The 72,089-nt window shown below is 37.8% G+C and overlaps 3 protein-coding genes across 3 annotated transcripts in view; all 3 read right to left on the bottom strand.

Annotated features, from left to right (window-relative positions):
* The window catches only part of slc6a2 (solute carrier family 6 member 2), a 23,314-nt gene extending 5,093 nt beyond the window's left edge, over nt 1-18,221 (bottom strand). The window contains exons 1-12 of the mRNA XM_055036596.1: nt 18,136-18,221; nt 17,311-17,769; nt 15,897-16,028; nt 14,562-14,796; nt 9,025-9,163; nt 8,389-8,523; nt 7,757-7,860; nt 6,072-6,196; nt 5,864-5,976; nt 3,765-3,893; nt 2,948-3,047; nt 2,554-2,654 (exon numbers count right to left, since the gene is read on the bottom strand). Of these exons, the coding sequence (XP_054892571.1) occupies nt 2,554-2,654; nt 2,948-3,047; nt 3,765-3,893; nt 5,864-5,976; nt 6,072-6,196; nt 7,757-7,860; nt 8,389-8,523; nt 9,025-9,163; nt 14,562-14,796; nt 15,897-16,028; nt 17,311-17,608 (1,611 nt within the window). The 5' untranslated portion in view covers nt 17,609-17,769; nt 18,136-18,221. The remainder of the gene's footprint in view (nt 1-2,553; nt 2,655-2,947; nt 3,048-3,764; nt 3,894-5,863; nt 5,977-6,071; nt 6,197-7,756; nt 7,861-8,388; nt 8,524-9,024; nt 9,164-14,561; nt 14,797-15,896; nt 16,029-17,310; nt 17,770-18,135) is intronic.
* Nucleotides 18,222-32,275: 14,054 nt separating this feature from the next.
* lpcat2 (lysophosphatidylcholine acyltransferase 2) lies at nt 32,276-42,745 on the bottom strand. The gene is made up of 14 exons (XM_055036600.1): nt 42,489-42,745; nt 42,046-42,188; nt 37,681-37,898; nt 37,148-37,260; nt 36,681-36,741; nt 35,606-35,664; nt 35,214-35,248; nt 34,961-35,015; nt 34,796-34,878; nt 34,366-34,491; nt 34,102-34,255; nt 33,401-33,499; nt 32,755-32,896; nt 32,276-32,547 (listed from the first exon to the last, which is right to left on the bottom strand). Exons 1-14 carry the CDS (start codon nt 42,597-42,599, stop codon nt 32,369-32,371), a joined length of 1,578 nt encoding a protein of 525 aa, XP_054892575.1. The 5' UTR covers nt 42,600-42,745; the 3' UTR covers nt 32,276-32,368.
* A 1,297-nt stretch (nt 42,746-44,042) lies between these two features.
* mmp2 (matrix metallopeptidase 2) lies at nt 44,043-60,173 on the bottom strand. The gene is made up of 13 exons (XM_055036595.1): nt 59,863-60,173; nt 59,439-59,665; nt 58,574-58,722; nt 57,983-58,111; nt 55,812-55,985; nt 55,005-55,178; nt 54,231-54,404; nt 53,827-53,982; nt 53,601-53,727; nt 49,086-49,222; nt 48,197-48,356; nt 47,765-47,874; nt 44,043-45,127 (listed from the first exon to the last, which is right to left on the bottom strand). Exons 1-13 carry the CDS (start codon nt 60,013-60,015, stop codon nt 45,024-45,026), a joined length of 1,974 nt encoding a protein of 657 aa, XP_054892570.1. The 5' UTR covers nt 60,016-60,173; the 3' UTR covers nt 44,043-45,023.
* Between the last annotated feature and the right edge of the window lie 11,916 nt (nt 60,174-72,089).

Here is a 72,089-nt window from a genome sequence, read left to right as displayed (position 1 = left end):
TTTCCTTTGAGTTGCTATTTTGTTTCTATTTCTGTTTATATCCTGTAAAGCACATTGTATTGCCTTGTGGCTGACAATGTGCTACAAAAATAAAATTATCTTTACCTTTTACTTTTACATAAGCACCTCATGTACAAGCTTTATGTAAATTCAATTGCCATTTTAATCCATTACTTCCTAAAAGAGATGAGATGTGATCAACATTATATCCCTTTTTACATTCTGCAAAAGTCTGAAAGAATTTTGCAGAATAGTTGGCTATTCTGCAAAATTGTGGAATGCTAAAGTCGTTTTTATAAAATTGGTTTTTATTTACATAACACAATTTAAGCTGGTGCTTTGACAAAAAAAAGCAAATAGTTACTCTAGAAAAGTGTGTTTTCTTTTTTTGTTTTTTGTATTTTCTTTCTTTTTTTTATTGTTGTTTACTGTAGATGAATGAGCACAAACATTCCAACTTCAGGGATTGTAATTGTGCCAATGCAATATTTGAACAATCTCCATTTAACCATGATGTCTGGTGTGGCATTCTTGTTTAAATTCCTGGCAGTGTTTGCTTTAACTTTTTTGAAGTGTTGTGGCAAGTTTATTTTATTAAAAAATTTTGTATCTGTAATTCAATCTAAAGCTTCAATGAAACAATTTTCTTTCTTGCTATGTATGCTGGCATTTTCACAGAAAAGAAATTTATGCTACATGGATCCGAGTGTAAGGAAATATGAAAGATTTTATGGGTTATCAAGTGCTGTCAGGTCTCCGAACTATGTGTGTCAGTTTTGATGCGCTCCAATTCTATATTTACAGCGTTCTGCTTCATCAACACTTTTTTTCTGTGACATAATTATATAATTTTATTTATTTATTTTTAAGATCAAGTGAACATGTGGAAACAAAACCTCGGTGCTCTACAAGTGCCCTCAAGTTGTCAGCCAATAAAGAGTTTAATGAATCAAACAGTAAGTGATGGCGCAGGGTTCAATTTCGAACATTCCACATCCTGAAGTCAAAACACCATCTTCATAAGTTATGAAACATTAATATTGGGTCACTGCTGTGATGTGTTAATCACACTGATGGAAATTTTGTAGTACTACTGCAAACATGAAGTATACATGATGTATATGAGCTACTGGTGTGACTGAATGGTGGTATGAGAGACTTATTTTGCTACAGCATTGCTTCTTTAAAAGCCATTGAAATAAAAGTCTGATGTACAACAGTGTGACAGATTACCTTTTTTCCAACAACTGGATTTTAAACCATTTTGAAGGAAAAATATAATTAGCAAGCATGTCTCTGTTCCCCAATGTAAAAACTTTTCATGTGGTATTCATGTGGGTGATTTTGTGATGCTTTTTTTTACATTTTAAAACAGTTTAGAAAGCTTAAACTGTGTTTTCTAAACATATTTTACATGTATAACTTGGTTTCAGGACACAAACGTTTGAACAAGTCATGCTGTTTCTTTGTTAAAGGCTTCATATGCACAGTGTAAGTGTGTGTACAGTGTAAGAGCAGGAGATAATCTGCAGTAAATGCAGCAGCAAAGTCTAGATTTTGTTTCCGTTTCACAAATTCTCATTGTAAACCAAATTAATTGTTTGTCACAATAAAAAAGAGCTGAATTTGATTGTACTGCTACAACCCCCCAACCTATCATTTTGGGGTGGGATTTTTGTGCTTCAACCCCCTACCCATGCAGCTGTCTAGGACTTTATAGCCACATTCTGAGTCTGGAGAAAGTCACAGAGCTGAGTAAGACATCCTCACTGAAAAATTGCAAACATGCTCTTGATGTGTTTTTCATTCTGTATATACACATGTGTCATGTGGAGCAGCCCTGGCCCCTTTGGAAAAATGGAAAAAGTAAGATCAAAAAGTTTTTTTTTTTTTTTTCCTGCTGCCACTTCACACTTTGCAAGTCAAGTCAGTTACAAGTTCCCCTTCTTTTCTCTATAGTGGGCTATTGGTAAATAAGAGATTTGGTGTCAAAGCATTGAGTGGTTGGAATGAATAGAAAAGTGCTAAATATAAATTTGTTCTGCCCATTTACCATAGGCCTCAAACTAAATTGTGTAAATATGTTTTTTGATGAATGATGAGTTTACTTTAACTTTGTCCTTTTTCTCACAATATAAAATGACACCTATTATTTCCGATATGTGGTGTATTTGTCAGCTCGTAATTTTTATTTTTTCTTTACCAAAAAGTTTTTGAATAAATGAATTTGTGTTGACATACTCAGGGGAGGGTGTCAGTTGTATTAAAGGAAGCCATGACTGTCTGTGCCTGTAGCTGAATTGTTGCAGACAGACAAATGTGACAAATAGTTCATGCAGAGAAAAAGAGCTAAAACTGACTGCAAGCTAAGGCTCAAACCACGTCCCACTTTTCCCAACATATCTCAGGCTTTTCTGTAGGTATTTGACTCTAAGTGAGAGCTTATGCTGAAAATGAGGCAGTAAATGCTATCGATGTACGTTGCATTTCCTGAGTTATGTAGTTGATTATAATCTGGGGGAAAAAGGTTTAATCTTTCTGAATTTTTCTTACCAGAAGAAAAGTTGGACTGACAAATTTCCAGCACAGCCTCCAGTAAAGCCCTGGCTTGAAGCCCATCATTCGCTCAATATCTTCACTAAAGCGGTCCACACCTGCACAGAGCATGAGAGGTTAAATAGTTTCAGCAGAGGAGGAGCAATAGGTTGTCGCAATAAAGATTCGACATGTGTTTTTGTTCCAAGTGAATCTCTTTAATTTTTAACTGGAAACAGAAATTCACAAACATCTAAATTGTTTACTCAATTATTTCTTCAAGAGCACAATAATATTGCCCATTTATTCTCAGGCTGATTCCAAGAATGTTGTGTTTATTTCTATCTCTTAAGCTTACAAGGACAAAAAAAAGTTAATTTAAGACTTTCTGTTATACTGAACTCTAACGTACCATAAAACCATGCCACTCCAATGGCCTCAATCAGCACACCAAAAAGTATAGCAGTCCCTGCTGCATACTTATCTAATAATGTCAGAACATAGATCCCACCCTACAGAGAAAGATACAAAAGAAGATTTGTGAGTCTCAGTGCATCTTAATAAATTAAGATTACCATCACAGTTAATTTATTTCTTCTGTTCAATATAAAAAGTGAAACTCATATATAGATTCACACAGGGTAATATATTTCAAGCCCTTTTTTCTGTTAATTGTGATGTTTAATGGTCTGCATCAATTGTGTGCAGTGTCTTTGAAAATTATAATTTTACATAAACCCTCTAAAAACCTTGGATTACCTTTCGGTCAATGCCAGAAAATAAACGTGGACATATTTTACGTTCAGTCAAGCTTTTTCATGTTTTATTGATATCATCTCAACCCTATAATCGATTTAAAAAAATTGATACAATAAACAAACCACATACATTATTTAGAAAACCTTTAGCAAATCTCTCTGTGTTTGAGTACTGTACTATTTTTATGGCTGCAAATGAATGTGTTGGAACGCTAGGGAAATTTAATTGTTGACTTCCTGGATGTAGTTTAATTCAATCCAACGTCATCAGACTGTGATGCAATAGTTCATGAAAACTGTGTGCTTTCTTATGAAGATGATAAATCATGAGAATTGAGTTGAGTGCAGTTCAGATATGCTCTCTCATAATGAGTCAGCAAAGCTTGACTGGTATTATCAAAAGAATTTGTATAACGTTTTTGAGGAGTTTATAAATCAACTTTAAAAAGCATCATAAATGTTCATACTGACATTAGTAATGCAAATCAGGGCAACGAGGAAGGTTCCAAAAGCTATGGCAAATGTAAAGAGCTTTCTGTTTCTTTTGAGAATCTTGAAGTCGTCTGACAGGCCTGTAATGACCGCCTCCATGCCGCCCATCTGAAGGAAACAGACAGACATAAAAAACAGAAATGTCTCCAAATCAGCAGAGCTCCTAAATACATTGCAATGTTCAGTTTTTATTTGGTTTGCAAGCACAAACATTATTATAAACCTTAATATACCCTAATCGGAAAGATTAGAAGCAAGTTTCTATCTATCCGACAGATATCTCCAAACTATGTGTGCAAAGATACAGTTTGGCATCATTTACTGACACTTGAGTGAACTGATTATAGTAAGTAAATAATTGCAGGTACATTAATATCTATCAAGATAAATTAGGATTAAACTCATGATATGATTGTGTGAATAAAACGGTGAAAATAATTTTACAGAGGTGTAGGCTTCTTCTAAAATATTATGTTTATTTGACATAGGACTCTAATTACAATAAAGTTTGTTGCTGCTGAAAATTAGATTAGCTTTGGCAGATTCAATATTGTATCACTCTGAGCTGTAACAGATTAGATTGTTCTTTTTTCAGATCAAAATCTTTCCTAATACACAATAAAAACAAATAAATATATTCAAGCTATTGTTGATGTAATTTATTTTGCTAGTCATCCAAAGTTGAATTATTCCTTGAGAGAAAATTCATATTAGATGAACATGTGTGTTCATTTAATATGTATAATATTAATTTTGTACAAGTAAACTCTTATCTGTGATGAAGAGTCTGCTTTAATTATTTTCAGCTTTAATCTCCTATATGCAGGATCTGTGTTTTTTATAACTTTATTTAAGTGTATTGATCTTATTTGCATTAATACTGAAAAGAAATTACAATTCTAATTTTACTCTTTGGATAACACTTCTTTATAGCTGATGGTTTTGATTGTCACTATAGTGTAATTGTATAAACTGACCCCCCTAAAAGAATATACAATTCTGAAAGTGTCGTAATCTAAATATGCAATGAATTCACCATGTTGAGTTGACTAGCTGAAATCCAAAGTCTTAGGAAAACATTAAATAGCACTGGTTTTTCTTGACTATTGGCCTGGAACTAAAACAGCACTGGGATGAATTCCTTCAACAAACATCACGAATGAAATGTTTTTGCAGATGTTAAACAAAAAGAAAAGAAAGAAGAGACAACTTAATTGTATTCACCCTTAAAATCAATATTTTTGGCAATTACAGCTGCAAGTCTCATAGGACATGTCTGTAGTTTTAGCTCATGTAGCCAATGGAATGTTTCCCAATTTCTCAAAGCTGCTTTGCTGCATAAGTTCTGTCATTACCATACTGAAAGCTGAAATTCTGCTCCCATAAGGCTTCCCTCAAGAAATCTGTCATCACCATATTTCTCTGTAATAGTGTCTTTGAATAAATATGGGAGACTTGTGTTTTCCCACAAAGAGGCATCTTACTATGGACCTGCAGAGTGTTTTATAGCATAGCAAAGAAATGGGGGATGACTTAAGTTATTGTTGTACTAAAATCTTAGATTTCCCCTCTAAAAGAAAACATAAAGCTGGTCGGACAAGTAGCATACAATCTGGTGAGAATAAACTCTACAGCATTTATCTCCAAACTGAATGTCGTCTTGCAAGTGCTGTCAAGTTGCAGTTAGTAAAGATATTACAAAAGCATCACAGGAATCTCCTCTTTTCTATTGTTTATGAGGCAGCATTTTAGTTGAATGTAGTGAAAGGTTTTGCTCTTTTTTTCCATGTTGACAGCCTTTATTTATGTGTAGCAGATTGTATGTGATCTCTGACCACAACGATTATTCAATAGCTTATGCCTCTTTACCTGCTTGCTGAACGGCAAACTTCACTGCAAAATATGTCAAATTATTGGGCATAAACATTCAGTTTAATGAAGCACACAGCAGCTTATATAGATCTGCCTTCACACTGTGGATTGAAGTTCTGAACCCCTCCAATAGTCACTGCTTAAATCACATCCTGCATCTTTTTGCCAGTTTTAACCTCCAGCGTACAGTGGTTAAGGCTACTCACCGAGCTATCAATGCCCAAAGTCAGCAACATGATGAAAAAAACAATAGCCCAAAATGTTGAGCCAGGCAGTGTTGCAATTGCCTCTGGATAGATGATAAACACCAAACCTGCCCCTGGAAGCAACCAAATAATATGAAACACTTTTATTTACATTCAAATTGTTATGTGGAAGTAATGTAAATTATAATATTGCATGTGTTTTACTTACCTTCTGTTGCTACATCTTGCACGCTCACTTTATGCTTTTGGGCCATATATCCAAGAACAGAGAATATTGCAAAACCTGAGAAGAAACTAGTGACGCAATTCACTGTGCTGGTCAAGAGAGCATCCCTAGGTTAAAAACACACAATGATGAGAGGTTAGAAATATATTTTCTCAACATAAATCATAAAAAAATATTCACATATATGAAGTTCTACAATCTCGTAAAAGGATCATTAGAAGTCTTTTGTGTATTTTAACTTATATGTGTACTTAAACTAATTTTCAGTATAATTATTGAGTTGAATTTAAATACAATACAGTTTTTAAATTAAGTACATTTAGTTTAATTTTTATGGTTTTATCTTCGGGCAAATACTGAAGATGAACGGAAAATTTAAAATCTCCTGGTTTGGTGGCTTAATGGATAATTAGAGAGCAGTTCTGTGACCACTGACAGAATGAATAAGGTCACAGCGACCTCAGCCACCTCCTGGGTTTAAGGAGCAGAAGCCTCTGAATGAGCAATTTCCTTCCATTTGACTTCCCTTTCACTTTCCTTTTGTTCCTATTTTTATGGGCTGTGAACAATTTAAAGATGTTTTCACTGAACACCGCTGTCCTGTCTGCTTATTCAGGTCATTAGACAAGTACATGAAAAGAATCAGGCAAATCTTTAGTAGATAAGAAAAAAATGGCACATGACACTGGCCTTCGAAATATGTCAGCTTAAGGTTCTACTTTATTTTAGAAAAATAGGGTAGGTACGTGAAAAACTGCATTTTAAAACATGTTTTAAAAAGATTTATCATTGAGGTTAACAACATAACAATAGTAGAATGTGAGGAATTTGACGATGACATTGATGAGCCAAAGCAGTCCTATGCTTTCACAAGGACTTATTCGAAATGAAAATATATGTTACTCTTCCAATAGAAAAAGTATTTTAACCACCAAATTGAAATTGTAGACATTCTTGACATCCTGGGTATTAAAGCAATGATTTGTTAAAATGCCCATGTCTGTTTAATGGAAAATGAAAAAAAAGAAGAGTAATCCCTTAATTTTTAACCTGATCTATGCTCTCTTTGATGTTCACTGCATATCCTAATTTACAAGTTGATTTGAATGTAAGGGTTTGGCAAATGTTTAAACAGAAATTAACACAAAGCAATACAAAAAAAAAATACTATTATAAATTAGTAGTCAGAAACATTTTATGTAGTTTACTAGTTGTTAAATTGTTTTCTGTATTTTTGTTGTTGTTGTTGTTCTGGTCTTTTTCTTTTTAAACTAATTCAATCTTGTTCATTTGTATTTTGTTTATATGTTCTCAACCTCAAGCAAGACTTACTTGGACAACAGTATCTCTCCTGAACAGCACACTTATGGACTGTTAATGTAGAAAAGGATAAGCGCTAAACCTTTTGTCTGCTGTGATCTGAAGAACAGCGGCTCTCTGAGAAAAAAACAACTAAACATGCAGCCTCTGGCTATTATCTGGCAACCCTTCCTGGTCTGTACTTTATCTGTCCACAAACACTAGGACACTGAAGTAAGCTGGACAGATTAGCATCACCTATGTCTTGTTGTCTAGCTGCAATATGGAAAGGAAGGCTGCTTAGAAACAGCAAGATGTTGCTGTGGGCTTGTTTGGGATTATCAGCAATTCACTGTGAGCCTCCTTACCTGTAGCAGTTGTTGTTAAACTTGTTATAGCTGGAAAACGCAATGAGGACGCCAAAACCTGCTCCCAATGAGTAGAATATTTGTGTAGCAGCATCGATCCACACCTATAGGTTCAATAAGACAGTTTTTGTTGATTTTTTTTCTCCTAAAGTGTAATAAATACACAAATAGTTAGAACAAATGTTATTTATTTTTCAATTGAATGTATTTTAGATAGCTAATTTGTTTGCCTTTCTCAATTATATCCAGGATACAACGGATTGTATCCTCTTATTTCACAAAGAAAAATTGCTTATTTTGGCTTCCATATTTAAAGATAATCTTCACAGTGTTCTTATAGCAAAAATATTAATTTACCCAGTTCATTCACTTTCCTCCTTACCTATATTTAATATCTGTAGAACTAGTTGAATGTAGCTTTTAAATTTGGGGAAACCAATTGTCTGCCTATTAGTGAGTAGTGTTAGAGAAACTATCTTACATAAGATAGCAGAGTTCAATTAAAATAAAATCATCCATTAAATAATAAGACAAGAAAAGTTAAACATTAAAAAAAGTCTGCTCAAAAATTTTACTTGGATTTTATCTTTTTGGTGTGCCACTTTCTACAGTTTGCAACCACTCTCTCTGACCTCTAGGTTGTTTAGTCGGTTGAAATCAATGTTGAGGTAAGCTTTGATCCCCTCCGTAGCCCCTGGTAGAGTTATGCCTCTGATGAGCAGCACAAACAGGACAATATACGGCATCGTCGCTGTGATGTACACGACCTGAAGATATGCACAGAACAAATAACACATAAGTTACCAAATTCACCATTGTACTCCCCAAAATAAGCCAACGTTTTTCAAATAAATACAGAAAGACTCTTCTTTTTTCTCAAATTCAAAAAAAATTCTAGGTAACATACAACAGAATTATAATATCACTTTCATGCTCTTGAATTTAATGTTTGTTTAAAAATAAGTATTATTTTAACCCACATTGACAGTGGACTGTCTTGCTAATAGAAAACTATTTTTTTCAGCTTTATATGACATGAGTAAGTTTTATTAGCAAAGTTCCAGTTGGAGATAGCAGTGGGTCAGCACTTGACAGCTTTTTCTCCAGATGATCAAGCACTGAGATTACTGCAAGACATAAACCTCTGATGCTGCTGTGAATATCAGATTTATAACTCAGTGGAGTAAAGAAAGTGTTAGACACTACCATACCAGATCCTCCTCACTGTCAACAGTTAGCCTATGAATAATATGTCAAAAAATAAGTACCTTTCCTGAAGACTTGACGCCTTTCCACAAGCTGAAGTAGAGGATAAATACAACCACAACCAAGCACAGCGTTAACTCCCACCGAGGCAAGCCCAGGTCCTGAATACCTTTACTTTCGTGGAGATGCAACACACCCCGTCTGCATAGGAGAGACAAATCCAAATGTACAAATATACACTGTCATGATACCCAAAAGCCATTGTTGGTTTTGACATACCCTTGCTTATGGATGATGTTAGTTTCTCATTCAGTAATCTGGACCTGACTCAAAGGGTAAACTTAATTTTTTTTTTATGGATTATTGCCACAAAAACGTTTTCTGAACGTGAAAAAGAATTAAGCAACTGTTTTTTTGTTTTGTTTTTTCACAACAAAATACTTAATCTAAGAGGTCTATAGACATGGAATAGAACTTACTTACAGATATCCCTTAAATTTTGCCTGTATAGATTAGGGTTTCTAAGTATCTTAACTGTAGTGTTAGATCTCAGTTTGTAGAATCCTATTTATTGATTCTACAAATCAATAAATCAAACAGCTGGATGACTGACATATTAACACACACGTCTAAAACTCCTGTCATGGTCACAATCAAAGTCACAATTATTTACAATGTCTAGTTTGTTACTAAAAATCCTTATGTGATATGCTGCACAACAAAAAGTAATAAACCTCCAAAAAAGCCAAGCACACTGTTTCAAATGCTGAAATGCAATGTTCAAAATAAGTTGCAAGAACTTTTAATGGAATTGATTTTCTGTGTCCGCAGATTTCAGATTTAGCTGTTGTTGATAAATGATTCTTTAATATATGTTGATATGTTTTTTGTTAAACTGAACCACCCAGTTTATTGGGCCACCAAGGGAGTTTTAAAACAAGTTTCAAATAGCTAATGGAGGTTAAGATGGGAGGAAAAGAGCAGGGATGATAGCACTCCACCCTTAGCTAACATATCCAAACTGTTGATTTCACTTTATCTTAATTTACCATGGACAATATGCTGGATGAGACACATTTTAATAATTCCACTTCACTGATATTCAGTATTGAAATAAAATTTATCTCAAGCTTGTTGACACTGTGTACAAAGGCAAAACAATATATGTTCTTTGATTTTCACAGAAAATTACTTTTGTTTCAACACATTGCAGATTCACACAAGTAGAACAAAACTGTCAAGAATATTAAATATTTTCTTCTGTCAAGCTGTCAGCTCAAGATGGGCTTCCAAAGACTCAACAACTTCATGACACAAAAGAAAAATGATTGCTCTTTTTTCCCTACCCAAATATTGCTTCTTCTGCAACCTCTGCTGCAAAGTAACTACACTGGAAAAAGAGTAAATTTACTGTTATGTTAAATTTAGTTAATGTATGAATTTAGATAAGCAAAGAAGCATTATAAGCACTAATCTTATCTTCATGAACTCTTGATCTATAGTTTTTAGGAATGCCATAAGATAAAATCTTTATGCATCCTTTTGCTCATGACTTCTCTTTTTTTACATCATACATGTTCTTTTAAAGGAAGGCTCCACCAACTGCCTTTTCAAAATAGTAAAAAAAAACACACATGCCTGACACCTGGTACTACTCAACCGAGAAGGTATGTAACATTTGTTATCTTTATCTGTTGCCTGAAAATGTTTCATCAGGCGGGCAAAGAAACATTAGTGTTTAGAGGTACATTGGTTTTAGGCTGGCATTTATCATTTTTAATAAAGCAAATATAAAATTTGTGCTTTATAAAAAGAGGGGATCCTTTATTTCAGCTAGACTGTTTTAATTCAAGCTTTTTCATTTAGATCCTACAATTTTGCAACTGTTAGTATCTACATTTAGAAAATATATTTCACAAGGACATTTTGAGAACAGTTCATGACACAGACTCTAGGTGTAACATGGAATCTCACTACATACCAACCAAACCAGCCAACTGTCATCAATCTTCAGTTTAGTAAATTAGCTGTTATAATAAAGAGTCCAAGATACCATGCACTCCAACTGTCCGTATGGAAGAAAAGCAGGCTCACGGCTTCAAATATTTTCCACCATATTAAAGAGCGTACATAAGGTACTTGTTCAAATCTTTTACACCATACCCAGATTGAGAGTTTGATGCCAAAGAACTCAATGTCAGTTCCATATAAAAGTCCCAATGATGTTTCTCGAGTTCCATATTTGTGAGAAAAGAACAGAGAAGGCTTTTCTTCAGTCACTCACAAACAATAAGACTCAAATTCTAAAAGAACTTTTTCCTACAACTTTTGGATATGTTTCCATCTCAACACACCTGTAGTTAATAATTAGGTCATTAGCAGGACTCTGTTGGAGGAGCATTTAATTTGAGCATGCTGAACCAGGGAAAATTATAAAAGTTTCAAGAAAAATTCCCTTTGAGGATTGGAATTTGAATCTCCTGGTTCAATAGTTGTTATGGACAATTGGGAGACCTAAAAATGTATCTTTTGCTACGATCTTCCATAATTCTGACTGTGCATAGTGGAGAGGTACACACTGGTCCTCATTAAATGGAATTGACCAACATATTTGATGTGTATTGATTTTGATGATGGCACTCAACAAAGTGTAATGTCTGTTACTCTATTTTCAATTGGCGACTGTACGTTGTTATCACTTTTTATTTTTGTGCTATTGTGTAAAGCACTATGAACTGCTTTCTTGCTGAAATGTGTATATTAATAAACTTGATCGTCTGATTGAATGATTGTTCTTGTGGCAAGTGAGGTGGGTCTTTGAAATGACTGATAAGGACACAAAAAAGAATAACTAAATTAAATTAAATTAAGGGATAAAGGAATACATAGTCATGTCTTGGAATTGTGGCCAAAATGGAATTAATTAGTCATATATAGGAGACTTCTACACAAATTTTAAATCTTTGGGAGAATCTTTCAAATATGTCAAAAGTCGAACGTGTTACATTACTATACAAAATTATCCATTACTAATTCTTTTTTATAATTTTTGTTCACCTATTAATATTAAGTCTGACAGAAAGGATCTGTGAAAAACTTCAGCATTTTCTTTTTTTTTTTTTGTAAGGGAAATGATACATTTAAAGATTTATGGTCCTGGAAGGCAGAAAGCAGCATGAAGACATCAGTTTATGTGTCAAATTAAAAGTATACTGTGCTCTGATCTGAGGGCCTCATGTTAGAACTGTGTTGCAAAGCCCCAAAGGCCTCTCACCCATCTGATTGCTTTGATAATGTACTTCTAGTAAATGCAGACTGTAACATCAGCACAGTTCCCTTTGGCCCTGTTACTCTAAACAGATTTAGTCTTATCATCACTCAGGAAGCTGGTTGCCCTGCCATTCTAACACCCGTTGCTACCATTTGTTGATCTTGGTGTATTTGAGTTGCGTGCAGCCAGGTCTTAAATAACAAAAGCTAAACATCATGAGGCAGCTCAGTGGTCTTGTTTCAATCAGCTACATTTCACTCATTACAGAAGATTTTGTCCGTGGTGTTTTGAAAAACAGATTTTCAAACCTAATGTGTCTCTGCTGTTACACTTTCAAAATTACAATATCATTGATTTATAGAGTGTTGTTTCCACAACTTAAACCAGATGTGGCTGCAGCTGACTACATCTAAAGAGAATGGCTATACTTTAAATTAATTAGTTTGTATTGCATCACTTCAAGAGAATCATGTGTTTGGGTGGGGGGTATTATGAAAAATTGACTTTTTGGAGCTTTATATTGCATTGTAATGTTAGTCCCTGCAATTGTAGTTATAAACATTGTGTGCATTTAAAAAATAACTTAAGACATTTGATTTTGCATAACAGTGGTATCTGATGCCTATTGGCCTCTGTCTCTTTAAGAAGCTCCTGCTCTTTCCAACACTCTGCCTGCAACACTCTGTCACAACAATGCCTTTCAATTATGCTGTTTACAACAGTTCTGAGGAGCTTTGGTTGAAACTCAAAACCTTTTCGCTTTCAAGTTTCAAACATGGTTTCAAGTAATATTTTTTTTCTTGACATTAACAGCCTTCTGTAGTGCATTTTGACTTAGGCAATGGGTCAGATAAACCATAAACTTTGTAGGTGTGTTTTAAATGTATTAAGCAACCCAGCTGGAAAACCTAAACTCCCCTCAAAACAAAAGCATAAGATTAGGTGTGACGTCAGTATGAAGGAATGTTTCATTCAAAAGTTTGTTTTACTAATCAGGTTTGCTGCAAATGATGGCTAACCTACAAACTAAGCTCATGAATGTTGGTGTCTGAGAAGTGAAGCAACTGAACTGTTGACTCAGTTGTCCTCCCTCATGCTGTGCTTTGGCTTTGCTCCTGTTCTCAAACCTGTAAGCAGGAGGATTTATTATCCCCTACAGTCGCTAGCCCCATGGAAGATCTGTCTCAAAGTGCCTTATTGTTTGCAGTCTGCACATGTTCCTGTCCTTTAATGTAAATAAAGCATGAAAACAAAACAAAAAGATATATTTTCAGTTTGGGTTTTATGGAACATGTCTGGTGTCTGTCTGTAATCCCGTCATTTTTTTGAAGATCTGTTGAAATTTACAACAGTGTGCCTTCCATGTGAGCGCTGAATCCACATGGTTAATAAAAGTGTTTACATACCTCCAATATATCAGGTTTGGAGTTTAGTTGAAAATGGAATATTACCCAGGGATACAGTTTAAACAAACACTAAAAGCCGTGACGTGTTGCTCAACAGAATGAGATCAGGTCTCTATTAATCCATCACTTATTGGCCTTCATAGTGTTCTATGTTTTCTGCACTTCAAACCTTGTATGTGACCATTGTATTGTCCAAGTCCAAGTCATCTCACAGACTTCCTTTGGGCTACACTGTCTTCACAGAAGCTGAGGAAGAACTGGCTGTCTTTGAAGTATAAACAGATGGGACTCTTTTCAAGCACTTCAAAGAGAGCATTTGAACTTTTTATGTATACACTTTTTGTAGTGCAAACACTTACAGCTAGACAGTTTTAGGTTGTAAACTCACATTGCACTGACCAGTTGCCCAATTCATAATGACAGGAGCTGTTTTATATGGGTTTGGATGTTGGTATATTGCAGACACACATAATACAAAATATTCCATAGCAGGTTATGATACGTTACCTATCTATGTATGGGCTTACTGTGTGGTGTAGTTAATACCACTGTTGCCTTGAAGATAGAAAACCAGTTTATTTTTTCTCCTGGTACATGCATGGGATCACTGTGGTTGGATTTTGTCTTACAATCTAAAAATATGCATCTCCGCTTATTTTCCCTTAGGTATGAGTATGCAGAGCTGTTTGCCCCATCTGGGTGAATCCCAGTGACTGCTGGAGGTAAGTACTAGTTCATCCTGATGGCACTGGTTATATTACCATTAGTACAAAAATATCATAGAGGATCCTGTTGCTGCAATACAAGATTACATTATGTTAGGATTCCTTTACACATCTTGGTCAGGCGTGCTAATAAATGTGGGCTCCACAATAAGTTATATTTTGTGATAACATCGTCATAGTGGAAAGATTTCACTTACTCGTAGTACTCAGCTGCTGGGGTGATCTTGTACTTGGCATAGGTAGCATTGCCAAGGACAGACCCATTGATGTAGTCAGGGTCAGTGCAGTTTACGCTGTTCCACTTGTTGTTACAGTTGAGCCATGGCAGCTCACGTGTCATGGAGGAGAACAGGTAGTGAAGTGACCAGGCAATGATGACGTTGTAGTAAAAGCCAACATACAAGGCTATGACAATCACGGTGTAGCCCACACCTGACAGAAACAGGAATAATTATAAAACAAGAAAAATATAATTACACTAATCAAATCATAAGCATTTGTGACTGTTTAACAGATAAGGTGGAAGGTACAGATGTGTAAAAGATTTTCTTTGCAGAATATTGTGTTCATATGCAAATTAGTCTCAAAATACACATGCTATAGTGGCAATCATGTATTGTCTGGTTTAAATTTGAAGTGTTTTTCTACCCTTATTTTCATAAAGTATTGATATGAGGTTTAGCAGCAGGTGGATGTAAAACCACTCTAGTCTATTGAAAACTGAGAACCTAAATTAGTGCTATCCACAATGCATTGATTGCAACTGTACACAATTTTACCTCTTTTAAGGGAGAACATGAAGCTTGTGTTGTGTTATTCTATCTCCACTGGAATGTGATGTCTTCACATGGAACAGAGGAGTCTCATAAACCCTTCACCTGCTCATTCTCCTCAGGAAAATAACAAACCCTCCCACCTTTTTGCTGAAGCCAACAAAAACTCCAACTGGTGCCATTTTAAAACATACTCATCTGAGAGCGCCCAAAAATCTCCTTTTTAGATCGCCTTCTTAATGCATTAAATTTCCATTTTGCAAATCTATTTTGTAGGTAAATTTCTCAAAAATGTGCTACAATGTTAATGCTCAATTAGATTTCATATGTGATTTTATAGACGATTAATGTGTGAGTAAAAATCATAGACAAAGAGTCATTTTCTATATGAGTCATTGTCATTATCCATGACACATATCAGCACAGTGATATGTGATTCTAGTGCTGACAATTTCCATTCCCTCACTTAAGTGAAACAAAATGTAGCAAGGAGCCAGAATGTTGCGAGTGCAATGAGAGCGAATGAATGGCCTGGTGTGACAGGTTTTAGTTACAAGGGACTCTTTTCTACCTTTGAGGGGGGTAAAGGAGAAGAACAAAACGATAAAATTAAAGGGCAAGGACACATGAGAGGCCGATAAGAAAAGAACATGCTGATCTGTAAGTTTAAAAGGTTACAAGGAGACTGAAGTCAATAGGTTGTGTGTGTTTGAATTTGAATGTGAGTCCTATAAGTGTGTGTATGTTACACAAAAATACCTTTAAAGATTGGGCATATTTTCCAAACTGTAGCTGCTCCCTCCCTGTTGTATTGGCCCAAGGCAAGTTCCATGTAGAACAGTGGCATCCCAGCAATGACCAGGAAAAGAGTATATGGGATTAAAAAGGCACCTGAAAAGAGACAAATCATCAATTGAAGTGCTTTCCTTCATTTTCCTCTAAGTTTGACTTTTTGTGATAAGAAAATGTTGACAAGTGGCAGTGCTATGGATTAAGAAGAGAAACAGGACGGCCAGGGGGCTTGACATTCTTAGAAAAATAGTGGGAAGGATCAACGCTATTTTCATGCTGTGCTTCAGAGGCACATCCACCCCAACGTAGGAAACAAGCTTTGATAATTGAATTGCTCTTGACACTGTCCATCACAGGTGACACGTTATCTCCAGTAATGAATAAATATTCGCCAAAGGCCAGTCTGATTGACAGTTCTATGCTGGGGTTGGACCACTGAGGGTGCAGAGTAAGAACATGTTGATTTTATTTGTACATTTGAATAGAATATAAAAGCAAACAGAGGACAGGGCACAGCTTCCAGTGAGCCCTCTGTTGTCATTGACATGGGAGGTTAAAAAAAGAAGCACTATTTTAAGCTATCCTTTGTTGGTTTAAGCTACACAAACTTATTCTTTTCCCTCTCACCACACTGCAGATTCAGCATTCAATTGTTTTTGAATCAGTTGTCATGAGCTCAAACACCAGTTACATTAAAGGTTCAAATATCAGAGGATGACCTTAAACATCACCGATTGGGGCATTTCAAAGCGCAAAACAAAAAATAATAATAACTAAATAAATAAATTGACTCCTGTCAGCAGAATAATTTCAGATTCATCCAAATAAACTAAAAATAAATCATAATGATACATGCACAACAACATGTAACAGGATACCTGACATTTTGCTTGATGATCTTGGTAGTTATTTAAAATTGTTATCAGACAGAGTCAAATTATACACTTCACTTGCGCATGAGGAAATTTAAAATGGGGCATTTCCTCGATCATGAAAGCAAAAACCCGCCTCTCCGTTTATACTCCTGGGACTATTATCGGAGATTAAAGGCGCTAAAATTAGAATTGAAACGAAATGATTCACTTTGAACATCAAAATCACATACATGTTTTAGCCTTCTAATGAATCCAGGAATTGTAAATGTTGTAAATAATAATAATAATAATAATAATAATAATAATAATAATAATAATAATATGTATTAAAACAGACAACGTCAGTACAGGAACACACAAATCGTCTCTATAATATTTTCGCAGCAATACCATTTATTTTATTGAAATGTTCTCCTATGCAGACTGCAAACTAAGAGTTGACTGTTTTCTCTTGCTTTTTTGTGCTATTTTACGCACATTAGTGACGAAACACACTGCTCACTCACCTCCTCCGTTTTTGTAGCACAAGTATGGAAATCTCCAAACATTGGCCAAGTCCACAGCGAAGCCAATAACCGACAAGAGAAAGTCTATTTTCTTGCCCCAAGTTTCTCGGTCGCTCTCAGGAGACGCTCCAGGCAAACCCACGCGGTTCCCAGGGGTGGAAATAATGGAGGAGCTGGTGTACTGGACACCATTCTGGTCCTTGACCAGTATCAGTTCTACCTCTTTTTTCTCCACATCGCACTGTTTCAGCGGTGCGACCGATGACAGTTTGTGCTCTGGCAGGATCTGGATGTTCATCTTCTCTGCGATGAATGTACGAAGCCCTCGCCGGTACGATGGTCTCACAGCTCCCTCTGGGTCCTGGTAGAGCTGGCTTTCTGAGTTGATGCGCTTGGCAAAAACAGTAACATGGGACTGTTCCCCACCGTAACTACAGGTGACACCTCCGTGTTCATCGGCTAGAGAGAAGAAGAAAGAGGGAAAAGTTTGGGAAGGTTAGGGATTCGTGCGTAAAGTTTACGCATCTAGAAAATCACGGATTAGAGCCTCAACAAGGGGATAAGTGGCATAACCATGTCTACAGCAGACAGACCTGATGTCCATGTGCTTCTGCTACAAGTACAGCATTAAGATGAATTATTATCGCTAATTCACAACAATATAAAATGTCAAGGGTATTCTACTCCAGTACGTCACCAAACGTCCTGAGGACATTACGCAAGATTGAGACATGTCTAATCGAAATTAAGCCAAAATAAAAGGATATAATATGAATCAAATTACTAAAGCAGTGTAAAGACAGCTCTTCAGCTGCTATCCCGTACTTGATAAAACTAAGGACACCTCTCCATGACCCGATGCTGCTGCGCTCCGGATGCGTCTGAGGGAAGACTGCCCATTCTGAAGGAACTTTGAGACTCGCCTTCTCAAGCTGAGACGATAAAAAAAAATGCGAGCTTTGAAATCTGTTTCCTCTCTCTCTTCCACGTGATATTTTATAATTGAACATTTTCGTTCCTTCTGTTGAATGTTAGTGTTGCACGATCGCCAAGTAATAAACTTTCAGCTTATGACTGCGCATGATCCAGGCGGTTTAAAAGAAGCATTTGAGACTAACTTTACTTTGTTTTCAAGTGGAAAATATATGAATAAAAACTTCAGAGCTTTTGAAGTTTGACTTAGAGCAAAAGTGTAAGATAATATGTGTATGTGTGATTTTAGAGTTTTGACACTTTTGTTATGCAATATAACCTCACCTTAGGTTCCAATAAGCACTTGGATTTAACATACAGGAAAACTTTTTTAATGTTTTAATTTGGACTTATCTGTTTCTTCTCTTCTGTAGACATATTGAATTACTGTTTTCTAAGAAGCCGTAAAAGCTTTGTGTCCCACGTGTAATTTAATCCCACAGCAGCTTTAGCCAGGGGCAATGATTTCTATTAGATATGGTTGATCAGTTCATCCCATTAAAGTCAATGAATGTCCTGTTTGCTTTCCAGTGCTTGTTTTATAAAGCCCTAATAGGGCTGGGGTTTTTGGCGTTTTGTTTGTGGAGACTGAACAACCACATCGTGGACCAGGCAACAAGGCATGAAAACAATATAACTGATGTTTTCTCTTGAATTTGCGCTTCTTTCTATTTACCTCACATTGAACATTACAACTTTCTCATACGAATAAACTCTTGTTAATGTTTTTTTTTTGAACAAGTTGATTATTCACATTTAAACAGTAACATCTTGACAAACACTGTGCAGTGTTTGTCATTAAAAATGACTCTGTGTGTCATTTTTATTACAAATGACACACAGAGAACTGACCCTGCAGAAAGGAGCTGAACCCATGACTCTTTACCTTTTTCTAGCTATATCAAAGGGCAGCTCTGCACAAAAGAAAATCATGGCATTATTCACCTTTTACCTTGATGATGTTTTACCCCTTGGTTTGCTTCTAAAAAGTTCTTGGGAAGATGTTTTTTTGTTTCTCTGTGAAGGTCTGAGCTTTGACATGTTGACCTCCAAATTAGATTTTAATGAAAGATGACAAAGCCACATGACGACCCTATGAGGATTTAACCTGAGCATTTGCTTGGGGTCACATTCAAAGACTCCCTTTGTCTTTATTATCGTGCCTCATTATTAACACATTTTAGTGTTCTAGTGTTTTGCAGAATTCCTATTTTAAATACGTACAGATGTATTATGGTCCAAATTACTGAAATTCAAAGAAAATATGATCAAATATGAGCAGTGTCTGATTATTTGTGGAAAGGTCTTTCAAGAGGAACGGAAAAAGCTACACAAGGACTCATTTCCTCAGGGTCTGAGATTTGTCTTCTGTGGCAATTGTAGGAGACTAGTGTTGACCACAGGCAGTGCAATAAAATATAGTGGAGAAGAAGTTTTGTAAGATAGGAGGAGCCAGGTAATGCAGGGTTTAAATTGAATGTGTTGAGTGATGGAATGTCAGTGAATGTTTCTAACAGAAAGGATCATGCAGTCTTTATTGTAAGAGAGGTTGAGAAGAAGTGTACCAGCGTTGGAGGTTCTGAAGTTTAATAAGCAACAAAAGATAAGCTATAAGAAATTGCAGTTGCAGTAAAGAATGGGGAAATGTAAATTAATGTTCCAGCGGCAGCGAAGAGAAGAGCAGAGGTTAGCAATATTTTCTGACGGTTGAAGATAAGTTTAGAGAAATTTGCTGATATGTTTCATGAATGCCGCGGTCCTGTTGAAGATGTCTTCTAAAAGAACTGGTTCAGTGGGAGGCATGAGATGCAATGAGCACTTTAGGTCCAAATATTAGTTGTTGAATACAAGAAAATATAGATGCACCCATGGTTTAATTTCTCTGAGGAATTTTGTGAAAATGGAGGGTGTTGTGGAGGATGTGTACATGGTTGAGATGTATAGTTAGCTCAAAAAGATTAACAACCCTGGTTTTTCTTCTGACTAAAAGTAACATCAATATTTTGGAGTAGCTCAGAGTACTGTCTTAAATCTGATAGAACATTTTTGAAGGAATCTTAAGATTACAGAATGGCAAAGACTTTTTCCAACTTCAAAGCCTTATCATTGCTTGCTTTTTTATATGCTTTGTCAAGGTAGCAGTGAGACTTGTGCAAAAGACAGAAATTACAAGTATATTTTTGTAATGCTAAAGACTTTCTCATAAGTTATTGAAAGGGTATAAATATTTTTTGCATCCAGTTTTCAACTATTTTGTGAATGTGTAAAAGGTTCCTTTAATTGCTTATCAGACACAAACTTTATGAAGGAATGAAGATAATTTAAGATCTACGTCTGACAGAGTTCCGGATCATTTAATCTCAACTGCACAACTTTAAGTTGTGGAATATCAGTAGAAGGGATGTCTGTACTGGTAAATGTCCAAAAAAAAAAAAGATAAACTAAAAGTAGAAAAGGTGAGGACCAAACACACAACCTTAACGAACGCCGTGCCAGAGAGAAGGTGCACTTATTGAGATGAAAACCATTTTTTGTAAGACATGCATATCATCAGGACAATACACTAGCTGTGATAAATTTTAATTTGCTCAAAAAACAGCTTTAGATTTGAGATAGACATAGTTAGTTTTAAAAATTTGAGTTTGACAGTGTCATAAATATGCAGTATTTTTGTCATTAGGCACAAGGAGATTTCTATAAGACATTTGGGTTAAAGTATTAGAATTAAACAACTTTGAGCTGGCTGTGCATCTTATTCAAATTCCTTGGTACAAATCACAGGTCTTACTAAAGAAGCACTTTTCCATGAGTTTTTAGCATAAGAGATTTTTCAGTATTCCAGAAATGTCAGGTCTTTTCCCGTGCATGCTTTGTACATTTAGAGAAAAATGTAAGAGTCATTTGTCTGGTGACAGATATATTTATCTGGGCACCAGACAGCACATCTGGGGAATCTGGGTAAAACGGCAAAATGAAATGGTAAAGTAATGTGAGCTTTACCTCAAGTCTCGTACTGAAGAGACTGAAAAAATCAAGGGATTTTTACAAATGAAGCTTAGGCGTAAATTCAACCTGGGAGACTCGATCCAGCTGACATTCATCTCGCAATCGCCACGTCCTACCTCAACCAATCAGGGCTGCAGCAACTCTCCGCTTTGGGCCTATCATCATCCAGGACCGTCTTCAAAAGCCAAGCTACCAGAGGGTCGACCCGCTCGTCGCTGTGCACAACCAGCGCGTCAGCCGTGCTCTCTTTTCACGTTTCCGACGTTCAGCTAGCTGGTCTCGGCAGCCTCCCGTCTGTCCCTGGTCCGCAGGAGGATCACAGATCGTCCTTTCCTTCTTTTACCGCCCAGGTCCAAGGATTATACCTCGGCCGCCGGCTGCACTTCTGTCGTCTCCCAGCGGCTTCCCTCCGATCCATCTGCCGAACCTCGCCCTCCTTTAGCCTCCAACGGCGGCGGCGAAGCAGAAATTCACCTCTACATGTCGTGGACGTAGTCCGTCATCCGCCTGGTTCCCCGCTCCGGCTCACGTTCGCTTAATTGCTGCGGCTCTCCGACGCCGCCCCGCAGTGGTGCGCAGGTCGTCCCCACGACCTGCCTTGGTTCCTCCTGCTCTCCCGGCTCCTCTCACCACGGATTTGCTTCACTACCTGGACAGTCTCCTCCTGTTTGTCTCCGGCAGAACGCTGCCTCCGGACCACTGCGCTCATTTCCGCATGTCTCCGCTCCCAGCCGGCTCTTAAGCCTCATCATACTGTAACCTCTCCCGCCCATCGAGGGCGTTGCCAGGTAAGACGTACCCGCTCCTGTCTAGTTCATCAGCCGTTGGCTCAGCTCTGTCAGCGCTTCAGTACTTCAACTCATGTTCGTCTCGCCCCGTGCGGGTCAGTCTGTGCGTCTCAGAGACATCTCAACGCTTTGTGCAAGCAGCGACCTGGGTTTCGCCCATCTCGGTCTAACCGGTTCTTCGTTCAGCCCCATTTTGGCCGCGAGCGCCGCGGCCCTCTCCTCTTTGCTCGCTTAAATCGCTCCGTCCTGTCCAGAGCCCCAGTTCGTTTCTCGGCTCACCCTGCTCTTTAACCCAGAGGCCCGCCGGCCGCTTGTCACAGCTTCGGCTCCTTTAAACAGAATGTCATCGGGAGAACGGGTTCTTTAACGTTTATGGACGTGTCCGGGTGTTCGGTTCGATAAGGGTATTGTTCCACCGTTGCTGCTTTCTTATTTTAGGGGTTGTGCGGTTTGAATATCTTTATTACTTCGCGTTATTCTGTCTATTTCCTCATTTCAGCAGCCGTAGTTGGTCGATCTCCGGTGCGGCTCACGTTGGCCGCCGAGAGTGGCGCTCAAGGCGATTTCGTTTTCTAAGCGGGTCAGGGTTCGCGTCTTTGCTTCTCGCGTCTGTTATCTACTCACCGAATTCATGGTGAACCGACATGTTCGTCACGAGAGTCGGTTTCGGCAAAATTTGGCTCATATGCACTTCGCTCTCTTTCGTGGTTACATGATAATCAACACGTAGGGAATTATAAAAAAAAAAAAAAAAAAAAAATCACACTCAGCCTTTGCACTGGTGGTTAGAAGATCCCCGTTTGCGCAGAACAAGAACCCACGCCATCAGGCAGCCGATATGCAGCGGTCATATGTCCAAGCAGCAGCCCCGTCCATCATTAAGCCACACTGACAGCTTCCACTGCTCTAATTGGGGCGGACGGTTCTCAGCCCACCTCATTGGGCCAGCGTAGCACTTCACGGATCTCGTCCCAGAATGTGGCAGAATGGTTCTCATCATAGTCAGAAGCCGCTCGCAGGCCCTAATCCCATGGCCTTTCTGCATCTACCATACGTTCCTCCCCGCGTCAACCGCTAATGTAAAATACTTGGTAGGATCGGGAGTTTCTTCAGTGTCGTAGATTTAACCGATGTTCAGGAATCAGACTCTTCGTCTCTGATGCTTGCTATAACTGAACTGGCCTCTGGAGATAAATGTTTAGTTTCAAATGAAGAATGTTTAGTCTAACAATCAGCGTTGGCTCTCCGAGCAGCGTGCTCCGATCACCTCAATCAGCTTCGCCTCGACGCGATTCAGCCTCATGAGCATCCTCGTCTGTCGGTTCCGTCTCGTTTCAAGGAGTCGCATGCACTGCCATGCATTAAGGAGTCCATCAACTGTACATGCCGTCAGTTCGACACACGTACACATCGACCCGGCCAATTCTTTCCCCACGACGCAAAGGTCACTCATGCTGTCGTGGCTTCTGCGGGCAATCGCGGCTGGAGCTCGCGGCAGTCCTCCCCACTTCAGTCTCAGTTGCACCCTTCAGCCGATCAAGTGACTATCTTTCTCTGGCGTTCCAGCAGATCGCCAGCCCAATGTCGACTCATGGTGCGGCGTCTTGCTCTCGTTTCGGCTCCTGTAGGTATCCTGTCTCGTTCTTCCCCTATTTTCGCACCTTCTGAACATCCCCTTTTTGGGAGGGGTTTTTACAGGACGGGTGAGGGTTCCGATTATTTTGGTGGGCCGCATTCCATAAGCCGGCTCGTCTCTTAACAATCCAGCTCGATTCAATCCCTCAATTCAATATAATTGCTCCAAGAATTCGAGAAACTCAGGAAGCCGACAAAGTTAAGTGGCTGCCACTGGATCGTCTTTAACTCAGCCGCTAACAACCTCTTGTGTCTAAGACCTCTAGAGACTTATTCGCTAAACAAGTAAGTCGTCAGCATAATCACCCGAGTCTGGAAATTAACATAAGTCTCACTACTAATTCAGCAGGTTTCATATATACGTGCAACTCGAATGCGTTTAAGGTAATGTAAAGCCTCAAGCCATGCTAACAGCTCTCGGCTCTCTCATGGTCTCCCGCTACCTTTTGCTGGACAAATTAGAAATAATTATGTTGATCAGAATTGTACCTTTCATTCATTTTCTCTTCTGCATGCCTGGTAGAACTTGCTCGGCCTATGAAAGGAGCCAGGTCCTTCGCTGCCTGCGACCCACCGCCATCGCTCTCCCTGACCTAATCATCTTTTAGAACCGACTCTCGACTAAATAACTCTCCACATTTCTTCCCGCATTTCAGCTCGTATTGCACCAAATCAGGCTTCGCCCCATTTACTCCTTCCTCGTTAATGTTCACCCGGCAACCCGGCACCAAGTTCTGCCCGCTACAAACTCTTCCTCCTTATTCCTTCAGAATAGCCACCATTCACACTTTCATCGCTCGCTGTCTTGATGATCGTCAAGCCAAACTTCCGTTCGCAATCTTCCCTGGCGATTACAACTGCCTTTCTAAGCGCTAAACGAAAGGCGCTACCATCTATTTCGCTTACACAGGCGGTTCGGCATCACCGCTGTCCGAAGTGTTCCTACAGCTTCTCTCTGCTGCTCGGCCGCTGGCCGACCTCAGCCTTCCGTTCTGTCAGACCAGAACTTTCAGCGTGCTCGAAGCTCGACGACTATGTCAGCAAAGTGAGTTTCCTGTCAAATAACTGGTGGTGGAGAATAGCTTTCCTAACTCTCATTTCTTCTAGGGTCCGCCGGCCAGTCGGCCGGGTCAATCAGGGCGGCCCGACGGCCCGTGCTGCCTCATCCACCAACGCCTATCAGCCTAGTCAGGCTGCAGGCCCACCAAAGCCTATCAGCCTAGTCAGGCTGCAGGCCCACCAACGCCTATCAGCCTAGTCAGGCTGCAGGCCCACCAGCGCCTATCAGCCTAGTCAGGCTGCAGGCCCACCAGCGCCTATCAGCCTAGTCAGGCTGCAGGCCCACCAGCGCCTATCAGCCTAGTCAGGCTGCAGGCCCACCAGCGCCTATCAGCCTAGTCAGGCTGCAGGCCCACCAGCGCCTATCAGTCTCGTCAGATTGCAGGCCCAACGGTGCCTATCAGTCTCGTCAGATTGCAGGCTAACGTGCCTATCAGTCTTGTCAGATTGCAGGCCCTCCAGCGCCTATCAGCCTCGTCAGGCTGCAGGCTCAGCGCCTATCAGTCTTGCAGACTGCAGGCTAACAGTGCCTATCAGTTTGCAGGCTGCAGGCTTACCGCGCCTACCAGTCTCGCCAGACTGCAGGCTAACAGTGCCTATCAGTCTCGCCAGTTTGCAGGGCCACCGGCGCCTATCAGCCTGCCAGGCTGCAGGCCCGCCAGCGCCTATCAGTCTCGCCAGTCTGCAGGCTATCGTGCCTACCAGTCTTGCCCGGCTGCAGGCCCCCAGCGCCTACCAGTCTTGCCGACTGCAGGCAACAGCGCCTATCAGTCTTGGCAGTCTGCAGGCCATCAGTGCCTATCAGTCTCGCCAAGCTGCAGGCTCATCATCGCCTATCAGTCTCGCCAGTCTGCAGGCTACCAGTGCCTATCAGTCTCGCCAGTCTGCAGGCCCTTCAACGCCTATCAGCCTAGTCAGGCTGCAGGCCCACCAGAACCTCAGTCTCGCGACTGCAGGCCTAGCAACGGCAGCTTCGCCCGCGTCGGCTGACCAGGCTCCAGCGACGCGGCCGCTCCTAGTCCCCGACTGCAGCGCCTTCCGCTGTCGAGCCGTCGTCGCCAGACTGCAGGGTCTCATGCGCTGTCCGCCCGCCAGTCTCATCGATTGCAGGCCCCTCAACGCCTATCAGCCTAGTCAGGCTGCAGGCCCACCAGAACCTCAGTCTCGCGACTGCAGGCCTAGCAACGGCAGCCTCGCCCGTGTCGGCTGACCAGGCTCCAGCGACGCGGTCGCTCCTGGGCCCCGACTGCAGCACCTTCCGCTGTCGAGCCGACGTCGCCAGACTGCAGGGTCTCATGCGCTGTCTGCCTATCAGCCTAGTCAGGCTGCAGGCCCACCAGAACCTCAGTCTCGCGACTGCAGGCCTAGCAACGGCAGCCTCGCCCGTGTCGGCTGACCAGGCTCCAGCGTCGCGGTCGCTCCTAGTCCCCGACTACAGCACCTTCCGCTGTCGCCGACGTCGCCAGACTGCAGGGTCTCATGCGCTGTCTGCCTGTCAGTCTCGTCAGAATGCAGGCCAACGGGCCTCGGCCCGGCACCCTCTCTTTGGGGGGAAGACTGTCCGAGCTCAGCCGAGCTGATGTCCTGCCCGCGGTGATCCGCGACTCTCAGTCTTCTGCCGGGGCCGAGCGCCAAAGATTCTGTATCATTAAATCTCTAACTGCTATTCTCTTCTCTGTGTGAGTCTCTCCAGATTGAATTTTATATATATATATATATATATATATATATATATATATATATATATATATATATATATATATATATATAAAATAATGTAGATCACACAAAATTATAGTCAAGCACAAGAGCAAAGAGAAATCAAAGAACCCAAACAGAAAGCCTGTCAGTTTGCAAAAAAAAAAAGACATTAGTTTTCAAACCTTCAGTTCATAAAGTTCTTTTTTAAGCATTCCAAAAAGTATTGTAGCTAAACTCAGTAAAATACAGGATCCTTTGCTGTGTTCTCAGAAGTACTGGGACAAACAGCAGCTACATTCACTGAACATGTTTTTTCCTTGCCCCACAAAAGTGCAAAAAGTTGAACTTGAGTTTGTTTAAAGTTTGTTTAAAAACTATAAACCCATCTACACTTGATTTGGCAAGTACAAGACAGATAGTTTTTTTCTTTTTTGTTAACCAACCTCAGGCTGACCCATCCTTGAAAATTACACAGGAAAAGTCTTTGCCCATGGCCCAAAGAGACCATCTGGAAAAGAATCAAATGCTGAGATGTGAAACACCCAAAACACGGAGCAAAAAAAACAAACCCCCACTGCGGATAGTGGTGCCGATATTGCTGTTGGACATCCCATTTTTTGTACAGTATCTCCAGCCTTGCCCTCTTCAGGACCTTCACTGTTTCTATAAACCATCGCATGGGAAATTAGGAACAATCACTTTCCTGAGACAATAATGGGAGAGAGAAAATCAACAAGGTGTCATCTGGTGCAGCAAGGAAACCTAACAATGAGGTCTGGAGGAACTCCCTCAGGAGCTGAGGCCGACCGGCTGCCAGGCTTAGGCCTGCAGGAGTCAAATGTGTGAGGTGTGGAGACGAATGCTTATTAAGTCAGCACAAATGTCTACTCAACAGACATCAATCTAAAGTGCAAGTGTTCCTCTAACCGAGCAGCTGGACAATCAGTTTCAAGACATTAAAATATGCTATTTGAGATCCAGCAGTTTTTTTACTTGCAAATGCTTAAATTCTTTGTCAAGTGTTTTTTTCTTTTTCACATATTGCTGTACAAAATCATAAATTATAGCATATCCCAGGCAGTGCTGAGTTACAGGAAAAAATTAGGTGAAAGTCAAAACTTGCAACCTGATCCGTTATATAGGTTTTAAAATGTAGTTGACGTATTTGAGGAAGCACAGTTTTACTGTTTTAATTATTCAGGATGTATAATAGTTTGCAAAAAAAACATGTATAATAAGAAGTACTAAGATGGATTTACAATAACATACCGTGCTCTGAAGTGGCAGCCAGGAACATTTTTGGACTTCTTTAACCTGTAGACTATTTGTGCAAGGTGTCGGCACAGTGTGCTGACCTTTTGAATCCCATGTTCGTCAAGCAGGATAAAGGCAAGGTCAAAGGAGTGTGAATACACACCCAGGTATCCTGTTGTTATAGGTGGGAAAGTCCATTATATAGAAGCGCAAGGCACAACTTATTTTGAATGTGTGCTTTTGTGCAATATTCTTAAAACATAAACACTTATGATGCCTTTGCCACTAAAATCAATCTGTTAATGACCGTTTTGTACTACTGGGTAATTATGCAAACACTGGAAATATGGTGTCTTGTTAAGATATTATTTTGTCACATTTTGTCATCTTAGAACCACAAACTTCAATGTATTTTATTAGAACATTTCACTAAGGTCTGATGATCACTGAAAAATGCTAAAAGTATGGCACAGCTGCAAACGTCCTAAGAAAGTGTTGTGCATCAAATCTAACCGACCAGATAATGTGTGCAATAACAACAGAAGCAACCGAAAAGTCAAATGAAACTCAGGGGAAGATGCAGGGATCCATAATTCAGGCAGGAGAATCTGTGAACACAAAAGGAACTAGACGTTGGCTCCAAAACCCCAACCTTTACAAAGAAGTACTAAGAAGGAAGCCATTTTTAAAAGAGAGTCAGAAGTTCGTCTTATAGTTTGCTACAAGCCATTTCAGCAACCACATCAAATGAGAAGAAGTTAAAGTTAAATTAAATTCAAATTAAACTCTTTGGCCAACATGGAAAATGTTATTTGTGGCAGAAAGCTGACACTGCACTTCAACCACATTGTAAAATACAGTGGTGGTTGCGTCATGCTGTTGGGATGCCTTTTTTCAGATGCCTTCTAACATACAGAACAATTATAGAAAACTTGTTAGAGGTGACAAAAGAGTCGAGGTCGAGGTTTGAGAGGATCAAAACCGGTAAGCATAAAATGGAGTTTTCAAATCCTGGCCTCCAGGACCAATGTCTTCAACTTTTAAGTGTGTTGGACCAGCAACACATATAAAAGCTGTAGGACACTCTCCCTCAAGGCCTGGATTCAAGAACCCCTGGTTTAGATTAAAACAAATTTGTTTGATATGAAAATTCAAAAACTTAAAGAAGTTTGTTCATTTCTTCAGCAAACAATATCTGTAAAATTATGTAAAGCATTAAAATTACAACAATAAAAGAACTGTACATGCAGACATTTCCCATTGCACGAAATTGTCAGTTCTACATAAAATAGAAAATGGTTAGTTCTTGACCTTATTTTACTTGAACTAGACAACAAGCTTTTGGTGAAATTGATGCACCAAGTTGTGCCGCATCAATTTAATGATGAGGCCTGGTGGTTCTGACCTTTTCTTCCAGCCTGACACAGTGATCCTCCCAACCATATAGGGGGCCTGAGTCCCCATATGGTTGTGTGTTTGTGTTCACAAACACAAGCTGCTCATTCATTCGGGTCCTGAGGAGACCAAATCAAATTACGAACACATATCTCCCACAATCTAGTGCGACAGGATCACCCTCTAGGCAGGGCTGAAATGGATACAGCAATATACAACCAAAGGAAAAGCGGTGGGATGGAGTGGCGCGGGGGATAGAGAGGAGAGCAAGCACTGTGGGTGGGGAAGAATCCAAACTGTTGTAAACATGGCGACAAAAGGCAGTTTAATTGATTCCATGGCATCTCATCAATTTTGATCAAAATGAAATGAGCCTCTGTACGTCTGAAAAGGTTAAAACAAATTGAACGAGGAAATCACAGCTGGTAATCACAGTTAGTCTAACAGGGAGCATTTAATGAGGAGTTCGTCTCTCCACACTTCCTTTCAGCCTCCTTCATGCCCTACATGCATTTTTGTGTTTCTATTAAAATTGGCATGCATATTAACATGATGCTCACAACCACATACAGAAATCAGAGTTGGCACAAGTGGCTTCATGACTGAAAAACATTTGAGTGCTTTGCTTTATATAAAATAAAAAAACGACCGTAAAACATGTTATTTGAAATAATAAATAAAAATATGTTTGAAATATGTAATTGTGTACCCAAGTTGAGAAAGCAAATAAGTATATTGACAAATTCTTCTTTTTACACAATGAGCATAAGTGATGGGTATTACAGACGTTAACTGAGGAAAGAGAAGCTGATAGAAACGTGTTATCATTCTGGAGGGATGAATAACAATGCCGGGGTCTTAAAGCAAAATTTACGTTTTTGTAATGTTTCAAGAATAAATATAATACCACTAAAGTGACTCACAGAGCTTACTGACTCAACTGCACCCACAGCCATACAATTAATAAATATTTAACATACTTAACATCTGAGATTCTGTAAGCTCCTGATACATGCAGAAGAAAGAAAAACTTTTATTTCTTAAATATCTATTTGTTTTAACTAATTTCATTTGTTTTTATCAAATGTGACTTTGGCTTGTTCTATTTTATTTTAAGCAGAATTTCAATGCATTTTTGCCAAATGTTTATCATTACGTTAGAGTTCAACATAAATAAAATATAATGCTTCATCTATATTTTTTTTAGGTTTTTCAAATGTTAACCATTAGTTTTTATGCTCAAGTACATCTCTGATGTTTCTCACTTACAATTTTATTCGTTTATTATATTTTTTTATTTATTCTTTTCAGCTGTAAAATTTGTAAACAATTATTTACTTAACTTGTTGATGGTTGTTTTCATTTGTTCTCAAATCTACACATTTGTGTTACGTTTTTCTGTATGAAAAGCCCTGTAGAAATAAAATCAGACTCTGATTTGTGTCTGTATGAGTTTGCATGCAAAATGTGCACAGAAGTGAAGCCAGATGCTCTGTGTTGTAAAATTGTTGAGGAAACCTGAGAGGGAAACAGAGGGCACCCCTAAAATCCCAGGACAAGCCTCCTCCAAGGTTACAAGCAGGACAAAAAAAACAAACAAAAAAAAAAGTTTCTAATATTAGAAGCTGCGGCTTGTTTTTGTTTGCAAGTTTTCTCCGTGAATCCATAAATTTTCTTTAGTTATCCCAATTTTCCTTCCACAGTTAAAAAAAATATGTATGTCAGAATAATTGCTCACTATAAAATTTGAAGTAGGTAAGAGTGTTTTGAAGTGAAACCCACTGGGCTGGTATCCAGCTCCTCATGGACCTGGACATCCAGCTGCCATATCACCCTAAACAGAATTAAGCAGACAGTGGATGAAGGGATATATTAGATTTATATTCTCATACCAGTAAAACATTGAGCTGAGAAATCATTGCTTTGCTTTCTGTACTTGCATATGATTGAATTATGTTTGCTAAATGTGATATTTTCTCACCGATTACAATTCACCAGAGAAACATTTATTTTTTCACCCAAATGCATGTGCTTTCATAAGGAACATCCCTAATTTCTATGTATTAGGAAAACGCCAGACATTCAGACACTAATTCCCATTTAACAAATGTGTCAACCTAAATCTAATTTTGTTATCTAGGGTCCAAATGTCACATTTTATTAAAACCCAGAGAGCTGGACAGACACACCAGACAGAGAACAGCTAACTGCTGGCACCTTGTGGTTGTTTTAGAGAAACATCATTACAGCTGCTGAAAAAGTAATTAGATTTTATGCTGAATAAATTTCAAAAAACTTAAACTGAAAAAAAAAAATAAATAAATAAGGGAAACAAAGAGCAAGCATTCTGTTATTGCTTTATTTTAAAAAGCAAACTTTGCAATATTCCTCCCCCCCAAAAAAAAACAAACAAAAAAAAAAACAATAATAACACAGCTCACGTAATTGTAATACACTCTGCTAAATAAATAACAATGTGGCTTATTATCCCTATGGAATATGCTGCTGTGAAGAAGCACTGTTGGCTTTTTGCTCACAAATTGCCCTATTTTCAATGCTTGATTTGCTTTAGTCAACTTAAAGCAGCACAGGCACTCTGCTGTCTCAGCAACAACTATCATCAGTAGAAATGCAAATAGGTACACATGCAAAGCAAACTTCTGTCTAATTACACGGCCGTCTTACAAGGTATTTGTCCCTGAGCGCTGCAAAAGTGTAAGGCGCAGCATCTATGTTCAATGTAAACATAGCTTTTGTACAGAATATAACTCTGGCTCACCAGACTGGAAAGCTCTTACTGCAGCTTACTGAACACTAATTATATGGAAACACAGAAGCACAGGGATCCTTTGCTTATGATTAAAGATACGGTGGTTTGGCATTTTTGTTTCTTATGTAAATGCAAACCACAAAGACAAAGAATAAGGTGCACAGGGTTGTGTTCATCTCAGTGCAACAGAGTGATTCTAAAAAAATCAAAAAAATTCAACAATAACTATGGGAGAATGATCATGTCCTGCTATGCTAATATGATCAGAAAATTAATCTTCTTTTACTTTTTTCCCCCCATCTTATGTCAAATACTCATATGTGATTATTAATTGAAATTCCATAAGGCACTACTTTTTAAATAAAAAAACACTAATATCAAATGCTTTAATTGTGACTAAGATGCCAACAAGTTGGCCTTTAATTTGTTTTTATTTTGTTTGTTGTTTTCTGCCAGTGCAATCAAGCAAAGTTTAGTCTCAGTCATCCTTTTTGTCAGAGATGCTGTCCTCAGTTGCTTCTCCTTTACAAATTTGCTCGGCTAATTCCAGATCGCCTAGCATTGCCTCTTGGCTCGCTTGGTATCTCTGAAGCTCCAGGTAGGTTGTGAAGAGTTTGGCATACTCGGGGTGGCTTGAGGCAAACATCTGAAATTCATCTGAAAATTGAGGAAGAAAAAAATAGAATAACCATTAATATCCAGTGGAACTACAAGCATACCTGGAAGTTAAAGTAATGACAAATGTATTCAATTACTCACTGCACACATTCCAGTGTCAATGCCTAAACACTTGTGCAAACGACCTTGGAGCATCTAAATTCCAAAATGTAGCTTGACATGAAAGTGCTAGCACAATTAACTTACTGAAAGTGATAAAACCAGAACCATCAGCATCAATCTCGTTGAAGAGCTTCGTCATGTCCAGGTCTGGCACTCCCAAAGCGGAACGCAGCAGAGCGTTAAACTCATCGAGGGAGATTTTCCCATCTTCATCTATGTCAAATAGCTGCAAAAAGTTAAGAATTAAATTTATATTTCCTTTAAAGTTTGACAGGCAGAGAAGGAAATTATTATTAAATAACAGAAAGGGTGTTGGGAGACAAAATACAGCGACTTAAATGGCAGAGGAAAAGCCTTCAGTTACAGTAAATAAATGCAAAAACTGTTTGTTCAAAATTATATTTGGTTTCATATCCGGCAAAATGACTCCAGCAGACACTCTTTGTTAACTTGATGTTGTCCATTCCTTTCTGTCTCTGGTTTCTAGCTGCTTCTGACTGCTGTGCACAGACAGTAAAGGCAGATCTGGGAGCAGAATCTTTGTACTGCCAGCTTATGTTCCATATTACTTACTTTAAAAATCAAATGAAAAAATAACAGCAGCAGGAAACGCTGCCCAAACAGAATAAGTCGATGAATAAAGAATTGCAAATAAAGCACCAGTTTTGAAGGACTCTTCTTACTCAAATACATAGATCAAAATCAATGTGAATATTTCCCCCCATCCTACCTGGAAAGCCATTTTTAGAACATCTTGGGTGTTTGCTGGTCGACACAAGATGTTGACACCGATAACATACTCCCTGAAGTCAATTGTGCCATCCCCGTCCTACAGAGTGCAACACAAGCAAAGCTGACTATGTCAGGAATTCACGTCGTTTATCCTTCATCTGAAATTTATTAACGATATACCAGATTGTATCAATACTTCTGACGGTAACACAAGAGGAGCTGATGAGAAACATAAGTTATTCTTATTTTAGTACAGTTTATACATCAAATGTGATACTGGAAGTTGCTTTTGCATTTAGTTCTGTTCATCAACTCAAAACTACATGCTTCTTTAAGTTGATCAGAGCATCTGTGCACCAGCACTAGTAGCCTTTATGCAACAGTAATCTGACAAGAAGGGGGCTGAGAGAAGAGGGTAAAGACATGAGGTAATTACAACGAGGACGGAACTCGAAATCAGGAAGTATCGCAGTTTTACACAGTGCAGTGGAGATGTTATTCACACTGACGTCTATTAAGTTGTTTTAAACCATAGAAACAATACGGAAGAAAACAAATTTCCCAAATAATTTGGTCCACTTTGATACTGAAACCCACCCAATGCCTAAATATAAGATAGTGCAGGTTTTTAGTAAGAGTATTATTCAGCAGTCGAAGCTGCAACGCGACATATAAGGTTTTGGAAACAAACATCCTCACCCTGTCAAACAAGGCAAACAGCTCAGCAAGAACAGGGTTTACAGGAAGCTTTAGGATCCTTGCAAACTCCTCAATGGTTATGTTCCCACCCTTGCAGGAAGAGGCCATGGTCGCAAAACTCTCAAGTTCCTTCTTCAAACAGTCCCACTTCAGACTACATGAACAAAAACAAAAGTGATTACCCTTTCCCCGCACCACTTCTACTAAATTGGCATTGGAAAACATTTTGTATAAAGTCTGAAGAGGTGCAGGTGATGCTCTTACTTGAGTTTCCGACTGATTTTAGTGAACTCCACCAGGCCAGTCTCCATGGGAAGTGTCAGCTCTCCAGCTGAGATCATGAGGCGGCAGTCTTCATAAGTGTGGTCTGTCACTGGAACACCCAAAGCCCTGAAGGTAAATATCTCAGCAGTCAGCCTAAATGATTTTAGTTGTGGATCCAAACAAAATTTAGGCATTCGAATATCATTGATGCAATAACTAAGCTCAGCATGCTCCAGTGTTTCTCACACTGGAGCATCGATGGATATATACTTCCATTTTTCTATTCAGTCCTGATCCTCTATGTACTCAAAGGGGAAAAGCAAGTAAAATGGGTGATTCAAAGCAAGGAAATTGTTTTGTATACCAGCTTTCAACAACAGACAAATGACTTCCATGAGACTTGACAGACACATGGACAATGGGCACTTACTTGGCCATGATGTCTCTCACTCTGCTGGCAAAAAGAGCGGGACTATTCTTCTCATCCTCTTCAGGGACGTATGGCGGCAGGAACTGGAAAACAGAACAAAAAGGAGAAAAGGGTTGCAAAGAAGGTCAAGCAGAAAGCAAATTTCTAAACCAAACACTTCGTTACCTCAACCTCCACGGTGGTGTAGAGTTGGCACAATGTCAGCAACAGGCTCACAGTCCTGTGTGTAAAACAAATAGGAAAGTTCATTTAAAGTTACAAAAATTCTGTTAGTCTTTAAAATACTCCCAGATGTATAAAACATGAACACAGATTTCATGCAGGCATGGTGCACCAACAAATCAGAAACGAAACTCAAACACTATTAAACTCACAGATTAAATTTAAACAATTAAACAAGATGGTCAATCATACTCACGCATTATGACCTTGCCACGTCCAGGTCACTGTATCCTAAAGAGCAAACATTAAATACAAAAAGGTCTGAAATGTTTAAAAACACATTGCAATATGGAATGTAGAAGAGGTAACGCAAACGATAATTATCTAATACTGAGATTCCATGTATTTTGTTAAAGTAGTTAACTAATGATTGCTCATTTATATCATGAGAGGATCATGAGTCAAAAACGTTGATGCTATAATTTTTGAGAAAGTTCCTTGTTGTCTTCTAATTGTGACTACACCATGGGAGGTTGTCATCATTAAATTGGGCAGTATACATCTTTATCATCATCAAAATCTCTACATGATTATAACAAAATTCTTGAAGTAAGACATGAGTTATTGTACAGCAATCATAACACTCACCATTTTGTTGGGATATCTGAGAAGGACAGGCTGCACCGGAACCCCTGGGATAAAGGCACCTACAAGAGATGAGGTTATCATTATGGAAGAATGACAAATATGCAGCCTTTGCTGTTGTTGTTTTTTAGTGGAATGACATTCATATTTTCTGACCCAACTCAGAACAAATTGGCCACACACTTGATCAGAATCTACATTAAATATTGATTGGAGGCCACAACATGAAGAGGTTTCCTGGGTGAGATTTAAGCTGAACACAGAAGCAGAAGAAGAAACCACGCAACAGGAAGCAAAGTTTTATTCAGCGGTTTAATTTTATGAAGAGAAAAAAAAGGTAAAAGACTGAGTAGTGGAAAACAGAACTAAAACAAATTAAAACTGGTAGCCTTTGCAAGTAAGAGCAGCTTTGCAATTGTGTAAATATATAGCAATAATTGCCCTCTTATACTTCTATTGTATTATTAGTCACCTTTATAAATGTATATCTTTCTTTATATCAAACACAGATAACCTGAGTGAATACATAATACACCTTTTAAATTATTATGTCACTTATTAAGTGAAAAAGCTCAGTCAAGTCAAACTGCAAACAGTTATTTGTAGTAACTGGTTGTCAGTTACTATGCAGTGAATAATTTTAACCCATTCTTCTTTGCAGAATTGTATGAAATTAGCCAAGTTGGATGGTTTTTGAACATGCTCCTGTTAAGTCACACTATAGCGTTTTGTCTGGATTTAAGTCCAGACTTTGGTTATGCCACTCCAAGACCTGCACTGTGTTCTTACTTTGTCCACAGTCAAACCCTTCGTTTTGGTAAGTTAGATTTTTTTATGGTTACTTGTCAAAGCACCAAACCTACCAAAGTAAAGCACAAATCAAAGTGGTGCATTATGAAACTTTCACAGAAAAATGAAAGTGTCAATCAAATCTCAAGTTTATTTGTATAACACATTTCATCAACATTAGAAGCAATTATAGAGTAGTCATATAAAGAAGAGGATTTAACTTGCAACTTAAAAAAACAACAAAAAAACAACAGTAAATTAAATTAAGTCACAAATCATTGAAGTTTACCTTGTTTAAAAGTGATAAGACATGAGCGATTTGTGCATGTTCCCTCTGGAAATATCAGCACCTACAGGACAAAACATTATTTTTATTTTAAAACTATACTTTTTTCAAATTATTCTACTCATTTAGAAGTAATATAAACCTATTATGAGTAGATTATGTAAAGCTATATACCAGTTAATTTGAAAAGTTTATTTGTTTGAATTATGTAATTTGTAAGTAAATTACACTGTATACAAACAGATATTTCATGCCAATATTTCTACTAATTATGATGACACTAATTAAAATTCAACATTTGGGATTATAAAATTAGATCAGACCAACAAAAAATATATATTCATTACCGAATCATGGGTTAAATAAAAAGCATGCTTACTAATTGCTTGAAGATTATTTTATTCTGACAAACAAGACTCAGAATGAGTTGTGGCTTTCTTTCAGTTTATGTCTTTGTGTTGTTTACGAACCTGTGGCCAATGGCCCTCAGATTTAGCCCGACTTTCGATCGCCAATATTGTATTCTTCCTGGAGTGTGGGTCAGTTCTACAGACCAGCACTGGTTGGAAACAACGAATAATTCCTGCAGAGACAGCCAAACATCCTTGATGTTAAAACATACAGGAAGAAAAAAGTGAACACATTTTCCATTCTCTCTTTTTGTTTCCATTGTATTTTAAGGAAGCAAGCTACTTGTAACTGTTTACAGTTCGATCTTAATGTGTGTTCTCTAAAAACAATGTATCAGTGGTGTTTTTATTGATATTGTACTGACCATCGACACCAGAAATGTCACCACATAACATACATGCCTTCTACAATTAAAATACTGTTAAAGAGAGTGTGAAATTTTGCTGTCAGATGAAGACAGAAAAAAACATCTTAAAATAGTTTCACACTTGTGTCACTTCACAAGTTCACAAAATACACACTTCATTCCCTAAAGCACACACACTTCAATGTTGTTTTCTTCAAGACACAGCATGATTGAGAAATGTCTTACTGCCAAAGATGGGCGTAGCCAGGTTCTCGATCCGAGAGACAGTGGAGGGCAGGCCGGATACAATGCATGCAATCGCATCGAAAAAGGCAGAGTGGGGAGCCACCACCAGAATGGGGGCCTCGAGGCTGCTGACCTGTTTACCCTTCACCACAACTCTGAATCCCATGGCAAAGTAGTAGGCCCTCCCCAAGGCAGTCAACACTCTTACACACATGAGCCTATAAATGGTGCAGAAGAAAGTATATAAAACAAGCGTTTTATTAGCAATTTTCAGGGTTTCCCTTTGGCAATTATTTTAGTTATTCTTTAAACAAACAAAAAAAAAAAGAACAATGAAAACTTATGAAACAGGCTCAGTTGACAAACTGAGCCTCTATATTTGTAACAAATGTCTCTTCTGTAGACAAGGGAAATGGTAGGAAGTGACACTGCAGAGTGAGTTACTGAAGCTAAACATTAAGTGGCAGAGTGGGACTTTTACAAGCAATGAAAATTTGAAGCTCTAATAATTGGACTCCATGTGAGAAGAAGCTTAAAACAATGTGATGCTAATTTTAGCTTAACTTTAATATGTACTGGGCAGAAATTACTTCACTGAACTGGAAGTGCATCTCGCAGGAAAAATGTTGTAGGTTAGGTGTCGATTGAACAAATTGAGTAGTAACAAATATTTCTGAGTCAATGTGATAGAGTCAGAAACTAAAGTTATAGTAAAAATGTGAGTGCTGAATTAGAACAGTGAATAAGCTATCGTGTCGGGGGGGAGCATGACACCTTAGCAAGAGTGTTCTATGATCTAATCTGTAAAATAAGCTTCTGTAGCTCAAACAGCTGATAATTTATTATTTTTTGTGACAAAGAGTTGTCAGAATACAACTTCACCTTTTTGCAAAAGTTAGTGACTTGATGAAATTCGCTGGGTTTTCTTTGATAACATTTTTTTAACTAATTCGAATAGCAAACAGAACTTGACTGAATTGTTTGATAATTATAATTAATTTGCAATGTATGAACTCACTTGAGAATTGGTGTGTATGATTAAATTTAACTTGCTTTGTAAATTGCCTTGAGACAAAAATTGCTATGAATTGGAGTATAAATAAACTGAAGTATCTTTCAGCAGGAAAATGCTCACTGTCACAATGCCAAAAAGCAGGTTAGAAATTGTTTGAGCACAGCAGTTCATTAGAGGTGTTGACCTGGCCCTACATTCCTCAGATTTCAAACTGATGCAGCATTTGTGGAATGTGCAGGATGAATAAATCAAATACACATAGACTCCAACTTGCAGTTTACACAACTTAAAGATCTGCTGCTAACATTTAGGTGCCAGTTCATACCTCAATGAATCACAAAGTTTTTATTGCAAAACATATGCAGAAGAACATGCGAAAAACTCATATTTTAGATTCTAGAAAAGGAACACTTATGTAAAAGCAAAAATGGCTTTTTGAGTTCCCCTGATAATAGTACTCACTATTTCCTTCCTGAGAGCCGTAGGAAGCTGAGGTAATGCTTGTGGGTTAGATATGATCTCGCAAGAAATGATTCAGCAGAAGAGCATGCACCAATCCTTAAGCCATGTCAGCTGCTATTATTTTGAGAAAGTGCAGACTTTGGTGAGTCCATTTTATGAATCTGTAAAAGTTACTTCTCCTTGTTTTAGGTAAATTATCTCATGGTGAAACCAAAGATGTTCTGTCGTTTTATTTTAAGTTATTTCTTCAGTGTGTGGAAAATAAAACATTCACAGTGTGTTTCCTTTTATTACAAGTTAATTCAGTACTAATCTTACAATGTTTAATCGATTTATTTTCAGGCTCACAGAGATGTTGTTTCTCTTTTGGCCTTCATAGTTTGCCTTATTGAGCCAGAAACCTAGCAACAGGTGATAAGCAAATAGTTTTCTACTTCTCGGGGGACAGACCAGACTCGAAGGCGGGGTCTAATAACAAATTGCCTGAAACCTGTTTGTCACTGAAGGTTGCATTTTTCTCTGTGTGTGATAATCTGATACGCTTCTCCACAGACATCATGTCTCTGTATGAAGGACAGTATACAGTATATCAGAGAGGTGTTTTCCTTTGTCTGGTTAGAGCTCTTCTGAACAGTGTAACTGTTGTGCTCTCCATCTGCGCAGATGTAATAAAGCTGTATTTTGTTCTCTCTTTAGATGTAATAAAGCTGTATTTTGTTCTCTCTTTAACAAGGTTTGGACTTTGTTAATTCTCTCGCTCAACAAGTGATGCACTTTGGTAAGTTGCCAATTTCCTGTGTGCCCATGGAAGCATCACTGGCGATACACTGATGGTCTATATTTTCCTAAGTACGACGGGAAATCTTACGCAAAAGACTTGTTCCATGTCAATTCAAAATTTAAATTTAATAATATCTTGCCATGTTTTTAGTACTATTTTATACAAAATGTTTTTGGAAGGGCAAAATGTCTGGAAATATTTTGGGTTGAGAAATACAAAGAGTGTTTTTCTAGGGGAACATCCCTGTTATGATGAATAGAAAAAATAGTTATGTTATTAAAAACAGTTGGTCATACAACTGTTTACCTGTAGGGCTGCAGGTGGATTAGTTTGCATATACAAATGTAATCCACACAAACCTGATCCAAATCAAATAAACAAGATTATATCAAGATTAGTCGGTGTTCTTTACATATGTTTTTTTCCAGGCTCTCTATTTGGTTTCTATTTTTGAATGGGTTTTAGAGTCAAAATAGTGAAATGTATTTAGTCAGTCATGAGCGTGGTTGGTTTCAGATATAAAAGTGCACCATGGTATTAAAAAGCTATGGTTTCAAAATTGCTAAGCACTTCCATCACACCATTCCTACATGTTTATCAAATTAGTGCATGACAAAGTTCAAGCAAAACCAGATGGGGTTTTTTTCTGACTATGTAGGGCATAAAGTAGTGCAGTGCTACACATCCTCCACCTCTAGTCACACTGCTCAAAGAAGCCTGGTCTACTTTTTAGTTACACAACAAAATTCTGATATCTGGAAACATTTTGAGTTGTGAAAACCAAAAAGGGTGTGAAAACTAATCATCTGTTAAGCAACAAGTAGTCTGCTTGTTACCCAAGCTGATGAACCCCCAAATAAACCAGATATTAACAGCTGGTTATACTCTCCTTAATTGTGGTTGTCTTCAAAAGTGAAGCTGCCAACAGAAATACTTCTGCATTGGCTGTGTGCACGTTTTCTTCAACAAAGAAAGTACTCCAGTACCACAGCTTCTATCTTTTTCTTTGTATCTGCTCCATCCTCTCAAAGCCCAGTCGATTGCAGCGGTCTCTTACTGAGAGTTTCTTCAGGTTACAAAAGAGTTGTTCCTTTCCACTGTCGACACATGTTACGCAACAGCAGAAATTGCTGTAAACTCAATGATTCGATGCAATAAGGTGGGTTTTATTTGATAACTTTTTACCAGCAAGCATTCAATTCTGAATCTACTGTATATCATTACAACTTTGAATTTATATCTTTTAAGCAAGACTCTGTCTATTTGATTGTAATGTGACAGACAGATATCATATGTTTTGAATATTAATTTGGTATATTTGCTTATAAAGAGATTATGGAATGAGATTTGTTGGGAATATATTGTGCTATATAAATAAAATAAACATAATTGAATTAAAGAGCAGAATAACAAAAAACAAGTTTAACATTCAGTGTAAAAAGAACTGCAAAACTAATACTAATTTAATGGGTGTTTATTCAATCCATCTATAAAAGCTTCAGTCTATGTACAGATGTTAAATTACTGTAATGATAAATAAATGTTAAATTGAACACAAGTGTAATAATCAATATGCCATAGTATAAAACATTGCACTGGCAATGACAACTGAGGATGAGTAGAAATATACTGATGTACTTAAACTCTTGAATACAATTTTGGGTACTGCTTTGACTTCAAGATGCTTTTCTAAGCGTCGAATGATTTAAATGCTGACGTTTTCCAGGATTTTTTATTGACTCATATTTAATTTTGATTCTGAATGTCTTAATTAAATCCTATGCGTGAAAATTAAAGCCATACCACTTGTATTTTTTTTTTCTAATGAAGTATTCACTTCAATATGTCATGTGGTTTTCTGACGCTGGGCGAACGTTATCCACAAACGTTTAATTAAGCACTTGCAGTTAACGTTCGCCAAACGTTCACAACGTTGAGGACGTTATGCATATCATCCAACATCCGCTTTGTCATGACTCTTTTTTTTTTCGTCCTTCTTCTCTAACTTCGACAAATATGGAAAGAGTGTCATGTTTGGGGTCACTCGAACCAGGGTCAGCTCAACTGAGGGCTAAATTGAAGCAGGATATGTTGCATCCATAGTTACCGTCTCCAGCCTGTCATTGGTTCCACTGCTCCTTTTAAAGGTTGTTTGAAGGTGATTATAAAAGCCACAGGCCAGATCAACGTCAGGACCAGAGACATGAGGATGACCCGAACAGGCACCAGGAAAATTCCCAACAGGACGCACTGAACGAAGAGGAGAGTGGGAATCAGAAACTCAGAAGAAGCAATACAGCCTCAGAATGAACAACACCAGACAATCACACGTTCTGTTGTATAAATCCCAGTGAACGGAGTGAAAGCTCACAATCACCGTCATTGTTGGTGCTGCAAGCAGATTATCAAAGGCGATTAAAGGCCCTGGTTACACAGAAGCCCGTGTGTGTCTTTCTGTGCGTGAAACACAACTTGAGCGTTGCGTTGCAAAAGTAGCTACAACTCCAGAGCTTGCTTTAATAAGAGCTAAAACAACCACCGTATACTCACTTTTATTAATGCAGCCTTGGATATGTTGGTGTCTTGAACGAACGGGTTGATGACCGCAGGAGGGAGCAGAGATTGTTGTCTCGGCAGGGCGAACACGCGCTGTTGCGGCATCGTGTACAGTCTTCGGTAAAGCAGGCAGTCACTGCGCCGTTATGTTGTGTTATCATCGCACTTCCTTTAACTGGGGTTTGTTCTCTTTTCTTCCCGCATCATGAGACCGGTGCAGTTTCCACTTCCACAGACCTACGGGGTCTGACAACCGCGAAGCTCCACCTCCAAAGTGATTGAAACCACTGCCACTAAATATTTTTTGCACTCATGTTTATTATTATTATTATTATTATTATCATTATCATTATTATTCTACTTAACTTGAAACCATCATCTGCTCTCTCGCTCAATTTCAATTCTAATGAAATGTATGTCACAAACACAGGCTGAAGGCCACAGCACTAATCTATGGTGCATGAGATTAATACATGCAGTTAAATATATCCCTACAGATTTCCACAAGATGGCGCAATTTCACACTATACTCCACGTATAAAAGTCTACTTTTGACCCTTTATGGCAAGCCATGTGTGTTTGTATTCAAAATTCCGCCATACTCTTTAAAGTTGAGTTAAACCGCTGAGTTTTAACCACGTGAGTACAACCAATACATATTTATTAATATACAACTTAGCAAATCCAGCTGGATTTCGGTTTGGTGAATTGTAAACAGTAAAAAGAGTAAAGACTTAAGTAATGGACAAAATGTTTTAGTTTTCTGAGAATTATTGCAGGCTGCCAAAGTACCACCAGTTGTATTTGTGGGCAAGTTTTAGTGACTTACTTCTGTGGTCACGAAAACTTTACCACAGAAGTCAAGTTTCTGACTTGACTTCAGAAACCACGATCTGGTTTGCAGATAGTGCAAACCATATCAAATTAATATGTTGTCAGTCAAATATTTAAAATATTTTCTTTTCCAGCAAACAAAATAGGATTAACATGTATATATGTTTGTTTTTTAATGCATGTTGGCGGACAAAATGTAGTTTTTAAATATCAAAATTGTTGTGCTTTACTCTTTCTTTGGGGGGGTAGGTGGGGATAAAATTTATTTTTCTTTAAAATTACAAAGAAGTTTACAGTTTTTAAGTTTGAATTCCCCATTTTATATCCAAATATCATTAATATGTAGATGTGGCCATCATTTTTCCAAAAAGAACTGCCTATTCTAATTTTACCCCCTTTTTTCACAAAATAGGACTCATTTTGTGGCTCAAGCCAGAAACCTTTCACATTGTATATATAGTAGTCAGTCTTCTTCTTTGCCAAAGGCTCTTTAACATTAGCATGATTTTATTCATCAGATTTTCCCTTTGCTGCACATTTAAAATGTGTTTATTGTTTTGTGAGAAACCTTAATGGGATAAGGATTATAAACAAGATCCTTAGCAGTGAGCAAATATCTCTGACTGTACTTTTACCAGCTTATGTGTTGCTGAAATTCTAAGCTTGAAGGTGATGAATCCCAGTTATGTCTATATATTTCTATAAAATACAAAGTTAAAATAACCACATTTATTGATGACAGTGACAAAGTGCACAAGCTTTAGAAAAAAAACAAGATATAATGACTATGTTGTTAAAACCTAACAAAGAATCTTAATATAAAAATACAAGTTGACAAAACTATTGCAATGTTTGTGTTATTGTTCCATCATGGCGCAAACCTATATAGCGTCTAGAGGCAACCTGTGCCTTTTCTACCAAATAAATCTGTCTGCACCATAAGAGAACTGCAACAGAGAGATCCCAACAAGATCTCTCTTTTGTGCAGTTCCCCTGTATGCAATATACAAAGTGCTAACCATACAAAGAATAACAAGCCTTTGAATGCTACTTTCTAACATCCAGATTGTACTGAGTACTTCCATCACACAAAATAACTATGTGTAAAATATTCACTATATATGCAAGACTAAATGTAAGAAGCAAATTCTGAAAGCACCATTCTCGGTCACATTGTGCGTGTACATTTTTTGCACATGGAGAAAATTAATACATTTATGTAAAGCTGTGCTTTTTACACTGGATATAGAAATAATCCCTGGCCAGTATCTATTCATATGGTGTAAAACATGTAGAAACGTAGAATCAAAACTAGTAAAAATAGCCAATATCTCTTGGCAATGCAATGTAGACATACCTGATGTCGGTCTTCCTCAAAAAAAAAAAAAAAAGGGGGGGGGGGGCTTTTTATTTTTTTTAAATGTGCATCAGTCATACAATTGGAAAAATCACACAGAAATAAAGCAATTTACCAGTTGCATACAGTTAGCCTGTGTAAAAGGCCTTGAAATGCCATTCAACCAGCTGAGATCGGTTATACAGGCTGGAGGTACATGTGTCCCATAGAAGCTTGCAGAGTGGCCAAGGATAAAAACTTGTAACAGTGTGCACTGCAACAACCTCAAGTTGTGTGTGATTAACACTGATGACCTCATAAGACCATCATCACCTGCTGTGAAACATTTTGGTAGATGTTCAGCAACCAAGCCAGTCCTTTGTGATTTCTCCCAACTTGACGATCTTCAAACTGCTGTCTTCAAGTTTGAAATAGTGACTTCCTTTGAAGAAGTAGCTGTAATCTGCAAAGAGACAAGCATAACATTCACATTCATGTTTCAGGGTTTAAACATTATGAAGTTTTATTTTAAAGGAAATCTGGATGAATATCATAACACATTTATGGGCCTTTAAAATTATTAAACCTGTGTAATCTTTTTCGATAGTTAATGAATTATGAAAAAGAAATATCCATCTCAGCTGAAGTTAAAATTTGAGAAATATTCCTTATGAAATATGTTAAGTGGTGCACAGAAGCACCTTTGTCGATGGTTACAGACTTGCCTTATATAAATGTGTGTATGTGATGCTTGTGTGCACGGTAGCAGAGCAGTAACGGAAAACTCCAGGGACATAATTTGCATAGCCTCAAAAACCCGTTGACACATAGCTGACTGTTAGGAAAACGTTTGCTCGCATTTCTTAAAATTCCCCTTTATGCAGAGTTGATAGTAGACATCTGCTGTTCAAACAGATGTCTTATTTTCTAATTAACCTATCATGATCCTAAAGAGTCATATCTTCCATACAAAAGATTTTACACAAGTGTCAATACCATGTCAAGTACAGAGGTGGCAGCCTTGTGCTCTGTGTCTTGCTGTGGAAATATCTGATGGGACTTAACAAAATGCATGTCATGATGAACACTATGTGGAAATATTAAAGCGACAAATCAGAAAAGTTGCCCAAGGGAGTTGATACTTGGGCAAAAATTGGACTTTCAAAAGGACAGTGGCTTAAGAATAGCAGCAAATATAGTTGTACATTGGTTTTAGGAAAACAAACACAATGTTTGGAGTGGTCATCACAAGCTCAGAATAATTAAAGTTTCATTACCAGAGCTGAACATGTGCTTAAAAACCAGGTAGCCTCAGATACGGCAGTTCTGTGAGGAAGAATTGGTCAAAATTCCTCAAACTATAATGAGATGTTTGTGGAAAGATACTGAAACTGTTTGCAAGTTATCTCTAGAATGCAAATAAATTTCTCCAAAAACTCCCTACAACGCTCTCATCACTTAGGCATTTAGCAAACAGAAATATGTTTAGTATTCCTATCTGATTTGAAAGAGGAAAAGCTCAGTCTGACTTAATACCAAAGTGAGATAAATGGTTATGTTTTTGAAGCAATTTAGATGTCTGTTTTCATCTGGTTTTAATAGCATACCCTGAAGACAATGTGATCAAAAACCATTGTGCGTTCACTCATTGCAAATCACAGACTGAACAACTTAAAGCATCTCCTCTGTCTTCCATAATAATAAACAGATCACAGCCTGACTTTAGGTCTGCTGCTTTTATGCATCCTTAAAGATTTCTGAATGTGTTCCTTTAAAACATGGCTGCCAACTTCTGAATGGAGCTTTAAATGAAACAAAGCTCTGGTCAAGAAAAAAGAAAGGAAGATCAACAAATTTAAACAGATAGCACCATATATCATACAAGAAAATAAAAAAATAAACTTTACTAAATTTGTTGCACTGATGTTTAATGTGTATTCAGGTTTCAAAAAGTTAACATCGAGATTAAAAAGCTGCTCACAAGTTGACAACCATTTCGGTGTCCAGGGATCTGTCAAGAAATGATCTATATATGACCAGGTAAGTGTTGTCTGTGTTATCCGAGGATTGTTATAATAATGTGGAAAATAGTTTTTTTCCACATTATTATGAGATTACAGAAATGTTAAAAAAACATTACTAGCATTGTTGTGGTTTACATAGTCTATAATCAAATTTAATAACTCTGAAAAAGATTCACAAATAACACAACTAAGTAGGCAGATGTTGAAGCTTTTGGTTAATCTGATAAATTAGTTTTTGGTTGATGTCCAAACCTGAAGATCATCCTTGTTCCTATGATGTTGTAAAGTGACATAAATCTCTGATTAGTTTGAAACAAATGTTACCACAACTAGTAGTGTCACTTTGGTACAAGCAATATGTCACAGATTTTGATAAACCAAAAGGGAAAAATTTCTAGAATGCCCAGCCACATCATGCAGTGCAACAATTTTGTTTTGACTGCAGAAAATGTCTTATTTGGACAGAGCTTCTTCTTTATTTATATGTCTAGAGGAACAGTGTGACAAACAGAGACAAATACTTGAGCCTTATACCAGAGGAGTAGCAAATTTTGAAAAAAAAAGAAACAAATTTGATCTCATGTTAACCAGAGATCCAATTTGTTTTTTGTTTTTTTCTAGCATATGATGAGCAGAGCTGTATTAGGAGCCATAGTTTTAGATAGTAACTACAAAACCTTTGTTATCCAGACACCACAGTAGGCATTATATTTTGCCTACTTACAAAGATTACAATTAACTTTGGTGTAGCTGGTCAGATGTACATTGCATACCACACCATGGATTTATCTTAAGAACTTATTGGCTTAAAAATACCATACTAGCAGGGCAATATCAGCAGAACATCAATAACAAACAGACTGACATGCTAATTCAGAAGTTGCAAAGTTTCTAACTTAGCAGTAGCCTACAGGCAAGGCTCTGAGCCATGTACTGTTTGTTAAAGCATTTGATTTCAAAAGTCATTTTTCATTAAGGACAGGTGTGGTATTCATTCCAGAAATACCAAACCACAAAACAAAACTGCCACACAGAGATTTGCATGTATTTAACATGACTTAAAAATGTAAATTTACCAATGCCGTTCAGACTGAAAGCAGAGTCAATGTCATCAGGAATGCCATTCCAAGATTCAGCAATAAGCTTGGGGAAGCCAGGGTCCATTGCCTTACTACTTTCATCGTATCTATAAAAAAATAAAAAAACATAGTCAGAAATTAAAATGCATTCTTTTGGAAGGGCATAATGAGCATACGATCACATTTTCCTTTGAGACTGCTGATGAAACAGTGAGTCAACACTCCTAATTTCCATGCTATGTAAGCTCTAACAGATGTGGAATAGTTTACAGTGTAGTTTAGATCTTACCAAAACACAAACCTAATCCAGATGCACCGCTAGTATCGCTTTAAAAGATTATGACATCAGAGGTATCAAAGTGTTAACTTAAGAGGTCGGATGTGTTTTGTAGCTTTGCAAGTAGCTGAATAACGTGTCCCTGTCCTCACCTCCAGAATTTGTCTGCAGAAAATAAGTAAGTCTTCCTGTTCTTCCTGAAGTTGAAGGCAGCGTCGATTTGCTGCACATCTGAAGGGAGGCCAAGGCTGGAGAGCCTCTTCGGGTAACCTCTTTCCAGCTCATCAGCTTTGTAAACCCACATTTCGTCACCTGGGATCAAAGGAATTTAAATGGTAAATGGACTGAACTTGTATAGCGCTTTTCCCGTCATTTTGACCACTCAAAGCGCTTTACACTAGAGTCACATTCACCCATTCGCACACGACAGACCGGTAGGCAATTTGGGGTTAAGTGCCTTGCCCAGAGGCAGGAGGAAGCTGAAATCGAACCTACAACCTTCCGATTGCAAGACAACAACTCTGCCACACAGCCACAGTCACCCAGAGAAACAGCCAAATGGAAAAATTTGTCATACACAGCTTGTCACTGAGTTTTAGGAATAGAAGATATAACTTATGTTGACCTTATAAGCAAAACATTTCAATCAAGCACTTCTTTTTTAACCTAAACACACATTTAATGAAATTATTGGAAAACTTACCCTAAAGTCAAAGTCTTCAAGGCCAGATAACATATTGTGCAATGCTTCCCAATTTTCTGGGATATTTTCATATTAATGTAATGCTGAGAATGTTTCTAAAACCACTAATGACTATGGAGGAACAGTACACCACAAACAAGTACTCAGCCAACATTCCTGCAGCTTCTTGATTTCAGAATTTGGTGATCAAGTGGTAAAACGGTGGTAAAGCATTAAAGAAAACATTTTCTGTGATGAAATTTTCTCATCACAGAAAATATGCTCATAGAGATCAGAGATTAAGGGTCACTATGATTCAGACTGACTGTTTCTTAAATATTTTTTGTTTTCCTACAAACCTGAGAAGAAGACTGTTTTCTCCTCCACTGGGTTTTCATAGGCAGCGTCTATCTTCGCAGGGAGGTCAGGCCAGTAGGTGGCCACCAGCATAGGGCCACTGGGTTTGCTCCTGAAGTTCACTGACCTGAACAGGAACCTGGCAGAAAGAGAATGAGTGAGTGATCGTGCAACAGACGAGCCAGGGAAAGAATTAGCCTGATAGGCAAACCGACACGGAAAAGGGTTGATCTGAAGGTGGGGGAAGAGCATGTGTACTTTGAGTTCTGCAGTTTAGTGCAAGTGCTTCACTGGGCCAGCCAACTACAATGGCCTGATTCATGAGCATCTGGTTCTCATTAGAACTGAGGCTGCAGACGCCAGCAGAACAAGACCCATCTTGCCTGGATTTCCAATATGCAGCTGCAAAATAACAGCAGCAGCTCCCCGAACTCTTTTCCACTGACCTATTTTCTAAATGGAAAAAAAAAAGTTGCCAATAGCAAAAATTAGCCTGATCATTTTGAAGTGAAGATGGACATAGCAGAAGTTTTATGGATCTGTTAAATGTTTACTTTGCCTTCCTTTCCAATAAAAGACAAAGTTGACAAGCTGACAGAGAGAATTCTTTACAACAGCCCTTTTGCTACATCTCTATTATTCCCCAAATACTTTTAGTTTGGTACAGTATTGAGTGTTATTTTTTTTATTTTTTTTTGCATCACTTACATTCTGACAACAAGCTCTGCTGGAGGGTTAACCTAAAGCAGTCCATGTTCTTGTGCCTCTGAAGTGCAGAACAGTTATACAAAGTATGATTCGGGCATAAGGACTATGACAAAAACAAATTCTTTGGTGAAAAAACTTTTTAAATACAACAGGCAAATTCAACAGACAATGATCATGGTCTTACGGATGGATCACTACATTTCACACTAATATCTGTGCATATTACAGACAGAAAGTAATGCTATGGTAGCTTTATAATTTAGAGTTCCCAAATACCTCAGAGCCCAATAATTATTGCTGCAGTAAGCTTCGAGCACAGATAGATAGCAATGTCTTTGCAAACCAAGCTAGTTGTATTCATGGCTAAGAAAATCATCTAACAATAAGATCAGTGATTTTATTTAAAATAGCAAGAAGTTCTTCAGATGTTATTTGTCCACATTGCTCTAATCCTTGTTAAATGTTTTCTAAGCCTGTCAGACACAGAACAACTCTTAGTGTTATTAATAAAGTAGAACAGAAATTTCAGAATTTTCATCCTGAAACCAGTCATGTGTGCTTATATCCCGAGTGCAAGAGCAGACTGGTAGGGAGTCTAATCAGTAGGTTTCTCAAACTGTTTCTACGCAACAGAGTTTATAATAGTGTTTTCCTTAAGTCTCCAGACAGACAATTTTATGCTGACCTCAGGGAGTGCTGGGAACATTACTCACTGCACTGTGTTAAGATTTGTGGGACATCACACACAGGTGCTGATTCAGCATATCGACAGACTCCAGTTTTACAATCCAAGAGTCAACAAAGCTTTAGTACTACAGACATGTCAACGTCAGTTGTTTTTTTTTAAAGCTACAGAATTTTGCTTGGACTAAAGACCTATTTACAAGGCATTATCTGGGAACCCAATGTAAATGAATTTCTCCCCAATGTCTGTTTTATGTTGCACATTGATAGAGGATCCTAAGATTTTGCTGAAATTTACAGACATCTCCCTGATATGATGATAACGTGCCGTTTTCGCGTCAACCTGAGGAATGATGTGAGTTGATGTTAGAACAACTTTTCAGGCAACAAGCGCAGCTCAGTGCTGCGTTACTGCAAGAACTAGCAAGATGTAAAACAGGAGGCTACAAACAGAAGAAAAGGATTCTTCTGGTGGCTCATGATGCAAACCAGCATTTGCATCTGATTGTGCTCCTTCTCTTCAGCCATTCCTGTTTGATGTTGCACTTTCCTGATCTATAGGGTTTTTCTAGTCCAAGACGCAAAAGGTTTTCAATACACTCCAACATAGCATCCATTTTTTGCCATATAGAAAATAAAAATTTGCCCAGGAAACAAAAAATGCCCAATTGTGTGTTGGCTCTCACCCATTTCCATCCAAATGACAGTGATGCCTATTTGCATTGGATTATCACAGGACCTTGGAGTTCAGCAAAATATAGTAGATAATTTACAAATCACTGGCATGGCTGTTTTGCACAAGTTTAAGAACACAGATAACCTCTACAATTATTACAAATAGCATGTGGCCCACAGGTAAAACTAATTCCATGTGAATACGGCTTAAGACTCGATAAAACACAAATAACTTCAAGGTATCTCATTCTGTGAGACTGGTTTGAGACAGCTTATTGTTTTCTCTCTTTCACATTCACCTCAAATTTGGATCTTTTGGTGCACGATCACATTCTAACACAAAAAACAACATTCACATGACAGAATAAAACATTACGCCTGCTGTGATTCAACAGAACAAAATGTCTGCCTGCCCAAATATTCAGCAAGAAAGTAAGTAACTCTCACATACTGAACTCAAAACTCTTCAGACCTCTAAAGCTTTGAATGGATTTAGGTCTCAACTCAGCTTGATTTCAAACAACCTAGCCAAAGTTTCATGGTCCGAAGAGCACTCTTTGAGCCTCTGTGTTGCTCTGGTGCTCACTTTAAATGTGAGGATAAGACCCACAGTGAAATGAAAGTTTTTTTTTTCTTTTCTTTTCTTTGCAATAAAGTAAGATCTGTGAAATATGTGGTTTCTAACTCATGGGTTAGAAACTGAAAGAAACGAGACCCTCTGCTGACAAAGTCTATTTTTCTACCGATTAGTCAAATGTTGACAGCTATGCAACATAAACCTGTCTTCATATTTCCTACAAATTCCCATTCAAATCAGGCAAAGGCAAGCAACTGCTCAGAGACAAATGCTCTGCTTGGTGAACTCTGCAAAGCATTAAGATGGATCGGCACCGGTGGAGGATAGGACTGCAGACTGTTCTGATGACTAATGAATGTTTGTTTGCCTCTGTAGGGGAAAGGGAATTAGCTTATTTTTCCCCTTTCTGCTAAGTTTTACTTTATTTATGCTCACCACAAGATATTGATATATCATTTCAATCTGATTGTTGATGATTGTTTCTCTGAAACCAAAGCTCAAATATCTTGTGAGTTTTGACTTTTAACTCTCTCCTCTAACTACCTTGAAAAACACCCTTGCTAGACTCTTATAGTTAGCCACAAAATCCCCTCATTCCACACTGATGGCATGCTGACTCTAAAAAAATGCAGGAATGTTACGATCCTATGTTATGTTCAAATCTCTGTAACTGAATGAGTATCACAGTGGGCAAGTATCTCTTTCCTACTTTTACTGTTAATATTTGATATTAAGAATTGTTATAAGTGTTATAATTTGTTCACTATAAACTGTGAAAAATGCATTAAAATACAGCTGGAGATAGTATATTGTCTAAATGGAAATTTACATCTCTTCCTGAGTTAAAAGCAAAGAGGTGAAAAAGTATTGGTCTATTTGATGTGGCAATGCGATTTGTTCACCATCTACCGAAATGCGCATATAATGTTTTTTTTTGGCATGTAATACCAAGAGCTGTCAAAAGATTGAGTGCTGGCAGGAAAGAAACACAGAAAACCTAAAAACCAATATGTTTTTGTCCCGCCAAAGTGGAAACCAATCCTGATTAACCTACAGTGACTTAGTTGCAATTTTTTTTGCAGCACTTTATTTTTTGTCAAGTAAACTTCCTGTAAAATTTGTTTTGTTTTTCTCCGTGCCTTTGACATCCTCAGCACCACTGGCTTTCATTAAGACTGTTTGATACACATATTCAATTTAGTTAAGAAGTAATAAGAGTGGCGAACCAGTTAAACATCCAATGTCCTCTTCTAGCCACTGCCTCCCAGTCATAGGAATCTCTGTAACTGGGAGGTAATAAACTGGTCTGAACAGTTGATGTTCTGTTAGTTGAGCATAAAAAATTAATCTGTGGAAACCACAAACTTACAGTGATATATTCAATTTTAGCCAACATTCTGACTGTAAAGTTTAGTTTTCATTGGGTAGAAGTGCTATCAGCATTTATGTTTTACTTTGTTGATGTTTGTGGGGAGGGGACAACTGAAAAACCATCACAAATTATGAAATTTCCTTTCATGTGATTATTCATAAAAAACAGTTCTTAATAAGGTATAGTTACTTCAATGTTTACATTTTATTCTAATTGTCATATATCCAGAATCAACTTATAAATAAATAAATAGGTAATCATTTAAAACTGAGATTTAAAAATATTCTTATATATTTTATGAAACAAAATATGTGACTCATTTATCTATGATATTATTGATTAAATGAACTATCAAATTTGCATAAATATCCCCAACATTAATCTAAACAACAACATTTACAACTGAAAATGTCAAGTGAATATGCAAGGCTGCTTCCTCATTTGCATGCACACATGCTAAAGTCCTCTTAATACACAGCATTTTACATTTTAAGCTATTACCTGTCTTTGAAGAAAAACGTCTCTCCTCTGATTTGTGCAACAGCATCAAAGATAACTGGATCTTTGCAAAGGTCCATTGGAGTGACAGGACCCTGAGTTGGAGGCAAAGGCTTGTCGGTTGGCACACCTGTTGTCAGATATACCAGGACATTTTACTTTCATTCTTCTCTGCTTCCCAGTTAAGATAATTATGCTTTTTAGAAAATAGTATGACATTTCTTCTGACCATAGAGCTCTTGGATGCCTTGGATATCATCGTGAGAAAGTCTGAAGTCTTTGGTAAAAGTATAGACAGGAGCCATCAGAGCTCCTGGGTCCTGAGAATGCTCCAGACCAAGGGCGTGACCAAACTCATGGGCTGCCACCAGGAACAAGCTATACCCTAAAAACAATTCAATCAAATTGTACTGTGAGACATTTCTTATTTGGTTGCAAGATAAAAGAGGCAGGTTTATGACTGGAATTTCCACAGTTTCCTTCATAGTAGTTTACATTTATGCAGAGTGTTGGTTTTATGTAACTTAAAGCACAATAAAATAAAAGTAACTATATTTCTATGTGGTTTTTATACTTGGGTGATTTCTCAAAAAGTACACCAACATCAATCTGTAAGTCTCAACGCTATAGCACCTTGGTCAGGACAGAAACCCCATTTCCGGTCATCGTCATAGTTCTTAGTGGTAGCACACCACATTTTCCCATCACTGCGTCCAGAAGAAGTGCAGGAGTCATAGCTGTCTCCAAGAAAGGTGAAAGGAAAGACACAGGGGCTTCCCTCTGCATTTCCTCCCACTGTTGACATTGCTGAAAACCACAGTAGATTATTTTAGAGGTTTGTGTGCAGTAAAGTTCAGACTGCCAAAATGTTTTTCAAGCAAAGTTAGGTTTTACGGGCTGTACTCTGAAACAAGTGTGGATGGAGTGAAAATTAACCAGCACAAAACAAATATTAGCTGACCCACAGCAGGAGCAGAGTCAAAAAGCACAACCAAAACGGATGTGTTTTCGAGGTAACATTTTCTGTTTGACATCACAGTGTTTGTCTTTATTGTTATTTGTTTCTGACTCCTCACCTACTTCTCTATCGAAACCCAAAACACATCTTACTGACTGAATGGAAAGTAAAGCAGTGCACATTAAAATAGTTTAACTGCAATTAAACTAACCACAGCAAGGCTAAAAAACCCCAGTTGAAGAATTCCTGCCAGCAACGATGGAAAAGCATTGCACAATAGGGATAAACACACAAAGAACTTGAACTACATCTACTTTAACAAATTTAAAGTGAGGACTTTAAAACAGTGTACAAATATATGCGATTGTTATCATTTCCAATAAGTTTTATACAATTTTAGATTATTCAATATCGGTTTGACGTTTACTGGAGCAGATGAAAACACCTACCAGTTTCAGGGCAGAAGCCATAGGATTTGTCACGGTCATAGTCCTCAGTGGTGGCACACCAGCGGTATCCATCATCCCTGCCCTGAGTGGTGCAGCTGTCGTAGCTTTCTCCCTGAAAGCTGAAGGGGAATTTACAAGGTGCGCCCTCTGCGTTACCACCAAGGGTGAAAAGTACTGTAAAAACAGAAAAAAAAGTATGTGTATCGCTATAAAGACATGACACACTGTAAATTTTAGTGACAAGATAGAAATGTCATCATAAAATGCCATGAGTGATGATGTAAGACACAGAGCCAGAGAAAAGACAAAAAACAAACATTTTCCACATCAATATTAGCCAGATCTTAACAGAATAAGCAGCTCTGGTAAAAACAATTCTCAAACATGTTCACATTATCTGAAACATCTTAGTACACATGTACTTTGGTCGATGCTTGGACCAGGTATGCATCAATGCTTATACTATGAACACCAGAGATAAACAAAGTGGTTAGTAAAACCCAGTGTTCTGAACATGGAAAAGAAATGTTCCATAATTCACTCCAGAGCAAGGAAATAACATGCTTTCCTGGCATACAGTTCAACCTACTTTCTTCCTGTCCAAAAACACAGAAGGGTTTTGAGTGCAAAAATAATTGTATAATATTGTTATAAAGTTTGAAATGAAAGTGGAATACAACATCAATGTTCCCGAGATAAAGAGGCCAGAAAGTAATTGATTGTTCAGAGAATTCAAGCTGACATATGCCAGGAGACTCTGCCAAGCTTTTCTGACTTCCAGATTTGAGAAGTGTGTGACAAGCTTACACTCATGAGGGCAGAAGCCATATTTGCCCTCTTCATCAAAGTTGTAGGTGGTGGAGCACCACAGGAATCCATCATCTCGACCCTGAGATGTGCAGCTGTTGTACTCTGTCCCCATGAACAGGAAGGGGAATTTGCAGAACTCTCCATCAGCATTGCCAAACTTCACTTTCACCACTGTCAAAACAAAAGTTGTCTTGTTGATGATGCATTTACTCCAGATGTTTATACACATAACATCAATTATCTGCAAAGTGGTAAATGAATGTCAGTGTCTTAAAAATCTTAAATTTGTTTACAAATAAATGCAGAAGGCAATAATAAAATTATTTAATAGTAATACTAAAAGTAGTTGACACAAAAAAATATATTTAAACAGCTTAGTAGCATGTGATTACAGTGAAATGCCAAGAAAGAAAAGCACATTTAAAATGTAGACTTTTTGTATATCAGGAGATCAAGACAAAATGAATTTAATAATGCATAAATCTTGGAGCAAATCTATCTGGGTCATGTAATGTAATTCCAAAAGTGTATTTTTTTCTAATCAGCCTCCAGATGGCTTCAACTTCATATAGTGAGTGCCAGTATCTTCAGACAAAGATTTAAAAAAACGAAGACAAAGTAGGGTAAAGCTGCCTTACCAATTTAAAAAAAATCACTACATACTACTAATACACTACAGCAATTAAATGTACAAGAATGTTTTTTCTGTAGGCAGACTGAGTAACTATAAACCAAAATTTGTATCTGCTGCAGAAGGGTTAAATCAGATTAGCTGAATATTCTCAGCATGTTATTTCAGTTGTCTCCCAGTTTAAATTACACTGCAGCTCATATTTTCCATCAGCTTTAAACTTAATAACAAAAGTATTTAGTACTGTTGTTAAGACAACATCAGTCATACTTAATGTGAAACTGTTTTACACTTGAAATACATGAATGAAATGGGCTTGAAGAAAATAAGGGACAAACATATGATTTTAGTTATTTCTGGCAAGAAAATGAGAAGTCTTTTTTATCAGATTTTCAGACCATTTCATAAAGTTTTACAGTGTCTAAGTTCTGAAGTACAAACTAAAGCAATTACAAGCCCAGAGAAGTGTGTGACTGTGTTTAACGTCTCTGGCAGCAATGATTGTGTTGGTTTCAAAGTTTAACCACTGTGAAATAAACTGAAGTTACGACAGTGGAACACCACATTCCTTAGGTTTCTGTCATCTTGCTCCAAACACAAAATGTTACAGAAGTTTGCCATAGACAATTTGATTTAAGGTTTGCTACAGAAGTGCATTTCCATAAAATGACTGCAAACGTTATTAATCTTTGATTCTAGTTTCTGATTGTCATTTTAGATCTGTATAATTTATACATTGAAACATGTTTTAAAAATTATATTTATCTTATAAACTGTTGTCATTTGCCAAAAAACTGCAGTTTCTAGTAAATGGTGGATTTAGTCTGAAATTTTGAACATGCACACTTCACAGGTTCCTCCCCTTTCTCTCTTCTGTGCTATAACCCACCCTCCATAATCCCTCCCACATAGTGGAGTCTGCCAAAAACTTGATAAATTATTAGTTTTCCAGTAAGATCAGATTGTTTCTCTGACATTAGCACAGCTATGAGCAGTGTGTGAGCAGTGCTTGCAAGAACATGATTAACACTGCTAAAATATTCTTCTTGGACCTCATTGGTTGGTTCTTAGTGGAGATGCTGTATTGCTGCAACTACTAGAGGAGTTAAAAAATTTTTTGCAGATTACCTGTCTCAATTTCTACTGTCATGACATAGAGATATTTTTAACAATTATGTAAATAATATTGTTTTAATAAATTACCTACTTCAGTCTTAAAATAAAACATGTAGTAAGCTATCAAAATATGTTAAATGTCCAGGAGGATCCTCTCATAACATACAGAAACAACCCAGTTTTGGACCCTATACTGGAAATACACTCAACATTCAGTCAGGCTATCATAACACATCCAAAAACACATGGGGGGTAACATTAATGGCATCTAAACCAACAGAGGAACCTTTGAAATACATTTTTAAAAATTAAAAAAAGTAGAAACATGCTTGGATCATTTAGAACTTTTAACAGTATAAAAAGCAATTTTTTTTCTCATGTGCTTTTCATAGTGTAAAGTATAGAATCAATGCTCAATTACCTTGGCCCTCTCCTAAGGTCCACTGCTCATCATCATCAAAATGGGAATCACCCCCAATTCCTGGTCCTGGGGCAAAGGCATGAGCCAAGAGACCATCTTTTCCATCAAAAGGATAACCATCTCCATGTTCTGTTGACACACATCCAAACAAAGATTAAACCTTCTTTTTCTTACAACAATATTACTATTATAGTACCCATAACAATAATTGTATGTCCTCTGGAGAAGCTTTGTTTGTCCTTCACTATAATTACCAGAGTCTTTCTCAAAGTGGTTGGCTGTGGCCATACAGAATGATATTATAACACTTTAAGTAAATATCAAGTGCTTATTTTAGTTGGAATGACTGGAATGGCCTTTGCAAAGACCACAATTCCCACTGTTTTATTATATGCTCCTTAAATATAGGATGGTCATGTGCAGAGTCACCATAAAAACATTTGTGTTATTGGTCCTTTGCAAACAGTCTGTAGACATCTGAACTTTTGCTCTACTGTTTTCTGGATAGGGAGGTGCTTAAGGGAGGAAAACAAAAATCAATGCTGTGTATTACGAATATTAAACATAATTCACATTACAAACGTAGCATACCATTGCGGCCAAAATTAACCATGATGTCAGCTTCTCCATCCATGATGCGAGTAAAAGAAAGGGGTGTGACATCACTCCACACTTTAAAGGCTCTGTAGAAAGCATCATTTATGACTTCCTCGTCCAGGTCAGGAGTGTAGCCCAGGATTCTACAAAGAAATTCCAAAGTGTTAACTTAAAATGACACTACAAATGCACACATACTCCTTGAAAAGATCAAACATCTTGTGAAAGTGTCACAAGATGTCTGCTCTTTTCTCAAGATAATGGAAAAAAAGCTGGACAGTATGAGTCATCTATGAAAGCGTTTTCCGAAACTCTTGAAATTAAGCAATAGACCCTAAATCTGTTGACCCATTTTACTTTGTGCTTTTCTTTAAAACCATGCATGACCTTATTGTTGTTATTGCTTTTGTCTAACAGTTTTGTGAAAAACATACAAACAGGCAGGCTGTAATGACACATAAATACACTATGTTGTGATCCTAAAACAGAACATAACAAAATTCTTGATGCATACTCCATAGCTATGCTGGTTAAAGAAAAAAAAATCCAAGCACTTAAAACAGAGACTTAAGGGAGTTTTCTAAGTGTCAGTTGGAAGCAAGTACCATGTTACATCTGGAATGCTTTGATTTATTGAAAGCTTTTTCAAGACAAGTAAATAAAACATGGTATCAATGGCTGACATTAAATTAGCCAAATACACCCAATATGTGTATCTTTAATAGGTCCCTTTAGAGTTGACCAGCACTCTGATGTTCAAATATTGACAAGTTCCAAGTTAAAAGTAGGAAGTAGGAATTGTAGGTGTTGCCAAGACCAAGTTACTGGAACATTACACAAAAGTCCCTGTGAGTCTGACCTGTAAGTAATCTCCTTCTTCTGCCACTTGGGTCTCCTATGGAAGAAGTTGTAATTGGCCACATCTGGGACACCACAGCGAGGTTTTTTCATGATCTCCACCGTCTTGGCATCTATTTCTCCAGTTTCTTGCAAGGAGAAGAACTTCTGCATTTTCTTCAAAGTGTCTTTGAGCACCATAAGGTTGCATCTGTCTTGTGGGCATCCATAAAACTTATTCAGATAGTGCTACAGGAGATGTGCAAGATACAAAAAAAAAAAAAAAAAAAAAAAACATGACAATGAATTCCTCTCGTTTTTTATTTATATAAAAACAATAGCTTTTTATTCTGAATATCACACAAAGGTTTTTGCGTACAAAAGCAAAGTTTGTACAGCAACTTTTAGATGCACATTCTGTAAGATAGATTCGACAACAAACTCACCAGAGCAACTTCTTTGTCTGTTCTCGGGGTATCGTCTCCGGGAAACCTGATTATAGGAGACGGGCGAGCATTTGTCGCCTGAAAAGCGATAAACTGAAACAAAAACACTCTTAAAATAACCCGATGACACCTAGGTATCGTCGGAAAGCCCATTTTCGCAGGGCAATATTCTCTTAAGTTTGGTTCGGAGCGATTGCTGCTTTCAGTCCGTCAGCTTGCGATGCCTTTGCTCCTCTGCAGATTTCGCCCCCCTTCACCCCCACTTTAGGACGTCCTGCACAGCGGCTGCATAAACTTTCAAAGTTGTGCTTGTTCGTGCACTTTTTCTCTCCGTCGCTTTCTGCGCAGTCTCCAGGCTGAGTTGGAGCGGGGGAGTCATACATTTTTGGTAGAGTGTATCACTCAGTATCATTCTGAGAAGACCAAAACACGCAATATGTGGAGGGAAAGGTTTCATTTCAGACAATGGAAAAGTGGTTAATGCAATCTGCACGCACATTTTTGCGTGCAGATTGCAGCTGAGAAAATGTTTTGCCCTTATGAAATACAGCCCGAATGGAAACGATTTATTTTTCCAATGCAGAGTTTTAGTCACACGCAAACTAAAATATCCTAAGCATTTATTTCTTATTTCTTCACAGGGGGGAAAGTCCGAAATATAAGTCACTAAAGAAGTCAGCTGTTGAAATAGTGTTGTATTAATGCATATTAAACAAAGGTTAGGTGGAAGGATAAAGTTTGTTAAAAGAAAGTGCTGAAATAGTCTAGATAAAGAAAGGAGAAGCACTGTTTTGGTAATGATTTGGTTTATATGAGTCATCAGCTGGTGTTGGTTCACTGTGTTTTGTCAGTCCAATGTTTACTCAGCTGTCTGCCAGCAAAATGTGACATGCCACAGAAAAGAACACAAAGAAGACAGTGAAAATGGTGGCTTTTGTTTTTTTGCTAAATATAGTTGATGCGATGGAAAAACAATATAGCTTAAATAGCAGCTTGAGATTTAAAATGGTAAACTTTGTGTTTGAATTTAGCTTATTTACATAGTAAATCTGAATTGTTTCAGGTGTAGGGGAAACGCACAGCTGATTAACACAGAGGAGTTTATTTGCTATACACACAATGTTGTTTTTGGTTTCAGCCAATGAGATAAAAGTTTGAAAGAAACATGACTTCTTTATATTCCAACCACAGTAACTATCCAATATGTGGGTCCTGACCATGCACTTGAATTTGACCCAGATAACTTTTGTTACCTGGATAAATGCTACGAGAATTCTCAACCAATTTCTAACCATTCTAGACCAAACTTGAGTTCAGAGTAAACAAATATGGCTGACTGAGAAGAAGCAATGGTGGTACTTTGTGAACTATGCTTAATAGAAGGAAACAATAGGAAAAAATGTCTCTGGTGTGCCATAACAGTTTTTTTAACCTTCTGTATTTTAGATTCTCTTCTGTGTTTCCATCACCTCAGGACATAATCAATGATTATATCGAGTGTCCAGAAGTATTTAGTCCTGTGGCATTACCAACTTTTGTATTCTTGTGGATCATAGAATAGGTTATTGAAGTATACATGATTTTTTCAGACTGTAGCATTGGATTCTACAAAGCCTATCTGGAAAGTTTGAAAGTGAAAGAGTGAGCTCTCTATAAACTGAGCCAATCCTATAAACATTTCCTGCTGATCATTTGGAAAGTGGATATTGTAATGCTTATGAAGGGGGACATAAATGCTCCGCAAAAACATTTCATTTGTGCAAAGGTTCAAATCCAAAACCTGTGTAAATGTCAGGTTGCAGGTTTTCTCAGAATAATTGTGTGGTAAGAAAGATGAGAGGCGATAATTTGATTTCCAGCCTCTGGACAGAATTGATTTGTAATTCCTGGCTGCATGAAAAGCAGCAATATTTGGCTGCAGTCAGTTCACTCTTAGAAATAGTGTTATGTTGACATCTGCTGGCACAATGTTAAAACTTGTTTTAAAGTCAAGAATGCTCACTCAACATGCAGTGTGGTATAGACATTAAAACTGAAATACTCTTCATCAATAAATACACCTTATTTGTCTCATTAAAAAATACCTGTCTGTGGACAAAACCAAAATAAAAAAATGAAGAAAAGTGGAAGTCTAACCAGCACCCTCTCTGAAATAACTTGAAACATAGGTTTTAAGTGCATGGTTGAATTCATTTTTTACACAAATCAGACTTTTCTTCTAAAAACAAAATCAATGGATGGATCAATGGAGTGTTAAGAAAAGTGAATTAACTTGACCTCGAGTTTCAGATTATATGGTCTTGGATTTGTTCCCTCTTCTTTTTTTATTATTGTCACCGTCCATGTGATCAACATAGAGTTGAATTTTATATAGTTAAAAATTGCTTTGAACTGATAAATTACATATTTAATTTGCTAAAAAGATAGAAACAAATTTAGCTGGCCTGGTTTTGAATCAAAAGATCTAGTGCACTCTAGTGTTTGTTACTGGCATAGCACCATTTTGTTTTCTGTGGCCTGTTCGTGCTGCTGTCTTTGATGAGCTGCAGACTACAGCAAAGCCAAGGTCTTTTCTGTAACTCTTCTTGACGTCTTTTTGTGTATGCTCTCATATTGGATTAGACTAAACAACAAATAAGAACCAACCTTAACAGAAACAGCCAAATAACAATTCTTTCTTCCTTTCTTCTTCGTTCTGACAGACCTTGTTTTCTCCACAAAACAAGGTCTGTCAGATGGATTGCTCACAATTGTGGTATATCTAGCAGTGCAATTTCCCTTTCCCTTAGCCAGAGTACAGTTAATTTTTTATAGCTGGGACTGCTGTTGGTGGTTCCTGGATGGATTTAACATCCATTTGCCAACAATATCCAGGGCCTGTCACTTTGGAGCAGAAGCTTGATTTTATGCAATGATACATGCTGCCATCTCCTCCAAGTGACACACTCACAGTGATCTCTTGCAGAGCAGGGGGAACAGAATGCCTGCCTATTATATGTACATGGGGACTGCCTCTCCAAATAGAAAATGCTGTGAGATGTGAAAAGTTGAGCCACAGCCACAGTAATTGAATGCCTTTGTGCATATAAATGCAATTTTGCAGGAAGAAGTGGTATAAAGAGATTGAGATGATAACATTTGATATGCATGTAAATTGTTTTCTGTTTTTTCAATGCTGCTGTTTTTAAAGTGGGTGTCTTGCAGGTGATTGTTGCCACATCTACCCCATTTGTATTTATTAATGGGTGAAAAGGAGGATTTATATACAATTGAAATGACACCGGCTCTACCGGAAAGCGAAAGTAGAGCAAACAATCGACAAACAAATAATGTTAATGGAACTCTGTGCGCTTTTTTAGTTTTAAAATCTGTGTAAAATATTGTATATTTCGGGTCCCGATCCACTCTCCAATCCAGTAGATGGCGGTAATGCACATCTTCTTTTATGGCAGTGCTTGCCAACTGCCATAAAATCAAGAAGAAGAGCTAAACAGAGCTCGAGAAATCTTTTGAATCGTTGTTCTCTAATTAGCCAACGTCCAGGTGAAGACTAATGGCAAGAAAATTCCCCAAGGACTTCAGCTCTGTAAGGTTACTTGCGGGGGAAAGCAGATAAACCAACGTTAAAACCCAAGTTTTTCGCAACCAGAGAAAGAATTGGGCGCAGAAAGTCTCGTTATACGAAAGTTAAAGCTCTGTCGGGTGCATTTTGTACTTGGAAAACAGGTGAGTAATGACTTAGATGATAAAAGCTTGTGCAAATCTTCCTTATGTCAATTATGATGTGTTTGAATGCATCACATTCATACATTTGATCTATAGCATTTGAAAGAATGCTATAGAATTTTTAACATCAGACCATCATGCTGCAGATTTACTGTGGTGATCGAAAACTAGTCACTGTGGAGGTTATTTGAGTTCAGTGAATGCTGTTGTTCAGTCGACCAGTTAAAAGACCATCTGAGCTTTGTGACATGATGCCCTAATCTGCTGGAAGTAGCCAACTGTAGACCGACACCCTGTGGTCATAAAAGGGATGGACATACCTGTGGTGTTTACACAAAGATCAACTGAAACTAAGTTGTCAAAAAAAAAAAAAAGTCTCCCCTCATGATTACATCACTACAGCCTCCCTGAGCCATAATACAAAGTAGTTAGCATTTTTCCAAACAGTTTTCATCCTATTTTAGCTGATGGAAGCAGCACATGGAGCAGTCTGGGTCACTGCAACTTCTGCATTTCTTGGTTATAATGATTGGTTATTTGATCAACTGGAGGATTTTTATGTTGAACCATCCAATCAGTTCTCTTCTGACCAATACATTTAGATCTACTTAGCTGCCACTCAGTCGACCACTTATCTCTGCCAGTTATTAGCAGAGAAATATTGCCAATAACTATGCAACATTTAAACGTCACCTAAATCTCCTCTCTTCTTCATGCAATGCTTCGTTTGAACTTTATCAAGTTGTATTTACAACACCTTGAAATATGAAAGAGTTGCGTTGCTCGCATATTATTTACTGAGTTGCTGTTTTTGATAGCAATTCAACAGGTGTACCACATATAGAGACATTCCTAATCAACTAGCTTCATATTTTGTCCCAACACCAACTTAGTGCACAGCTGGAATATGTTTGCCCCTGTCCTACACAGAATAAACTCATGTCATAATTATGAGGCAAGCTGCTTCCTCTGACTTGCCAGTGAGACCTTCTCTTGCGACAGGGAATGGAACATTCTGGACACGAAGGCCCGTCTTATAATGATTTTCCAGCTGGCTCTGGAACTTCAAGCCAAGCGATTGACCCCCATCCAGCTGAACAGACTGCAGAGCTAGATGTCACCCTTTACTCCCCTCACCATTAGGTCCTCTGGTTCTTGCAAGACCCCTGTAGATTCTCTGATGGGTCATCAAACCAAATTCCCTCTATGGAGCAGAGGTCATGAATGACAGATATCACAGCCCCCCTGCGGCTCCTCTCAATCCCTACCCAAAGCTGCTTGATGCTTTTGAAAAGGGAGTGTTAGTTTGTTTGTTTCGTTTTTGGGTTGTTTTGCTATGTTGTTTGGATATATAGTGAACCTGAATGCGTAGTTAACACTGACGCTGAGCGGTTTAGAATCAGCCCATTGGCATCGTTTGCTTTATTGCTTTGCAGAAGTAATTAACCAATGGTTGCTGAGTAAATGAAAGCAGTAACAGCCCTGTCAATAAATCTGATTCAAGATAACTTAATTTGGCTAAGCACTGTGTTACAGAAATTGTGACACATATTATATCACTCAGATTGAAACATTCTGATGATGAATTATTAAACATAAATCCATTATCTCGAACATATTTTATTTATGAATGCACCAAGACACTAGAGGACTTTAACACTGCAGGGTAATTATTGTTCCACATTGTGTCACCACTCTTTTCACAGATGCATCAGCCAGAGAAAACTGCAATGAATCAAAGAAATGCGAGTTTTGATTGACATTTTTTGTGTGCGCAGAAGGCCCAAAGCAACATTAGCCGAATTCCCCTATTTTAATGCTTTCTTACACATTCTGTTTCTCTTTTAGCATGCCTTGTAAACACTGATTCAATAATGCATTCCATTATACCAAGGAGAGGAGATGAGTGTCTCGGGTGGCTCCTCTCCATCTCAATAATAGGTCAACAGCTGTATTTAAAAAATTAATCACATTCTTGGCAGTTGCAAAGGTTAGTCGCACCACTCTGAGATGCAATATTGGAAGCTCAGATCCGAGCAAGTCTCAGAGGAGATGGGGAAGACTCGCCTTTGATGAGTACAGCATGTAAATGATTTGTGTGTGTTTATAGGACACGGGGCTGGCCCTGCCTCACTCCAATGACAGCAGCGTCGGCACCACTCTGTGGCAGAGGCTGGCAACAGCAGATGGAAATAAGCAAGAGGGAAGGGTTGACCTCACTGCAGCGCTGCAGTTTGTGTTCTCTTTCAAAAGACTCTTCATGTTTTTCAGTTGCCTCACTGAAGCTACATCTACATAAGCAGCCTTTGCCTAGGCTCTTTCTTAGGGTATGTAATGCAAAGATGCAAGCCGGCAAAATCCTTCATGACTGTTTATCTGAGATGAGTTCTCACACTAAGTCCTACAAAACAAGTCATTTGTTAATTCAGTGTTACTTATTAAACTGTTTGTGAGCTCTTTCACTAAATTAAAATATTGATGCCTCCCTTACATCAAAGACAAATTACTTTCAAGGATATCTAGAGGTGCGAGGACACAATTATAAAATATAAATGTCTACCTTGGTTTGCTCTTAGTTATTTTGAAATATTTACAGTGGTATTCTGGTGGGCCGTGGCTCTTAGCTTGTTGCGTGTAGGATGACACTCGGACTAAAATTTTCATTAAGGCTCTGATTTAGCCGTCACAGAAAATCTATAGTCTGTATTTGTCAGGAATAATTCTACCTGAATTAATAAAGGAAAGGGAAATACTGTGTGATGTAGATTAGTGAAAACATTATAATACTGCAGTGCACAGGGTGCTTCACAGTTATGAGAGCTGTGAATTACCTGTTATGCTTCAGAAGATTTTTGATTTTCATGATTTTTTGTTGGTATCTATTACGAAACCATTGGATGGAATATTATTTTACATATTTATTACATCCAACAACACAATTGTTTATTTGTTAACATTTTGGCTCATAATCTGAGGATGCCACCTGGGCCAGAGTTCACATATTATATAATTTTTTTTTTTATGCAAATGGGATTTTCCAGTTATTTATTTATTTTATCCTTCGAGTGTAATTAGTACTAAAAAACAATCACCAGTTAAGTAATTATCCATTAAATGAGAATGAGAATAGTGTTTCCAAAACAAAAGAAACCCTTTGGGAAATCATATTCATCAGCTCTGATTTCTTTTCACTGATTAAAGGAAGAAGACGACAAGCCCTGGCAGCAACATTCCTGGCTCTGTTAAAAGAGCTTAGCCTCCTTTTAACACACTGTGTTCATGTTTGCCAAAAAAATAAAAATAAAAAAATCAACAGAAAAACCCTTAGAGTTGTGAATTATAGCGTTGGATCTTATTCTTTGTAAATTGCCAAATAATAAATCACTGTCACATTTTCTATTGTAAGGTCAGAATAATTTTAAAATACTCTTTCCTGAAACTGAAAAGGTATTTTGAGCCACCTCAATGCACTTCATAAATGGAATACGCCAAAACATGTCCAATGGCACCATATGAAAATCTCTGAAGGTAATCACACAGCAGATTGATTTCATAAAAAAAAACAAAAAAACCCCAAAAAAAAAACCTTTTAAACAGAAAAATGTGGAAAGGATGTGTGAATGTTTAGTGAGGTCATAGAAAAGAGTTTGGTGTTTTAGAACTAGAACATCTATGCAGGAAACCTGGGCGAGTTGTGTAGCAGTAATGAGGCCGGGAAGCTGGATTCCCGCTTATCTACCGAAATTGTCTCTTCAATTTAAACAATGAGCTTTTGAGTTTAATTATGGGTAGGACAGGCTTAAACAGAGTGCTTTGAAAACTTCCCATAGAGTACCAGTTTGTTAAGTCTCCAAAATGTGGCACTCAGACAACATGACCTCCTCCTCCAAATGGATAAATCACCAAATATATTTGTCACTTTCTGAACTGAAATTCAATCTGGAGATTTTATTGTCACTACTTTTGTATTGATTAGATATTGTGTTATGGATTCATCTCCAAGTTTATCGTTCCAAGTGTAATGTCAATTTTTTTTGGCATTTTTTTCTTCCACAGTTTTTCACATCTTTCTCTATCTCAGTCATACAACTGAATGTTATTGTTGTTAAATACATGCCTGAATACAATTAAAGATGTTAGGAAACAGGAAATATTGTAAACATTATGTTAACTTCCCCTTTAAATAACAAAATGTGTTACAAGACCAAAACTGACACTCAAACGGCCAAACAATCTGAGTTTGATTTAACACGGATCTCGCAATGGGTCTCAACAACTGAATCTAATTTAACTTTTTTCTTTTGGCCTTTGACCCCAGAATCAGTCATCAGTCACTTTTGAACCAGATCAAACAAATCCCCAAAGTCACCTTTATCGAACGTGACTCCTGAAAGATAACAGTAATGACCTTAAAGATCCAGAGGTCATTCCTTTTTATGGTATGGACAATCCTTTCACAAATTCCAGACAAAACTAAATTTCCTATTCCTCACCAATAACAAGCTCTATGTCACCTCTAAATGCAAGCAAGCATAATTCAATTAAATGTTGTTTTTTTCCTCCCTTTTTTCTAGTTTGACCCTATGTCACCTTGTTAGCAGCAGAGACTTGGATTACAGTTTTCCTGGTAATACCCCACGGGCCTCCTGGAAACACGCAACAGACAGACTACACTGCATGAAGCCTTTGAAGATTTCTTTAAGGGATCTAAGGTAGAGAGGAAAAAGAAATGGAAAAAAATTAGCTGAAGTAACAAAGGTGTCCAAAGAGTTTCTGGAGCCCCTGAAAATTGAGCTTGTTGTGTCGTTTGACAGTGTATGAGCTCTACGGAAACAGTGCCTCCTCCTTTTGCCACTACCTGTGATTTGAGTCGTGTTGTCGGGTCGTGTCTGCACCTAACAGCTGTCCTGTGTTTTAAATACAGGACAGTATGCGTGCCACCTCTGTCCGTGTTTGCAGGATATTGAAAAAGACCCTTGGCAGGAAGGTGAGGCCCAGAGGCCATTTGGGAGTTGCACTATAGCTGTTCCTTATAACCGTATCGCATTTCTGTCCACATCCCAATAAACAACCAAGTGTTACAATATGTGACATTCAATAGACTATTTTGCTCTAAGAGATCATATCCCGGATAAGGCTGAAGTTAAACACTGTTCTCATTTCATTCTTTTAATAATAATAATTTTAATCACATGTATTTGTATGAGAATGCTGTTGGTAGAATTAAAGCACAGCTCAAAATGAATTAATGCAAAGTATAGCCCAGTTGCAATTACTATGCAAACCAGATAGATGGCTTACATTTAATTTATGTAATACTCCCAGAAGAATGATTTTTATTACAAAGGGATCTTGGTGGTTATATTTGGCCTATAAAGAAATTAACTTTGTCTCTTTTCTAAGTACACCAATGCATCAAGCCATTATCTCTCTGATAGACGAATTGTATTTGATATTACACCAGACAAATGTATTCATATTGCATATTTTTCTAATTTTTCCTGTCTGACCATCTGTGTGCATTACGTCTTACCAAGATTAATCCGCTGATCCTACAGGGATAGAGGGCAGGTAATTTTTTTTTTCTCCTTTCACACACAATAATAAGTGAGAACTGATATCAAAGCATAATCCAGTATATTATATTTCAAATCTTTGTAATGTATCAGGGACAGTGATTTCCTTAACTGGGCCATATTGTGAGCTGTTTTTATCCTGTATTTAATTTTTGAGTGTGAGTGTGTGAATGTGTTGAAACTGGACATATTGGGACACACTCTGGCCAGAAAAGTCATATGTAGAACATTTAGAAGATGACTGGCTCATGAAATCGTACTTTGTGTCCTTGGATCAGAGTAGTAAATCAGTTAAGGGAAACGGCTCTTCATAGGATTGGAGGAAGAATGAATAACCAGGCAATTTGGAGATTGTGAGACCTGACTCATCCATAAAACAAAGGGCAAAAGTCTCACTGACAGTCATTCTCTTTTTAAAACATCTGCTAATAAAAGGCAGCTTAAGAATGCAATTTAAAATAATTTATTTTCTGTACTTTAATGTCAGGGTCGTAGTGGTGCTTTAAATAACATGTAAAGAACTCACTCAACACAGCATTTTGGCCCTTAATAGTTACTGTCCAACATGTACCATCCTAAATTCACTTATGTAGAACGCTTGTCTTTCTCAAGGCGTTAAACAGGATGAATGGATGCACAGACAGATTGCAAACTAGTGTTAATGATCGGCCTGTCAAGCAGAATCTTTATTACTTAATCTCCAGGTCGTGCCGTACACGATCAAAGCTCAGCAAATGCAAAGGCATATTGATTTCTGCATCCTCACTCTCACACTTACACTGCTCCTTTTTAGGACAAACCACTTTCTTAATCACACATTCATTGTCTTTGAAATAACCTGAGTGAAAATTATCATCTTGGAGTTTTCACATGAGCGTAATTAAAATGGAAACTTAAATTATTTTAAAATTGCCAAAATATAATTTCTTTTTCACATTTTTTAAAATATATGTATCTTGTGTTATTTGAAATAGTTTGATTAAAGATTATAGGATTAAAAGGACACAAAGCTGTAACAGATGGGTTTTTGTCTATGATGAGTCCCATATGCTTATCCTTTCCAAATCCATCCACATAGTTGATATTCTAGAATGTAATTTGAAAGTCACTCTCACTGTACTCTGTACTGTCTGCAATTTAAATTTTGTTATCAAAAGTTTTTCCTCACTAATAGGCTGTTTCTGAAAAAAATACAAATGGTCTGACTTGTTATAGTAACTGATGCAGCTTTAATCAAGAGGACTGCATTAATTTGAATTAAATACCTGTTATTATTCATAAAGCAGTGAAATCAATTTACAATAGCATTCTTGTTGTGCCACACCAAGCTTTTTGTCACATTGAAACATGATGATTAAGACAACCACTGGGAAATGAAAATAAATGTCTTCAGCTCTAGAGAAATGTTGTAAAGAATTGTCACAGGCCAACCCCCCAAAGGTACGGGCACAGCAATTTATGTAATGCATTATCTATATAGTGATGTATTTCAAGAATTAAGAAAAGGCATAAATTGATGAAAAATTATTACAACTGTACTGGAATAAAGGCATAGAAACAAAGAGATTAGTATTATTTAAAAAAAGGATTAAGTGTGTGTGAGCATATGTGTGTACATATAAACATTGTGCTATAATAAAGAAATGTACTGCTTATTTTCTTTTTAGAAGTTTTTGAAAAATATTCTATCACACCTCTTAATGATGGCAGTGAATTTTAAATGTGCTATCCTATTTAAATCTATTTTTGGCCACTCAGGGGCAGCAGACACAAGGCAACATACAACAGTCAGGTTTGTGAATTATACTAGACAAAAAAGGGTGTTCGCAGAAAAGAACTCTGCATGAATTTGGGTAGAAGAAAATAAATAAACTATAATGTTATAAATTTTCAAGAAGATTCAGATGTAAGTTATCCACAACAAAGCCTGAAAAGACATGTGGACATGAAACCGGAGCAGCACAGTTGAGTAAAACAATCTAGAGGTTCGGTGGAGAAGAGATCACTCCATAGACTGGCTGGGCAGCTCTAGCTAAACCTTGCAAGAGGTAGCTGCGACAACTGGAGTCTCTCTAAAGACTAGCATGAACTTACTGGCCTGTCACCTCTGATAAAGCATTATTTACCGACTGAAGAAATTAAGAGAGAGAAAACTTGGACTTGGTTTGACAGGTAATCAACAAATTAATAGTTTTGATTGTCAGAGAGTTGAGAGAAAACCTTATGAGAATTCTCACAGAATCACTGAAAGACTTGGTGAGGAATTTTTCCACTCAAATACTGGATTAAAACTGTCCTTGGTCCTCACATGGACTGTACGTTACCTGGGTGGTGGCTCAGGAAGGACGAGTTCATCCTGTAACTGTTGTGTTGCCAGTTTGAACATCCACTCAAACTGTCTCAGACCTTGAGCAAGACACTTCACTCACCTTGCCTGCCAGTGGTCATCAGAGGGCCTGGTGGCACCGATTCTTTTGCAGCCTTGCTCTTGTCAGTCTGGCACATGGTGACAGTGGCTACCATGTCACCATCAGTGTGTGAGTGTGTGTGTAAATGAGTGAATGACTGGATGTAGTGTAAAACACTGTGAGGTCCTATGGACTAGATAAAGAACTATGCAAGTACAGGTCATTTACCATTTAGCTTAGATCTTGGATTTGTACATTAGAATTCATTTCACTCTGTTGGAGACTAGCTGATTTGTATCTTAAAGCTCCTGGGATATTAGCAAATAGCTGTCCAGGATATCTAGAGGCATCTACTGGGAGCATATCTATCAAGATTTGCAAAGACTAAGTTAAGGATTTTCACAAAGTCGGAAGCAAAGATTCTGATAAAGACTAAGACGAGGGAAATGTGTCATGATGAACTTCAATTGCCTGATCACATTCAATCATCAGGTAAAGCAAACAATCTTCTTAACAT

Source organism: Poeciliopsis prolifica, unplaced genomic scaffold (genome assembly GCF_027474105.1).
Source record: "Poeciliopsis prolifica strain line A6 unplaced genomic scaffold, Auburn_PproV2 SCAFFOLD011, whole genome shotgun sequence".
In the NCBI taxonomy this organism is placed as follows: domain Eukaryota; kingdom Metazoa; phylum Chordata; class Actinopteri; order Cyprinodontiformes; family Poeciliidae; genus Poeciliopsis; species Poeciliopsis prolifica.
This window is presented reverse-complemented; position numbering and strand designations above follow the sequence as displayed.

Coding starts and splice junctions, on each gene's coding strand:
- lpcat2 (XM_055036600.1), bottom strand. CDS start 42,599: ATGCCGCAACAGCGCGTGTTCGCCCTGCCGAGACAACAATCTCTGCTC. Junction 34,492..34,795: donor GTGAGAGACATCATGGCCAA/GTAAGTGCCCAT, acceptor ATTTACCTTCAG/GGCTTTGGGTGTTCCAGTGA. Junction 32,548..32,754: donor TTCTGGTTTTATCACTTTCA/GTAAGTTAATTG, acceptor CTCAATTTTCAG/ATGAATTTCAGATGTTTGCC.
- mmp2 (XM_055036595.1), bottom strand. CDS start 60,015: ATGGGCTTTCCGACGATACCTAGGTGTCATCGGGTTATTTTAAGAGTG. Junction 59,666..59,862: donor CAGACAAAGAAGTTGCTCTG/GTGAGTTTGTTG, acceptor CATCTCCTGTAG/CACTATCTGAATAAGTTTTA. Junction 47,875..48,196: donor TCTGCAGACAAATTCTGGAG/GTGAGGACAGGG, acceptor ATTTTTTTATAG/ATACGATGAAAGTAGTAAGG.